At 36.4% G+C, this 54323-nt stretch overlaps 2 protein-coding genes across 3 annotated transcripts; one reads left to right on the plus strand and one right to left on the minus strand.

Moving 5' to 3' along the window:
- Positions 1–7607: 7607 nt before the first annotated feature.
- On the minus strand, positions 7608–17301 carry LOC590604 (fatty acid hydroxylase domain-containing protein 2). The gene is made up of 7 exons (XM_030980572.1): positions 17266–17301; positions 14474–14604; positions 13555–13753; positions 12789–12907; positions 12028–12236; positions 10887–11159; positions 7608–10233 (listed from the first exon to the last, which is right to left on the minus strand). The coding sequence occupies exons 2-7, from the start codon at positions 14579–14581 to the stop codon at positions 10056–10058; spliced, it is 1086 nt and encodes a 361-aa protein (XP_030836432.1). The 5' UTR covers positions 14582–14604; positions 17266–17301; the 3' UTR covers positions 7608–10055.
- Positions 17302–24270: 6969 nt separating this feature from the next.
- On the plus strand, positions 24271–43792 carry LOC590622 (alpha-N-acetylgalactosaminide alpha-2,6-sialyltransferase 3). 2 transcript variants are annotated; one of them, XM_790220.5, is made up of 6 exons: positions 24271–24408; positions 33968–34030; positions 36141–36407; positions 37784–38193; positions 40078–40185; positions 42943–43792. In XM_790220.5, the coding sequence occupies exons 1-6, from the start codon at positions 24394–24396 to the stop codon at positions 43259–43261; spliced, it is 1182 nt and encodes a 393-aa protein (XP_795313.4). In that variant the 5' UTR covers positions 24271–24393; the 3' UTR covers positions 43262–43792. The 2 variants fall into 2 exon arrangements, with proteins under 2 accessions (XP_795313.4, XP_011671489.2); XM_011673187.2 differs by having other exon boundaries at positions 24271–24346; positions 42943–43261.
- Positions 43793–54323: the final 10531 nt, after the last annotated feature.

Consider the following 54323-nt stretch of genomic DNA (forward strand, 5'->3'; position numbering starts at 1 on the left):
CTGTGTGTGCATGCACATTCCAAGTGGGTAAAATTATTCATACAGCCTCTCCGATTGCAGCTGAAAGTTCAAACAGCTTTAACCCCATTGTAATATGAAAGCCATATTTGGAGATTTATTGACACACAGTCAGGCGTGTCATGAGTAAGTCAAACCAGACGTACCTGATATAATACTTGTACATTGCCGTCTGAATGTAGGCCGCTCTATTAACGGTGACCAACATGGAGTATGATAACTACGAATACGATGATGGGCTCACAACAGACATCAAAGGAAATTCGTCTTTTACATCATTGAATTCATCATGGAGTTCATACTCCTTTTCGTATATCTTTGACGACTGCCCGGAGTTGACCGTTGAAAACGCGAGGAGTTACATTGAGACCTACGCACTAATATTGTATTCACAGACAGCCAAGGTCTATATTGGGTTCTTACCCTTTTTGTTATGCACAGTTCACACCGACGCCGAATGTCGCGCTTTAAATCGGCGATCAATTCGGCGTCATTTTTGTTTACTTTTCAAAAAATCTCACGATCTCCTCAGATATGTTATGCTCTGACATCTTAACAAAGCGTGTCAATTGGTGACAGAGCGTACAAAGTGGGGTCACCGCTTTGAACCAAGCTTTGTTAAGCTTTCCTACGCCTTGAGCAAAACTTTGATAAGCTTTGTGACGCTTTGATAAGTTTTAATACGCTCTCCTCGCTTTACGCAATTCGTGATAGATCGCCTCAAATTTTTAAACAGTTTAAAAAATTTTGGCGCTCTTGCCGAATGTCCCGAATTGCTCAAAGCTTTCTCACGCTCTGTTACGGTCTTTACGCTTTAATTAAGCTTTGTTACGCTTTGCCGCCGCTTTGCTCGCCGATTTAATTCGCCATCAATTCGGCGTCGGTGTGAACTTAGCATTATGTTGGGGTGATAGGGAATCTGATTTTTCTTCACGTGGTACGTACATGTAGCATGCTCTACATGCGCACTGCTACCAACTGGATACTGGCAAATTTGGCTGTTGCTGATCTGATATTTCTCTCCTTTGGTATTGGGGACAAACTTTGGATGTATCACCACTACACTCCCCGTTTATTAATGATCGCTTCTCTTTGCATTCATCGACGCCTCCTATTTCGTAGCGATCTGTATGGTAACTCTCGTGTCCGTGGAGCGTTATTACGCGGTATGTCGTACTCAAAATGCGCGTATATACTAATACGCGCAAGTCCATGCTTATCGCTCTAGTGGTACTATCATGGATCATCAGTATCGGTATCGCTGCCTCATTCGTTCCTGCATCCACCACCAAGTATGTAGGATGCCGTGTTTGGCCTGATGTTGAGCCTTACAAAAATCTGCCAATGATCATAGGGTCGTGCGTACCAACCCGAGGGTTAGAAATATACTCAATTTACGTGAACATTGCCAGAACGGTTCCTTTCCTTCTTTTGATTACTCTGAACCTGGACGTGCAGACACCAACCTAAAACAACGAAACCAAATAACAGGCATGCTTGTGGTCAACGGTCTCATATTCTTCATCTGTCTTGTACCCTTTGAGATCTTCTCTATCCTTCAAGCAGTTAACATAATCCGGGATGAACCCCTTTTCAGTCAGCGCGTTACGGTACCACTCCGATACGTTGCACAGACATTAACAACGTCGTTAACCCTGTCATATATATCGGAATGAGTAGGAGATATCGTGATGCTTTTAAGGACTCTCTACTGTGCCGAGCTACTGAGAGGCAGACCACATCCTTCTCCACCACTACAACTGCGATTCCAATTGGCCACTCATACAAACATGTTGACACTAAACTGTAATCTGGTAATAGCAGTTATTAAATTCAAGATTTTAAATAGTCCGGGGAATCATTAGGGTTCCTTATACACGTACCCAGCTAGATCTTTGCCGGGAAGCGGAAAGTCTCACCAGTGTAGTATCGAAAAGCCCAACGTTTTCATCAATGAAATAGCAGTTGGGCCATTTTACCTGCTTAACAACGTCGTTAACCCTGTCATATATATCGGAATGAGTAGGAGATATCGTGATGCTTTTAAGGACTCTCTACTGTGCCGAGCTACTGAGAGGCAGACCACATCCTTCTCCACCACTACAACTGCGATTCCAATTGGCCACTCATACAAACATGTTGACACTAAACTGTAATCTGGTAATAGCAGTTATTAAATTCAAGATTTTAAATAGTCCGGGGAATCATTAGGGTTCCTTATACACGTACCCAGCTAGATCTTTGCCGGGAAGCGGAAAGTCTCACCAGTGTAGTATCGAAAAGCCCAACGTTTTCATCAATGAAATAGCAGTTGGGCCATTTTACCTGCTCAATTTGTTGATGATCTTAAAATGGGTAGCACAATTACAGTGTGCTATTCATGGAATCATCTAATTTTACAAATCAACTTACTTTAGAAAAGTCTCATTTACAACCATAGTGTTTGATATTCTCCCTCTCATTAGAACACAATCTTGGCTTCTCTCGCTTCCCCTGTTTAACGTTAACCTTGTCCAGGCGCGCCGGAAGCAGTTTTGGACTGGGGGGGGGGGGGGCAAACATTCCAGGGGGCTCACATTCCAGGGGCAGTGACGTAATGAGAAAAAAGTTCGGAAGGGGGGGGGGGGGCAGACGAAAAATCTGCATCACCACCAGTCTTACACGTTACATGCAGGTCCCGCGGAACGTTTTTCAAAGTGGAGTATTATCGATCAGGTAGAGCGTAAATTGGCGTGGGGTCCAGGGCATGAGCCTCGGCAGGGGGTCAAGGGGCTGAGCCTCCGGAAGCTTAGGGTTTTTAGGTATTTAATTACGGTTAGATGAGCATCCAGTGGCCCTCTGTAAGGCAATTGACGTGTTCCAAGGGGGGGGGGGGATAGCCCCCAGAAACTCAGAGGTTTTAGGTATTTAATTACGGTCAGATGAGCATCCAGGGGCCCGCCTTAGGGCCCTTGGTGGGGTCCAGGGGGCAAAGCCTCTGAAGCTCAGGGGTTTGAGGTATTTAATAACGGTCAGATGAGCATCCAGGGGCCCGCCTTAGAGCCCTTGTTGGGGTCCAGGGGGCAAAGCCCCTGGAAGCTCGGGGGTTTTAGGTATTTAATTACAGTCAAATGAGCAACCAGGGGCCCGTCTTAGGTCCCTTGGTGGGGTGCGGGGGCGGAGCCCCCGTAAACTCTGGGGTTTTAAGCATTTAATTACCGTCAGATGAGCATTTTTTATTCCCTGTTTGTGACATTGGCAGGTCACTTATTTTTTTCTCCGTCTTTCTTTCTTTTTCTCTTTAACATACTTTTTCAAAAAGGAGGGGGGGGGGGGTCGAGCTTAGCCACTTTGCAGACCACGACATAAAGGATTCTAAATTAGCGTATATCGCCTGACTGTAATTTGGGAATTTTCTTATTTTCCAACAAACGCATAAAAAGGTATGACTTACAAAAAAAAATGGAGAAAAAATGCCGGAAAATTATGTCACAACATCAACATTTGTAAATCACTTGTTTCGAATAAGAAATACATCACCCCCCCCCCCCATCAGTACGCCAGCGTTCAGGGGCTCATGTCTTCTCACCCCTATAACAAAAAAAAAACGGACACGCTTTCCCATTCTCGCACAATATGTCCACGATATGCGCGTATCGCTATTATAGAGACCTCCATTGATAAATACCGTATAGGTGGCATGCGCAATGTTTATGATATTTAATTCCTGAGAACTTTGCTTTTCTTTGAATGGAATTGTATATGTGATTTAATTCAGGTTTTTAATATTGTTACGTTCTTTTGGATTAAAAATACAAACCATGTTTACTCTTTTTCTGTTTTTTTTTTGGAGGGGGGGGGGGGCAAAAATGCGTTTTGCCCCCTCCCCCACTTTTTTTTACTGGGGGGGCAACTGCCCCCCTGCCCCCCCCCCCCCCCCCCACTTCCGGCGCCTATGACCTTGCCATTGAGTCATTCTCATTGGACAAAGTATAATGGAGAAGCTATCTTCTTTTTTAAAATGAAAGTCTCCTGTCAATATCTTCGGAAGTTATTAACTTGTGTTCTTTCTTGCAGTTATCAATTTGAGTCTTCGATGTTAGTAGGCTAAAACTCTGAGTTTTCATGTGCTATTTGAGGCAAATACATTATCATGTGAAATATTGCAATGCACATTACAGAGCAAAGATATCTTAGATAGTTAGTCAGCTGTTTAAAATCATTTAAGGTTATCCTGTGGATTGAAACACGGTCCTGCGAAAGCTTAGATACTTGGATCATTGCATGGGTCACTTTAAAGAATGATGTATTGAATCATGAAACGGATTCAACTCTCAGACGATTTAAGATTAAAGTAACGCATGCACATAATATGGTGAATCAACCCAAACATGGTACAAGGACATTTTGACAGCACCTTTTAAAAACCCTGGTGCTCTAGCATCCGTGGCTTGAACATCTTGAACATTCTGGTGATAAATGAATGAATGACTGCACACGAAGATTGGCTAGGTTGCATTTATACGCAATCATGAATTTTCACTTGCCATCCTACGAAGAAAACAAATCATCCCCGGGCCGCCAGCTGCCCCACTATTTAATTAGTGCCAGATCAAATGCTTTTATAATAATAATAATAATAATAATAATTAATTTTGATATAGCGCTTAATACAAATGTCTCAAAGCGCTTTACAAATATACTATTCCCCTTATATTTTGAAACGTGCCCCTTTTCCTTGTTATTAAGTGCCCTTTTCCCTTTTGATGAGTGCCCCCGCCTTTTTTTTATATTTTGAGCCCCTCCACTGTTTCCAGTCTTGTCTATGTCTAAGGATTATGAATGTTTGTAGGATGTTTTGTATATCAAGGTTAATATAAAATGAATTGCCATATTGTTAGGGATAATGACATACACTTATATATGAAAAAGTACTGGTGGTATAATTCTAACCCCCCCCCCCCCCTCCCTCGGTTGTATCCTTGGCTTGCCGGATTCAGTTGATGTAAATTGAACAGCTTTGTGGACGTTCTCTAAGTTCAACAACATGATTACATTGCACTTTTTGTAACTTCGACCCTGGCTAGGATATAGTAGCGAATGCAAGGGGTCCAGGAGGGGTGCGCCCACTATTTTAATTTTTGTATTACTGCCAACACGCTATAGCATAGGCGTATAAAGATTCGCATGCAGATATTATAAACGCTCATGGGTATAAATCCTGGATCCGTCAGATATGATACTTGATTTTACTCGTTCAATTTATTATAAAAGAGTAAAAAGATCATTATATAGAATTACAGATTAACATGATGAACAGCGTGACCTTCAAAGATTGACATTTTTGGTATTTTGATGTACTTTTGAAATAAGATTTAGCTTTGAATAATTGGGTTTATTTTATTGGTCCGAATTTGACGATGCTCTATCTAATTTCGTTAATAGGCTGTCAGTTAAAATGGAGGGAGAGAGAGAGAGTTGGTGCCGTGGCGTTCTGTATGACAGAGGGGTCGGGTGCATTAGGAAAAAAGGGGAGCAGAGAGAATTAGGTAGAGAAGGGAAAGAGGGAGGGACGGGGGAGAGAGAGAGATATATATATATAGAGAGAGAGAGAGAGAGAGAGAGAGAGAGGGAGACAGATGAAAATAGGGAGCGGGAGAAACGAGTGAGATTAAAAGCCGGAGAGGAGGGAGATGGAGAGTGAGAAAGATGAGAGAGGAGGAGAGATGGGAAGAGTGGAGGGAGTGTAAGCAAGAGAGGAGGGAGATGAGAGAGAAAGAGATGAAGAATATGAGGTCGAGGCTTATCGATAATGATATTGTTTGATTTGTCGGCTATTAAACTGACAACGTCATCAGTGATCACTCAAAATAGAGCTCGGTTTTTGAGTGCTGATTAGACAGGTAATTAAATAGCAATTACCAAATACATGTAAAGGTATATTAACCTCATTCTCAAACCATGCCAATATTTGCTTCGATGAAACTTGAACGAGCATGTGTAGATTGATTTCATAAAAATCTCTATCAGTACAAAAATTTTTTGTAAAACCCTGTGCATGTACTAATGACCTCAAATTTGCATAGATGATTTAAACGTGGAAAGGCCCAACCTTTAACATTGAATACTGTCTACTCCGACAGTGATGTGATGGAGATGTTTAGTGAATAGCATCTGTTCCTCCCGTAAATCGTTGGGGCGTAGATTTAAAATGGTGACGTAACTTAAATTCATGATCACTAATTTTTCTGGGTTGGTTTTACAATGATTCATAAGGGGACTATCTCGACAAGACCGCCTTCGTCTTTTATGGTACCCTTGATTCGATAATGATTAGCATCTGATTTCTGATGTGTATGTGAATATTCTTTTACTGGAAATGAATAATACTTAACTTGATCCTAATTTAGTACGGATATAGTCTATCTGCTTGTACGCTGGTTGTATTTCCGAACTAAACTGTATAAGAATAATAAAATAAGCATCTTTGACCACTTTCATATTTCAATGTACAAACTGGTAATTTAAGATAATGTTCTTCTCACTTCTCAGTGCCATTGATAAGGAAAATTTGGCCAACCCGGATCCACTTAATTGGGCACAAAATGGCGATTACTGCTTTGTTTGGCAAGCATAGAACAAAAGAATATACGCCATGCTGTGAACAACTGAAACCAAGTTTGTCAAACTCGGTATTTTAATGGATCTGGTGCTTCTGGAATCAAAGGCGCCCGCTTGTCATTATCCAGCTTAAGATCTCATACTGTACTAGCTTTTCATAAATTCTTCCTGATCATGTTTGACGAAGATGGAGCTATTTAACATCATCCAAGATGGGTTGATCAAGTCTTTTGCCCAATGTGTAACTATGTTATTCCTACACTGTGCATTGAGGGGCGAGCGGGAAGGATTCAACAAAGTGTATTTTCACTGACCTCATTGTAATTGTGGTTCTGAAAATGAGTAAACCTTTGTCTTTTTTACTAATAAATAGTACCTTAAAATATGTCTTCTTTTTAAAAAATAAAATTGTTTAGAGAATATCTGACCTTAGACCATGCATCCCCTCCCCCCTCCCCTCCCCGATCCCCGCAACAGCATCCGGGATGGGATCTGCCCCTGTATTATAAGTGATTCTTAGTTTCCTTGAAATATAGCTCCATTTTGAGATTACCAAGAACTATGTCCTGTACAAAAATCCTCATTCACTTGTTTTCACCAGTGGCACATTATCGGTCCAAATCTTCATACAGTGGTGTAACCAGAGGGGGCATGGGGACTTGAGGTAAACATCCCTCGTATTGAATGGTGAGAGAGGAAGGAAAGGAAAAATGATGAGATGACAGGACCACATCCCACATACAATCGGTAGCCCAGGTAATTGATTCAATTCAATTTTTAGTGACTATAATCCCCCAAATATGATCCTTTTCAATTTGTTTTTAACAATGGATAACAAATTTCAAAATTATATTTTTCAAAATTGATGTTTCATCCAATAATTAAGACCGAAGTCCAGCCTTCCACTCCCCTTCCTAATGGCTAGACCCAAGCTACGACTGACACATATCTGATGAAGATATAAATAAAAACATATTGTATTCATAGCATAGATTTAAGTGATATAACCATTTATTTCAAGGGTTCTTTAGATTTTTTTTTTCATTTCAAGAGAGAATAAATCACATATTTCATTGCTCTCACTTATTTTTACAAACTGGCAAAAGCGCAAGGTTCACAAAGCGAATATATTACCCACAACCTCTTCAGCACACTAAAATTACTTCTGTCAAAACACATATAATTTTATGATTTCATCGTGTAAAATAGTTCATTCTAAACTATATTTTTTCATTAACCATTAATATCTCAAGGTAAAAACTAAATTTCAGATACCTAGTTAAAATATTTTCATGTCCATTACAGACTTTCTTGAGAAGCTGAACTTCAACTTGCAGATTAAAACTGACTATTATCCTGACAGGCTCAAACCTGACGTAAATCAATTAAACCATTCCAAGTAAGAACATAATTATCATCTCTTTCTGATTAAATATAAATAAAAACACAATTTCATAAGCTAAGTATTAATCAATTTTTCTTTTCAAAAATGTTTTCTATGTCATAATGCCCTGAACACATTTTAGACAACTGGCTCAGACTCCCAAATTTTGTCCACATTTGAGTAGGACGAATTTTTTATACAATAGTTTTTTTTGTAAAATAGCTTTTGTAAAATATATAAAATAGCATGCCAATAGCCTAAAGCAAATATTTTGACTAAAAACTATTTCCTACATAATCAATGTATTAAACATAAAGAAGTAAGAAGAAAGAAGAAGATTAAGAAGGAAAAGAAGAAGAATAAGAAGGAAAAGAAGAAGAATAAGAAAGGAAGGAGAATATGAGAAGGGGAAGGTAAATGAGGAAAAGAAGAATACCAAATGTACTTATATGGCACATTAGACAAGGAATACCCAATTTTGTTACATTGCTATATGCTCAGCTTCAGTGTAGTAAATTGTGCTCAAATAATTCAAGGACTATCTACCTGCATCACCCATTTACCACACCTGCAACAAGACAACCGTTCATGAGCAATAAACATCTAGGAAATGTGGAAAACTTGCATATTAGTGCTACTGCAATGATTATTTCTTTAATCAATCTAATCTATCTACATCTACTTAACGTCATCTCCATTTTCTTTGAGCAATAACGGCAGCACCAGCTTTCAATACATGTAACACACAATTCCCACACAAACACTATTACATTACAAGAAAAATAGTCTTGAAAGTTTTATATAAATACATGTACCATGTCTGCTTAAATATATATGACTCTATTCTACATGCAAACATGCGCACCATTTTTTTTGGTTTGTTCCATCTTTGTTGGGGGAGGGGGGGGGGGGGTGTCTCAGTCTATCTCCATCCGATTCTCTCTCTAAAGTACACTTTGCAATAGAGCTTAAAAGTTATTTTCTCGTTATTACTAACATCATAAAAGCATATTTCTTGTTGGCATACCGAACTTCAATGAACATAAATATATATTTCACATGATGGTTCATAACCTATTCTATGGCAGAAATACAGTTCTTATTCACAGCATGGCAAACAACTTGTTCATAAATACAGGAAAGTAAAAATAAATTCTACTTTTCATTTGAGTAATACAAAACATGCATGTCCACTTTCTGAAAGGTAATTAAAAAATACAACATGTAAACAAGACTTAGCTAAAATGTTCTATTCCCATGTGACAACACACACAGTCCTTCAGAAGGAACACATTTAGAATGCTCTTCTACATACAAAAAAATATTGAAATGGTAATCCATGGACCATCAGATTACTTCCCAGTCCCATACATGCATGTCTCTGTTTGTTATTGTCATTGCATGTTGATCTCATCAAGGTGTTCAAACAATCCACCTTTTTCCTCACGATCCCACAGTGCATTGTGGTTTCCCCGAATCCCATGATAAACAACCATTTTGTCACAGTGAATCCAAGATACCTTTCTAAGACAATTCTAAAACAATTTGTCAAGTTTTACCTTTAATTTTGTTTCTTCAGCCAAGATATAGACGTGCCTGTACCATGCAAAGTAAAATTTTGTGCGAGTGTAACATATACATGTAACTAGAGTGTTACAAAGGTTTACAAAGGTGTCATAAAGGTGTTACAAGGTTCTATGTGTGGGTCACTTGGGGATAGAGGGGGTCATAAAGGAGTTACCAGGGGATTACTAGCGTGTTTGTCGTGGTTTAGTGGTTCATTCGCTTCACTCTCAATCCAAGGTTTTAGAATTCATATCCAATCCTGGCAATAACTTCCTTTGGCAAGATATCAATACACATTTGCCACATTCAAATGGGTACCTGGCAATTGATGGGGGTTATAATAATTGCAGGGCCCTAAGAAAGAACAGCATTAAAGCCGCTGATGAGGCTTCACCGGGTAAAAAAAAATCTTAATATTATTATGATTCAAGGGCATCTAAAGGGTGTCATGAGGGGATTACTAGGGAGTCGTTGGAGTCACTACAGGCTATTCATCCTTGTCGCACTCTATATTCTTACACCTGGAATCATCAGGGAAGGTCTGGGAGACAGGGGTGAGCCCCAGGAGAAGGAAGTGACGGTGGTAGGGCTTGGTCTTGCGGAAGAGCTCGTCGGTACCATGAAGACGGTCCAGGAAACCCAGCGTGCCAAAGTTATTAGTAAATCTAAGGAGAGAAACAAGAAATGTATGAAGCAAATGATTATACATTCAAAGCACATCAAGGCACCCCTTAAAAATATAAAAAATCTCACAATTTCTCAACTGCTTCATTGTTCACCATGCCCACCGATTAACAACTTTAAAGCTTAACCCAAATTTGCATCAACTTTACGTAAAATGATACCTACATTGTAGCATTATGCTGTCACAGGAGCATTTCTGATCTTAGCGTAAAATAAAAAGTGATGCATTTCGTTATAAAAATGAATAGAAAACAAAAATCTTTGTAGATTCATTGTTCTTTCTTTGTGTAAGCATGAAATCGTTGTCTTTTCTCTGCCAAGGCTCCCCTAAAGGATGACACACAAGGTTACATCCTGTATGTATAGGGCTGCAAAGGGGAAACCCCTATTTTAGCCTAATGAGTCACTATGGCCCCTGGTAACATTTAACTTGTGTAGGCTGCCCAAGTCATTAATTGCAGAGCTTTTGCTTTAAACTGGATTTCATCATTTTGATGGTGTTATATGGTCTGTAGAGACCAAACACAAATAGAAATGAAAGCCTAAAATAAATGAAAGATATAATGCTATAGCAAGATGACATACTGTAGAGACATAAATAGATTGCATACAATCAGGGTATTCCCGAACTCACTTTAGATGGTGGAAGTCATGCGCCTCTGGGGAAGGCATGAGGGGTAGATGGTACCCGCAGTGAGAGTTGATGGCCGACGCCTGGGCTAACATGGCCCACATTGTGAGGGTAGCGATATGCGAGCCCATAATCAACGGGCCCAGCACGACGGGGAGGGTGTTGGAGAAGATGTGCTCGATGGGATGGGCATAGATGGCTACCACGCTGATGGGCGCAGTCCACTCATGGTGCTTCTTGTGGACGTACTTGTAGAGTCTTGGATGGTGGGACAATCTGAGTTTGAACAATTTGCAATAGGTCACAAATAAGAGTGTATCTTCATATGGGTTCTCTGAAGAATAAGAATGTTTCCAATAAAATGTTCAAGTATAAGGTTATCAAGTGTGCCTGGGAGTTTGAGCCAATTGTGTAAAATGTATTCAGGGCACTATGACATAGGAAAGTATTTTATACTTCCAAAAATAGTGTTTTGAAAAAGAAAAATTGATAACTAGCTTATGAATTGTTTTGTTATGTTGTGATGACCATTGGATTTGTAATGACACAGGACTGTAGATGTAAGGTTCTGATGATAAAATCTCAGCTAAGGCACAATGTTCTTTTGCGAGACATTTATCTACATACACCACTTTTAAAACTCGTACCAAAAGAAAATGAGATTCTGTGAGGATTGCAAATTTTCTATTGTCCTGTACAACACGGTGCAAATCATGGTAGGAAAGGTATGCATTTTGTATGTGAGCTAAAACTCTGCAACAACGGATGATATCAACATCATTTAAAGCGCACGGAAGTAATGTTAAATGTTATGTAATACCCTCTATACTACATCTTTCTATAATAGCTATCAACCTATAAATGCCTATGTAAAATCAGTGAATCCTGTATTCTATATTAAGTCTAGGCAAAGAAGAGAAGTTAGTTGTTCATCAGGTTGACACCATGTTTTGCAATGAAAATGCATTTTATATTGTGATATCTTGTTTATGAGTTTGACAAGTTATAACAATGTACTGCCTGTTCAGATAGAGGGTGACAGACTACTGAATAAAGAGAGACACTTCAAGTCAGCCATCTTTGTACACAGTGAGTTATTTCAGTCTTTAATTAGTGACAACCCCATAACATATATGTTCCTTACCTGTGTGAGTAATAGAAGCCAAACTCCTCGACGATAAGGAAGACAAAGAGCTCCAGCATGACCCACTGGAAGGAGGGAAGCTCCGCCGCGCTAAAGCCACAACCCCTCCACCCCATTAAGTGGTACACACCCACGGCTATGGGAAATACAACCACTGTCTGGTTAGCGAGCACCGTCAGCACCGCCTTGCGTAGCTTGCCTTCTGGGATCTGTACAAAGCAACAAAAAAACGGTCATAAAAGTTGAATGAACGTATATGAGGTCATTGAGGTGCTTCTTTCCAGGGGGTACTCTTAGAGGATTCTCTTAGAACCCCATCTTTGGATGAGCATCTATGATTAGGTCATCAATAAGATAATTCCACATGGCATCAATAATTTGAACTAAAATCATAGAAAGATCATGCCTATATCCACAAAAGAGAAATGACTTAAAACATAAGGGGGCACATGCTTTTTCATTTCATTTTCTGAAGTTTCTCAAAACGTCATTTATTTTATAGTGATAAATACTGATTGGAAATGTCTAGAAACACCTAGGATTATGCTATAGATTGTTTAAGAATATACTGCATCTGCTGGATGGTGGTGCATGTAACTATTGATAGCCTCTGTGTTGATGGTTGCACAGAGGAAACATGTAAGATTCTTGGCCACTCAAGGAAACAAAACTTTTTTGTGGGGGGGGGGGGGGGGGGGGGGGGTGAGGGGTTGTTATCAATGTGGTGGCGGTCTCCTTGGTATAACCATGGGAAAACTTACAGGGTCATTCTGGGTTGGTTGTATCTTGTACTTGATGATGAATGATGGCCTCACAAGATCCACTATCAGGAAAAATGCACACACTAGCCAATACTGGACAATGATGAGCACCAACATAGCTGGATAAAGAGAAAAGGGTGAAGATAATCACATAAGGGTTGATAAACAATAATAAGTTATGCTTATATATTTTGCTGAATGCATTTCTATCATCATGTATGTACACTGCAACTCTGCTTTTCCAGTCTGTGGTAAAGATAACGTTATAAATGTGAATCATCTACATCTTCACAACTCATTCCTCATTCAATGATTACGAAAGCTCGCGATAACTCAGGATTAAAATGGGTGTTAAGTGAAAATTACATTGGCTCCAAAGGGGTTAATAGTTACTCTGCTAAAGATGGCTGGATTCCTTTTTTAAATCAATGTAATAGTAAGACTTTACATATGTTATGACCTTTTATATCTGCTTCAATTCACTGTTCCAATTCAGGAAAAGTCACTTCAATGAATGTTTAACCCAAGACAAATGCAACTTCTGAATACATGTCATCCCATCAGTCATATAGAGTCCACTAAGAAAGAAACAAAAAGCATAGGTTTTCATAAAGAGAGATTTGGAATTTCCTAGAAGTGTGCTAGGTCATGGTGATTTTGATCAACACTTCTTAGCTATTGTTTACATGCATAAGTCTTGTCTAGCATTCACACTTCAATCTATTCGATCTAATGTTAAGAAGGAAAAAAAGGACGTTGTCATTACTTATTGAGATATTCAGTATATCTCCTTCAAAGACGTCATAAACCTTCCCCCATTGCCTCATCCAGAAATTGCCCGACACGCCCCAAAACAGCTGAAGGTAGTATGTGAGGGTGTTCCGAAGTGCTCCCAGGACGATGATGAACCCACCAACAATGAGGGCGATCTTGGCAAAGACCTCGCAGAATCGAGACAACCGACTCTGGGGTGAGAAAACAAGAGCATTCAAATTGGGTATTTAAGACGTAAAGGATCAAGATCAAATCATTTCACAACTATTACTTATAATACAAGCTACAGTTTTTAGATTTTTGTTATAGTTCTATCAGATTAGTCGCGAGATTGTTATCGAATAGTACTTAGCAGTGGAATTGACATTTTGAATCACAATTAAAAACTGCAAGATCCAACATAAGTTGAATTTCTTCCAAACATTTTGCCATTTCATAAATTATGTAAATTAAAAGCTACTGTCAGAGATTTACCGGGTATAACAAATTTGCCTCAGAAGGAAGCAACGTTTTCAGAAGTCCACATACATGTAACCTTTGCACTGTCACAAACAAATCCTCCACTTTCAAATGCAACTTGATGTTTATTGGTACAGGGGTGTTTCACAAAGATCATAAGTCGAACTTAACTCTTAAGTAGGACTCAAACATTATAGAGAGCCATTTGTAGCCTTAAAATAAATTATATTTAAAAGCAAAAATTCAAGTATTTAGACATTTTATAAATTCCACATCAAGAACATAAAATGTCCTTGATAATAAAAAATATGACTGATTTGAATCAATATTTGATGCCTTCTAAAATAATTTTTACAAAATATTTTCATGGATTCTAACAGCTTTCCATAATTGTTAAGTCCAACTAATAGGATCTTTGTGAAACACCTCCCAGATCCCTCTTAGAAACAAACCTTTTGTTCTTGTTCTGCATCTTTGATGTCAATGGCTGCTTCCTTTTCCAGGGATGCCTTGCCTGAGTAGCAGCAGGTCTCGTCTCGACTCTCGTTATCCCCCATCATGGTTGCTATTGGTTACCTTCAACCTATTAGTGAGAGCGATAAGTGAGAGCCTACAATTAAGAACCACCTGGACATTCACATTCAAAAGAAAAAAATTCTTCATTGTGCATGACAGAAATTATGATTTTGTGAATAGTGGTAAAGCCTTGTCTTATCTCAATATAAATTTAAAATTCTCAGGCGTAGACAAGCTAGATCAATGTCTAATTTCCTGCAAATCTCTCACTTTTGAATGGAAGGGGAAGTTATACCAATAGGCCAGTTTCCACAAGGCACAATATCCGAGAACCCCTTGAATAAAGCAAACACATGTATCGTATGCACACAGAGTGTAGGCTGCTATGCACCGATAGTTCTTTGTTTGTCCAACCCTCCGATTACGTAATGCATTTTAAAGGTCTGTGTTTACAAATACAAAACTGGCCTAGAGCACAGAATCTTAAGGCTTATTCAGGTACGACACAGTAAACCACAGCAACAAAAAAAAACCTTCAAAGAAAAACATGTACACCAACTGTAGTTGAATGTTAACTGCGTGCTACAAAAATCTTGTGCACATTCACTGAGCGCTGTGTTATAAGATACAGAAATGTGACGAGTACGCAGGATTTTTTCAAGGAGGGTGTTTGAAAATCCACCGACCGATATTTCGATCAGGGGGGGGGGGGGGGGGGGGGGCTAAGGAGCATTTTTTTTTTTTTTAAATCAGCAAACCCTCCCTTTTGAGCGAAAGCGAAAGCGAAAAAATTGAGGGGGGGGGTTTGACGTACCCTCAGAACACCACCCTCCCCCCCCCCCCCCCCCACCCCCGCGTACACGCCTGAATACACTGAAGTTTCTTACACCATAAGGCATAAAAAAATCTATGTTTTGTTGCATCATATCTTAAAAAGGCCTTAGTGGGGTACATATTTTGCAATAAAACTTGTATGCACAAAGTTCATAAAACGAAGTGGAGGTAGATCTAGAAATTAAGTCTTGATCTGAGACACTTGGAGAAACCAGCTAACTTGACGCAACCATAATAATTACAATCCAATCCATTTTTCTCATATAAAGACTTAAAGTTAGATCTATAATTATAAAATTTTAAAGACTAAATCAATAATGATGATTGAGATGAGTCTATAAGACTATATAGTTAAAGGTATTACAGAGTTTTGGTATGGGGTCATGAATTTGGTTCAAATGAACATATTGGAAACAAATGCGATCTTACAATATTCAGTGATCATTTTCGCGGTTGAAATCGAGTCTAAAGTGATGAAATTGTAAATAATAAACTCTTTTCGTTGTATAGCTCCCTCTCAATGTCAAGATATTAATTTAGCTATAAAACAGTGTTTCTTGACTAAAATCGACCAATTCAAATTGGCTATTCCCGTTTGGAAATTATATATCATAACTACATATTCTGAGACTTTCATGGTCGCAGCTATGATTGTATAGCCGTAGACGCTATTTGTAAATTATCCAAATTTACCGGGAGCACCGGTAAATTCTTATATTCATTTTTTGTCGAGAGCAGAAGTGTTTTAGGTGCTAAATTTGTTAGTGCTTAAAATACATCCCAAGGGGCACCCAAATGTTTCAAAATGGTAAAGAATCTTTATCCAGCCAATTTTCAAAAATTTCCCAAAACTTTGTATTACCTTTAACTTTAGTCTACATGAGCATGACAAGAGGAAAAATCTTTCCATTGGCCATCCTTGCCTGTGATGTCAAACACTAAGTTTTAGCTTGATTGGTCAATTGAAGTTGCTACTGCTAGTGTGTATAGCGCAGAACAAGAATGGAAATACATGAGCATATTTCTTTCTCTGTACATTAGCCAAACCTTGGACCTGGTGGCAATGCTCGGACTGGACCGGCCTCGATCTATCAACAGTCTTTTTTTTGTGGTAATGGCAATCAGTCAAGAACTGGCTAAGGTCTACTTAGCTTAGTAACTTAGGTCTATAGACTCTATATAGATTTCTAGGCCCGAATTCACAAAGCTAGGTTTGTCGACAAACCTCCTTTTGTTCTTTACAAACCAGGTTTGTAAAAAGCGTGTAAAAACCCGTCATATGACGTACGAAAACCAAGGTTTGTCGACAAACCTCCTTTGTGAATTTGGGCCATAGAGTCTAGGCCTAGATCTAGGCTTAGATCTAGATCTAGATGATAGTTAATATAGGCCTAGAACTACTAAAGTTACTAGCCTAGGCCTACTACTAGATCTAATCACCAAGACCAACTCCTTTCTTTTTATTAATATCAATTTCCTTCTTTCTCTCTTTTTTCTCTTTTTAAATATAAAATGTGTAGATTTTAGACCTTATAACAGTTTTTAAAAAAGTAAGGCTTCTCTCTCCCCTTTTCTCCCTTTTCAAATCTCATCTTTTTCATTTTAATAACCAAAACAAGGAATTGCACTGCACTAGCACGTCTACGCCTCAGTCTCCACTCCATTCATTTCACATGCAAGTATGCAACGAATGGCACATCACATGCACTGCACTGCACTGCACCGGCATAATTTATGGTGAAGTTCACATTCACGATCGAGATCGAGAGAGCTGTCGATTCATCAGTGAATTTCAAGCACTGATGACAATAATAATAATCACCTAGCTGCTGGCAGAGGATAATATTAAGACTAAACATATCTCGAACAATTTTTAAATTAAATTATACCGTACCTCAGCTTCAGGAACCATTTGCGGTAAACGAGTTGCTTTGCTCTGTGTTTATGTTTTACGAAAGATTATTATGAGAATACGTATTTGGTAAGAAGTAGTATAGGAAATGTCGTCATGCGTAGTCTGCAAATACAAGCGTCAATTTTATCTTAGCACTGGCAAATGAAACATTGTGATGAATTAATAACTAAAATAGAGATTCAGTATGGGCCATTTACCCTAATAAAATAACAAATTAACTTCTGATTCCATACGTTTATTAATAACAAACCAAATTCATGATAATTGTTATCAGTCGTTTCCCATGTAAACTAAAAAAAAGTCTATATATCAGAACTACAAAAGTTTGTTGACACCAAAAAGTTCGTTCACTTCTTGATGCGTACCAGCATCAACACAAAACACATGATATTGATTCCGCTGTAGTTGCACAAGTTCACCTTCAAAGCTCATATCTTGGTTTGGACCGATGCCCAGTTATTGTTCGCATGAATTTAGGAACAACGCCTCCTATTCCTAATGCAAAAGTACAAATCCATCTCTATCTGTTAATTAATTTATTCATAAGATAAGATAAGATAAGAGTTTTATTTGGCTCTATAAGACTATATCGACCTCAGTCTTCAGGGGTATGAGGGCATAAAATATTTACACTACAATACAGAAATAAATATAAAACAAAGTAAGACAAACTAAAATACATAGACTACATTGTTATATTTCTGAAACATAATAAACATGAGCTAAAGACTAAGTATACACTATACAATTTAAAGATATAAGTCACATTGTTTAATTGGTTTGTCTATACCACCAAGAGTACACTTGTTTTTTTTGTTTTTTTTAAATAGGACCATGCCTTTCAGCCTTAGAATCCGGCTTAATCCAACGAAAAAAATTGTATTATATACTGTTAGGAATCTTACGAGTTTTCTTAATTGTTTAACACGATCTATTAAAATTCACATCCTACAAGAAGAGAAGTGAATTCATCAGAGCACGACGCAAACTTAAAGGTACGAAAACAACAATCCAGGAGGACTTAACTACAAAAAACCAAGAACTCTACACAAAAACATTCAAGTGCAAGGATGTTCTGGCTTCTTGGACTAGTGATGGGCGAATCTTTGCCCTCGTCAAGGCCACCGATGGCAAGGAGGTACGAAAACTTATCACTTGTACCCATGATCTCGACATCCTGTCCAAAGCGAACTGAAAGCATAGTGATTCAAATAGAGTTAATTGCATCCTCAATACACGTCCCTGATCATGTCTTTTTATAACCTAAGTTTTACTATTGTATTTTTTAAATTTATTCTTTCTTTATCAAACAGTTTTAGCTAAATTAATTAATTATTTAGTTATCTCTTTATAACCCAACATTTTTTACTCATTATTGTTACATATGTGTGTTTTTGTAATGTCAGTTGTAAATGTTTATTTTATATGTAACAGGCAAATAATTACCAAAAGTATCAAACTTATACATATGTGCCAAAATATCTGTATCCTTATATCGTTAACTGAATAATACAAGGGATAATACTTCTCTGGGATATTTACAGTTTGAATCTAAATATTTTTTACCTAATGAATTTGATGATTATGTTAATTCTTGTGATGGAAATGGTATGTTTTCTATCGCACATTTTAATTGTAGAAGTTTGAAGAGAAATTTCGAAAATATGAGTAATTTTTTGAAATGTTTTACACATACATTTTCACTCATTGGATTAACAGAAACATGGTTAACCAATACAGATACACCCCTTTTAGAATTGCCAAATTATATTTTTATTACAAACAACCGTCAAAACAAGTGTGGTGGAGGAGTAGGTATTTATCTTAACAATTGTTTAAAATTTAAAAGACGAGAAGACTTAGAGATATTGAATGACTGTGTAGAAACGATTTGTGCTGAAATTTATTGTCATAATAACAATGTTGTTATTATTGTAGTATATAGACCTCCAAGTAAACCATTATCAACATTTTTGGAAGGTGTTGAACTAATAATGCATAAAATATTGAATGAGAAGAAAGAATGTTACTTTCTTGGTGATTTTAATGTTGACCTACTTTCTTCAAGTCCATCTGTCAGTACTTTTGTTGATTTATTTACGTCATACTCTTTTTTACCTGTGATATCAAAACCAACCAGAATTACACCTCACTCTGCAACCCTCCTCGACAATATATTTACAAACGAATCTGATAATGTTATTAAGTCAGGTATACTTGTTTCTGATGTCAGCGATCACTTACCAATTTTTTTAATCATTGATTGCGATTTTGTAAATGAAATAATAAGTTATGTAACATTTAAACGTAAGATTGACGATGATTCCATTGTAAGATTTTGTATACTTTTACGTAATCAAAATTGGGAAGAAGTTTATAAATCAAATGATGTTGATCAGAAATTTGGTACATTTCTTGATCAATATATTTTACTTTATAATGCATGTTTTCCATTAAAAAAAACTGTGCAAAAAAGAAAAAAAAGTGATAAACCATGGTTTAATGCATCTTTGAAGAAAAAATGCAAAAAAAAATATAAATTGTATCATAGGTTTATAACTAATCCTACTCCTCATAGGGAAGCTAAATTTAAATGTTATAGAAATGTTGTAAATGATGAAATACGAAAATGTAAACGTGATTATTATAATAATAAATGTAATAGTTGTAAAGGAAATATCCATAAGACCTGGAAAGCTATAAATGATGTTTTGAAGAAATCTAATGGCAAGAAACAATGTCAAACTATATTGTATAATGGTGAATCAACTGATGATAAAAATGTAATTGTTAATGGTTTCAATGAATATTTTGGTACTGTTGGCACTAAAATTGCTGATAACTTGCCGAATTTGAATGTCGATTTTAACAGTTTTTTAAATAATGTAAATTACTCTCAATCAATGTTCTGTGAATCCATAACATTTGCAGAAATTTTAGATATTATAAAAAAAATTAAGGATAATGCAAGTCCAGGTGACGACGACATTAATACAAAAGTTTTTAAAAAATCTATCTGTTTTGTTTTAAAACCATTGTGCAATATTTTTAATCTCTCTTTAGATCAAGGAGTGTTTCCTCATAGACTTAAGATTGCTAAGGTTATTCCAGTTTTTAAAAAGGGGGATCGAGCCCAATTATCTAATTATAGACCAATTTCGCTTTTATCAATTTTTTCCAAGACTTTCGAAAAACTTGTTTATAAGAGACTTATTTCATATATTGATCAAAATCAGATTTTATACAAAAGACAGTTTGGATTCAGAAAAGGTTATTCGACATATATGGCTCTTGTAGAATTAACTAACAAAATATCTCAAGTATTCGAGGAAAAGAAATTTCTTATTGGTATATTTTTAGATTTATCGAAAGCATTCGACAGCATTAATCACGAAATACTTTTAAACAAAATGGAACGCTATGGTATAAGAGGTACACCCTTAAAATGGTTTCGGAGTTATGTCAGTGATCGTAAACAATATACATTTATAGACAACCACAAATCTGATTTATGTAATATATCTGTTGGTGTGCCCCAGGGATCTGTTTTGGGGCCCCTATTATTTCTATTGTTTATAAATGATCTTCAATTTATTAGTGATGTATTATACTCAATTATCTTTGCCGATGACACAAGTCTCTTTATTTCAGGTAATGATGTAGCAGAAGTTAATAATGTATTGAACGTAGAAATGAAAAATGTTACTAAGTGGTTCTCTGCTAATCGATTGGCTGTAAATATTGATAAAACTTGTTACATGATATTCAAACCTAAGAATAAGTTCATTAATGAAGATTTAATACAAATATTTATTGGAGATTGCTTAATACAACAAGTTAAACAAACAACATTTTTAGGAGTTACAATTGATGATAAAATAACATGGAAATTACATATCGATGACATTTGTGCAAAAATTTCTCAAGCCGTAGGAGTAATGAATAGATTAAGAAGTGTTGTTCCAATGAGGATTCTTTTAACTCTGTATTACACAATGATTTTACCTTATTTATCATATTGCAATATTGTATGGGGTAACAGTGCACTGTATCTTAGAAATAGAATTGGAGTACTCCAGAAACGTGCAATACGTGTTATTTGCAATTCACAACCTCTTGCCCACACAACCCCTTTATTTCAGCAGCTGAGTATTTTAAAAGTGGATCAAATGTGTAGTTTGCAAATTGCAATTTTTATGTACTCCTTTTTTAAGAACATTTTACCAGATAGTTTTAATAATTATTTCACTTCAAATTGTACAATTCATAGCCATAGTACCAGAAATTCAAATCACTTAAGATTACCGTTATATAAATATAGTTTCTCTCAAACAACAATTTCTTACACTGGTGTAAAATCCTGGAATTCAATACCAGTAGAGATTAAGAACAGTCCGACACTTTCTAATTTTAAACGTAAATTTAAACTGTATATTTTACATAAAAACAATTCACAAACTTATAGTGGTACAATATAATTTTTTGTTTGCCTGTCTAATTTACCTACTTAATTTTGTTTTATCATGTACTGTACGTCGCTTTTGTTTGTGGGCTTTTGGTTTGTTTTTGTTTTTGGTTTGTTTTTATATATAAAATATCTAATATTGTTCTGGGGATTAGCCTCGACAGGCCCCTGGCCTTTGTTGGTCCCCCCACATGTTTTTTATATACATGTATTTAGTTGTTCTTAGTTTTTGTTCGCTTTTTGTTTCTCTTAATATTATTGTTTGTTAATACTGTATTTTTTATATGTCTGAACATGTATGTATACTTGTTGTTTTTTATGAACATGTGGAAAATAAACTTGAACTTGAACTTTGAAACAATTTGTCCATGTGAATTGTGCTAGGGTTACTCACAACAATACTGCCTTTCTTACTTAGAAAAGGGCAGACAAAAATATAGCGAAATTCATTTTCAATTACAACAAAGACATTCAATTTTACTTTCTTCGGGATTACATTCTTGAAAACCTTCCATTATTCATTGGTAAGCGGTGTGACCTGCATCGGAATCGACACCGAGAAGTGATTGCACCTCTTGATTCAACTTTACCAAATACTTTACAAATAATATTTCGTTCTTGATAACTCGGTAGTTAACACAAATGCGATTTGACCAAACATTTGACAATATTTCTTGCTTTGACGACGTGTTAGTCAATCTGAGCTTAGCACGAAGAATCCATGTATTACTGAATCCATCCTCTTGCCTTTGCCACACATTTCCTAGCCCAGCATTTTCTACACATGCATGACAACCATTTAGATAATTGAGACTGGGGTACCTTTTTCCATAAGTAATTTTAAAAGATTAAAGAATCTAAATGAAAATTTTAATACTTTTAGCCAAAAACCTACCATTCTACATTTAACCTGAACATCAATTTTAGTACGGCCTGTCTCACCAAATCATACAGTCAGGTGTAAGAATCTTTTGGGAAAAAATAAATAAATCTGACTTAAATCCTTAAAACCCCACACCTCACAGCCATAGCGTATTGGCAGGATTAACCGTAACTCACACTGAATATCCAATGATAATCTTAACCTTTGCACCTTTAAGGTAATTGCATGCAAATGAGGCTTTTCTTGCCTGAATCACCTGTTTTGATATTGCCTTTTAAAAATTACCATTGTAATTAAATTTAACCCCAAGATACACAAAGTCGTGTATAGGCCTACCACATTGATGATATCGTTTCCTACATGCGTACCTTCCCTCTAGAAATTGTCATTATCTTTTTTTTTTCTTCATTTATATTCACACGCAATTTCCATTTCACACAGTAGTTAGACAGAGCATCTAAAGCATTTTGAGTTCCTCAGGATTTCAGCCAAGATAAGATTCATCACTCTGCATATAGCAATGAATGTAAAGTAATAAATAAGTCTTCATCACTTTATCAAGAACATCAGAACACACCACATCATATAAATACCGTAACCTTTTAAATTTGATTCGGATATATCCCACAAAATCCTTAAGATAAATAGCGAATAGTAAGGGGGATAAAATATTACCCTGCCCCAGGCGCGTACGCAGGGAGGTGTTTTGGAGGTTGACCCCCCCCCCTCTAATTTTGTTTGTCGCGAGAATTTTTTTGATGCTCCTTACCCCCCCCCCCCCCCCCCCCCACGCCACTGAGCGAAATATTGGTCGGGCGATTTTTAAATTTCTGGGGACAAAAAAATAAAAATAGTGCTCACTACCAAAACTCCCCCCCCCCCCCCCCCCCACCACTGAGCGAAATATCGGGTCGGCGTGATTTTCAAATTTCGGGGGGCAAAAAATAATTTTTTTTAATTGCTCACTACCCCCAGTGTTGTGCTCCATCCTCTTGAAATGACCCATAATGATCTCAATGAACGCCCCGCCATGCTATGCTCACAGTATGATCGAATCTCTTTGGCCATTTAAAAAAAAGAAGCTTTTTTGCCTTTATTCAGATTCTCATAATTATACAAAATGATAAAGAGGAACATAATTGTTCTTAGAGTATAAACATAGTATATTGTCTAATACACAGACATATTTTTAAAATATTTTCCATAAGTATCCAAACTAATATAGTACATATTCAATCAAGTATACAATTTGTCATACAAATCTGCAATTTTGGAGAAAAACATTAAACAAGGAAAATGTTTTCGGAAACATTATAAAAAGGAACAATTTGTACAGTTTAAACATATCTTCTATGCAAATTAATTAGTTCAATAATGAAGATGAAGGTGTTGCTTCATAACCCATAATAAACCAATTTGTTTTATTTACATAGAATGACATGGTGCATTTTGGTTAGGTCCTAGACTTTATTATAATTATATGAGGGTCTCGTATCAGTGGAGGTCTGTAACTATACTCTTGTTATTTTAACAACAAAAAACATTTCAAAAACAAGCAAACGAAAAATTAAGTGTCAGGCCATGCCAGTGCATGATTTTGCATAGCGCCCTCTTCTACCAATTTGCGCAAACATTACAAGCAGCGAGAAAAAGATATGAAGAAATAAAATTGGGCGGACAAACGACCGTATGTTTGACATCGTTTTTATGATGTGAGTGGGTGTGACGAATTTCAAACCAATTGTCATTGTCTAATATTATGTCTGCAAGTAAGGTGAGTAAAAGAAAAGATAAAATTAGACTATGTTTTATGTTTATAATCACGTCTTTTAATTATACCACTGCCTTGCCCTTGGTTGGCAATCGCAAGCCAGCGCCAGCAGAGTGCAGTGCAAGTGCGACGGGGAGATGGGGGGCGAAAAGGGACTTCCAATCGTTGTCAATGGAGAGAGTGCCCTCGCGCGAGTGATCGTGAGTGTATGTGTATTGTGTGTGCGAATCGGGTTAATGTTGCATCAGGGAGATGTGAGTGTAAACTCACATCTCCCTGGTTGCATGTTGTATCCAGATCAGACAGACCAGACTTTACTTACTTTACTTTACTTTACTTTACTTTATTTTACTTTATTTTACTTTATTTTACTTTATGCCTGTTCATCGATCATTTATTGGTTAACAATTAACAAACAAGACAGTTGGTTTTTTTTTTTTAATTGAAGAAGTTTACATGATATAGGTCTAGTCTAGACTAGTCTTGACTAGACCGAAAACTTCAGTCTCTCTAATCGTCGGTTGTTCCACTGAGACTACGTCTGGCTCCACTAGACCTCCGATTATAGAGACTGAAGTATGGCCTATCGCGACTGTACGGGACTGTACGAAACAAATGGTTTGGTTCGACCTAGACCGAATTTTCCGTCTCTTTCGTTCGTTAGCCTCTTATTGGGGTAGGGTCGGCTCTCTCTTTAGAGACCGAAACAGACTATCCCGCGAAATGTGTAGGGTTATGTGGGCAAATCAGTACACCAAACTTGCAAAACTTATCCCCGAATTACTCCTTTCACAGGCTGCATATCCGATGCATTTTATATTGTAAATTAGGTTAAAACTTAACTACTTCGGTTCCACTTACCAACTTGACTGAAATAATCCGTTTAATGGTCCATTTTTAGGAAATTATGGGTCAAAATCGATATCCATGATAAAAATCTTGCAGCGGGCGTTTAAACTCTCGCTGCGCATGACGTCATCTAAATCTCATCCCTTGTTCTAGTCTACGCCGAAGGCAAAATGATTATAACGGAAAACTGTACATGAGCGACGAGTTCGTATGACATGCACAGTTATTCCGTTATAATCATTTTGCCTTCGGGACACCCCTGTCTTACCACTCTTTCAATATTAAAACTTTCAGAAATCCAGCCATGGTTCATCGCACAACCTTTTGCTTTCATGTACTGTACATCGATTGAATCCATTGATTGTAAAAATAACACAAATTTAACTTTTTCCAAAAAGAAATAAAAAAATCATGATTTAAATTAAATATATGCTTTTTCAAAATATAAAAACATGATTCCTGGTGCTTTACCATGTTGATATTTACTATTTATACATTGGTATTCTTCAGTCCATGGCAATTCAGTAAATGACATCATATTGGTTTTGGCACATTTTGTTATTTTGTTTTATAGCTGACAATTATCAGCAGTATTTAATGATCCAGACTATTTGCAAATCAATTGGTCTACTTTTAACATCTTTGTTCATTTGTTGGTCATTTCACTTTTGCACTTATTGTAAGGAAATTAACGGATTTTGTCATATGGATGCTGCCAAATTCAATAACATAATGCTTTAAAGGTACTATGTCCCATTTGCAGGCCAAAAAAATGAAAAAGTTAAATTCCAACTGCATTTGAAAGATTATACTAATTTGGAACTTCCCTAAAAAAGGTGGGGCTTGAAAATGACCGACTGTTAGTTGTCAGATCGACTTTAGGGCTATAGAGCCCAAAAGTAATAGTCTTGAATTTCAGACAATTGTACCAAATGGTCATACGTTTTATGCTGCGCAAAGATTCAATCAGTTTAATCTTGGCCATCACAAGAAGTGGGTTATTGATGTAGACAAATGCTCATGTACCCTTTACAACTCTTTTCATGTATGTTATTACCAATGAAGTAAAAAAGCCAGTCAGTCACTCAATAGTGTCTGACAGTGAAGTCTAGCAAGTAAACGGGTTTCCTTGCATAATTTGAATATGAGGACACTACTAACGTTTAAATTTCACAGATAGGACATACATGACATATTCATAATTCTTGCAAAGTTCTACAGAATTTGAGGTTGGCTGCAAAAGGGACATGGTACCTTTAATGTAGAGAAATATTTTCAATTGTACATTATAGCTGACAATTATCAGCAAAATTAATGGATTAGGTCATAAATAAATGTTGCCAAAATAAATAACAATGCTTTAATTAATATATAGAAATATTTTCAACCTCATTAACAAAATATGAATCATTGTTTGACAATATAATCTAATCCATGTCAACATGGGTTAAGATCCTGAGGGGAGGGAGGGGGAGGGGGAGTTGGGGGTATACAGTATATACATGTACAGTATATACATTCCCCCTCCCCCCTCCCCCCCCCCCCCGCACTTTTCAAGGATAATTTAAAAATCAATCAGCTGTATAAAAATTGATAGGTGACTCATACAGTAGTGAAATTTTATCTTCAAAATGCTATGAATTACTAAAAATAGGTTTACAATAGCCCCAAAAAAGTCCTTTTTGTTTCTCATCAGGTAGACTCAGGGCTCAAATTAATTTGTTGTCCACGGGGGCTCTTCCCCCCAAAAAAGAGCCCCCGTGAACCTTCTCACGGGGGCTCTTTTAGTACTGACGGGGGCTCTTTTTTATACAAATATCCATTGAATTGGTACCTATGATACTCCTCAATTATTAGCTATTTCATCATTTTCATTTTAATCAGCATTTTCCCTCTTACAAATTTATAAGCTACATAGCTGTTACTGACTTTCATCCCGTGGTGACATTCTCTCGATTTTTTCCCGTTCTGCACATTATTTCCTCCTCATTATTCGGAGCAACCTTTACATTCTTTCTTTACTGAGCCGCATAGCGGCGAGGCGATTTTGTGTGTGTGCTATTTTGTACAGGCGCGGATCCACGGGCCGATTCTACCGGCCCACCCCCCCCCCCCCTAGCCTCCCAAACTGGTAAACAAAAAAAATAGGATAGTAACGTAAATTTTACCTTAAAAAATAAAATAAAAAACGCCCCCCTCACCTGCCAGTGACACAAATGCGGCATCAAAATATTTGTGCTTCTCTGACCGTTATTAAATGCCTAAAACCCCTGAACCCCCCCCCCCACACACACACCAATTTACGCTTGCTACCCTCTACCTGATCGTAAATACTTTAGCCCCCCACTAAACGTTCCTCGGGGCCTGTGTATATAATATATATGCATACAACACTGATCTTTATGATGTCAATAACGTGACATATCTTCTTCACCCCTTGCGAACGAGAAAGAAAACAAGGTCATTAAAAGGGATTAAGCGACAAATAATGATTGTGAATCAAATTGATGCGAATATTTGTTTGAATAAGCACTGCTATTCACCCAAATCTTCTTAGTAAAACAACTTTTACAAATCTCAGCCATGCTTACTGAGTTGAGACATTCCATTCAATGTAAAATACTCATTAAAGAATACACTTCTCCTAATCTGAAAGTGATCTTACAACACAGTGGCAGATTTGCATGGCTGAGATTTGTAAAAGTCGTTTTTACAAAGAAGATTCTGGTGAAAACAATTGCTTATTCAAGAAAAACCTTGCATCAATTTGAATCACAATGATTATTTGTCGCATGATCCTTTCATTAAATAACCTTGTTTTCTTTTTTGTTTGCAGGGGGAGAAGAAGCTATGTCACGTTAAGAAATCATAAAGATCAGTTGTATTATGAGTGTATACATATGATACCAGAACAAAATGTTGATTATCAAAATGTCATTTTGGAATACCTCTATACAAATACCACATTGTCTTTAGCCCGTATCAGTATTAGTATGAGCCAATATAAAGCTATTATTCTTTATTCAGTTCAGTATAATGCTTTTCCTCAAAAATAGTTTCGCTATTTTTTTAGGATTGAGACGCTAAGAAATGGTTTCAAAATGTACATTACACAAACCCTGAACCATTGCAAAATGATGGTGGTTCTCTCTCTCTCTCTCTCTCTCTCTTTATTTTAATCATGCATTATCAACTACATATAAAGCAGCAACCAAAAACTTAGGGTTATCTGAGATAGGTGAAAGTAAGAGTTAAAAAGAAAGTCATGCTAAAACGGCGCTTCACCTCCCCCCCCCCCCCCTGAAAAAATAAAATAGATGAGTGGTCCTCCTCTCCAGCATCCCCCCCACCCGCTTTAATATTCAGCTCCAGCTGACATGGCGCGGCAGCGTGCACACGTACCGTTACTAACGGCGCAGTAGGCCTATAACCACTGCTGACGGCGGCACTGCAATGCGAGCTGAATCGGTAATAATAGAACGAGAAATCTTGCACGTTAATCTAAGTTCCATTTCATTGGTTTAAGGTTTGAAAATTGATACTCAATATTGTGTTAAAGTTATAAACGAAAAGATAATCTTTATTATATATTTCCACGGGGGCGATTTTTAATTTTGCAATCGCCCCCGTGAGCAACCTGACGGGGGCGATTATGTAGCTCACGGGGGTGAATCGCCCACCGCCCCCGTGTATTTTGAGCGCTGGGTAGACTACAGTCGTTTGTGTTCGCGCAAGAAATTGTGGCGCCCGGCGCCTGATTGCGTTCATCACCCCTCCCATCCCCCCCCCCCAAAAAAAAAAAATTAAAAAATCCCTGGAACATATTTACACTACTTCCATTCAGTTACATACATACTGCACTATAAAGTTGTATTTATTTAGGCTATCATAGTCATGAGAAATTAACGGGTCCTCTAAAGATACTAATTGCAATGATAGAGGGGTGAATGTGGCTTTGAGGGAAGTATTTTCAATTCCACTCGAGTTTCCACATGAAGAGAAGAACACAGTTCTGCATATTTTTTTTAATACATTCAACCCTTCAAGTGCTGCTGTGACATTCCATGTAGTAGACCCATTGGCCCGAATTCACAAAGAAGGTTTAAGCTCAAACCTCCTTTTGTTTCGCCAAACCTCCTTTTGTTCTTTACAAACCAGGTTTGTAAAAAGCGTCATATCGTCGCTGTTTTCACGAAGAGACGGTAGTGAAAAAAAATTGCATTCACTTTGCGTTACGATTTTCCTCACTACCGTCACTTCGTGAAAACAAGGACGATATGACATACGAAAAACAAGGTTTGTCGACAAACCTCCTTTGTGAATTCGGGCCATAGAGATTCGCTATTTTAAGAATGTAAAATGTTTTTCTACTTTTCTAGCAATCTAACGGAATACAATGGAATGCCAATTGGCTTTGTCATCGTTGTTTGAGTCACGAGTCACGTATGGGGTGGGGGGGGGGGGGGGGGGGGGGGGGTGTATACACATCACATAACACCAGCATCTGCAAAAAGTTTGTTGGCCCTGAAGTGGTAGTGTTAGTCTACACTAATAATTTCAAAGACCCATTGCTGCATTAACACATAAATCACATTGAATAAAAAATGAAATAAAATATGCTTCCAAGAGCCTTACCTACTTACTTTCATGTTTCAGATTTGCAGTACTTTTAATTGTGAATAAGGATTTCATAATTGAGTCTCTATACCCCTTTGAAAGTCAGATAGATGTTTAAGGGGTTAGGATACCAGACTACAAGTGGCCTTTGATTGAGCAACATTGCTAATCTGATTGTTCTATTGCAAATGATATGAATGGATCAGTTCCAGACATATGTGGGGGAGTGCTTGATTGAGTTCTTTGATGTATTGACTATTGTGTATATCAATTACCAAATATCTTGAGTCTTTAAATCATTTGCCAGTTTTTCATGTCCATGGGCTATGTGTTTGAAGATCCATTGTTGTATTATTACATCCGTATACAACAATTCTTGTAGATGTGATCTTTCATTTAGTTTTCACTTCATATTTGGAGATGGGGGTGTGTGAATTATTGAAGAAGGTATGTACTGTAACGCTTCTACTCTGGATCACTGAAGTTAAGGAATAAACCAGGAGTGCCGCTTTGAATTGCATAGGTAGAGCTTGAAAATCAAGCTGCAATTTTATTCAATCTATGAATGCAAAAGAGACACAAAAGGATCATAAATACATGTACAATCTTTGCACATATATATGAACACTGATATATCCAAACATCAACTAAGCTAATGAAAGCTAAATGCCTACATCAAATTAACTGTATTCACTTCAAGCTCGACATATACTATCATCGAATCAACAGATAAACAAATCTAGAAGTTTCTGACAGTGCGTTTTCTATGCTCTGTTCTGATACTGAAATCAAGTCAACTCACTACCTCCTTGAAATGTGTAGTGTAACCTCATTATAACAAACTCAATAAGACTAAGGAAACTTCCCCGCTAAATACGAAGACTAATCTAAACATCACCGAAACAACGTCTCGTTAATCAAATGTAAGATTAAACCCCTAGTCCTTTGTTTACATCATAACTCACAAACTTCCATTTAGATCTATAGAGCAAACATTCCAGTTTATAAGCTTACTCTGTTTTGTTCATTCATGTATTTACTAACTCAACTTTCTTACTTAAACTACCACTCTAAATGGCCAACGTCTCGTTAATCAAATGTAAGATTAAACCCCTAGTCCTTTGTTTACATCATAACTCACAAACTTCCATTTAGATCTATAGAGCAAACATTCCAGTTTATAAGCTTACTCTGTTTTGTTCATTCATGTATTTACTAACTCAACTTTCTTACTTAAACTATCACTCTAAATGGCCAACAATAAGCCCCAGCTTAAATAACGTATTAAACCACCTGAATACGTTGTATTAAACATATCTACATAGATGAAGCATTATTTAACATCACGTCTGTATGTTATGCATTGAATCATTGTCATTTCTAAAAACAATAAGACCTCCAATGTAACTCATACAACGTAGACCCTATCACTATAGGCCTACATTTTTGTGCATAGCGATTTATAAACTGTACTCGGTACACATTGATTATGTAATATCATTTTCCCTCAACAACCTGACCAAAACACATTCTTAAATCACCACAAATCAAAAGCATGATATTTTAAATATAAACTTACTTCTATGGCGACATTTCCTGGCTAACTAAAACAACATAATAAGACTTTCGTCTTCCGTGGATCCTTTCATAACGAAAAAAACATGGCATCTGCGAACACGTCGCTCTGAACTAGAATTAGCATAAATTCACTCTGAACTAGAGTTAGCATAAATTCCATACGCGCTATGGTCGACGTAAAATAAGCTACGGTGTCTTCTGAATTAAAAGGAAAATAATTCAGCTAACTTCTGGTTTGTCAACAAACCATACTCTTTTTACGAACTAACATCCTGGGTCTTTGAGTTTCCTTTTTTCTTCTTTGCTAATGCTAATCCCATAGACCTACATGTAGCGAGAGAGAGAGAGAGAGAGAGAGAGAGAGAGAGCAAGAGAGTGTGAGAGAGATAGATTACGGTAGGTGATTTGGGTTTGTGAATAATTCGCGCTATGGTAGATGTAAAATAAGATACGGTGTCTTCTGAATTAAAAGGAAAATAATTCAGCTAACTCCTGGTTTGTCAACAAACCATACTCTTTTTACGAACTAACATCCTGGGTCTTTGAGTTTCCTTTTTTCTTCTTTGCTAATGCTAATCCCATAGACCTACATGTAGCGAGAGAGAGAGAGAGAGAGAGAGAGCAAGAGAGTGTGAGAGAGATAGATTACGGTAGGTGATTTGGGTTTGTGCTTTACTGCATATGACCTACACATTACTACAGCTGTCTAATGTACAAGGTTATCCCAAGCAGGCAAGCACCCTTAATTAGGGGAAATGAATAGCATTTAAACATTTAAGTCTTTTAATTATTCAATTAGAATGTACATGTAAGATAGGCCTACATTTTAAAAAACCTTCTGAAGAGAGAAAAAGTAAAACCAAAAGGAAAATACAAAGGCTACAGGAGTACTGGGGATAAGGTGAATAAATGCTTTATTGCAGTACAGTAGACAAAATGGAACCAAGTTTCTGTGTTTTTAATACTGATGTCATTCACTGTGCTGTCAAAGCATCACATTATTATTTAAACAAGCTTAATGAAAAGGTAGAGTTCCGGAAAAGGTGAAAACAATTTGTAGGCTTATTTATTTATTTTATGTTATTGTACATACAGCAGGTATTGAAGAACATTGTAGAAGAAAGACAAAAAACGTCCCCTGAAACTAAGGATGGCTGTTCAAATGCCATCATATATGATGTTAAGAAATAACTGAAGTGTTTGGAGCAAACTGTCATGCCGCAGCCGCACGTTTGTGTAGTCCCACATCCACATTGTTATGTACAGTTCATGTGACTTTCAGTCAGACTGAGTAGATTTTGTATCATTTTGATGATTCCACAATCTCACGGTACCGTATACATCTATTCTCTTTTCTTATGTGTTTACTTTACCGGTAATCAACCTTTACTAATCGCTTCCAGACAGTTATTTCACAATGCAATCACATGACAAGAACTCAACTTTATACATTGTGAGTGCAGTGCTCGATCATAATAATAATAATAATAATAATAATAATAATAGCCTAATAGTCCACTCCAAATTTTATTAAACCGAAACGGAAATTCTTTTTGCCCAATTGATCGTGAGCCCAGCAGCCACTGAGCAGCGCCAGATCGACGTTGCTCTATCCCTTATTGTTGAACGCCAAACAAGGTAGCAACAACTCCCATCTTTTAACGTCTTTTGGTATCGTGCGGCAAATGGTACCTGTACCTAATATCAATAATAACAGAGCAAAGGATGTGTACACAACGCTTCAAATTTACAATGTACACTAAAGCAATTAAATCAATAAAGATTTTTGCACAAGAGTACCAGTAAAAATGATAGAGTACAGTTAGTGGTCGTAAACCAGGATCGTTCTTGAAATTGATATTTTAATGTTTTGCTATTGTTTTTCAACTTTATCTCATGATTCATTTACTAGCATACAGTACAACATACATTAAATTCTGTACATTGGCATCCCTCACACACAAAGTGCTTAAACATACTGTTTTGTTCACACAATCTGAGCTAATTTCTTATTTTTTTAGAGAAATACAGGTAGGGTACAGTGTATTTATAACACTTCTTTGTTATTTTTTTCCAGGAGCTAAATTGCTAAAACTCCTTTTTTTTTTCTCCACCACCCATGAAAGAAATGGATGAGTAGGTATGCCTACTAAGTACTATTCTAGTTTACGAAGCCATTCTCATTACTAGAGATAGCGCTATCAGAGGTGAGAGCACTGTGGGTATCATTTTGGTCCACCCAATGGCAGGCCAAGGCAATCCAAAATGGTGGACCTCTGGAGCACTTCCCGGTGGTGTTCCATAATATACATGTACATGTACAGTGTAAATGTATAGCTCGACGTAGTGCACTCTGCACCAAGCTACATGTACGTACATGTTTCTCCTGTAACGGTCAGTTCGTGGTGGCTCACGATTGAACCCCGGAAGCGGTTAGACCTAGGTCATTTTTCATGTATAAAATCAAGTAAAGGCTTTGTGATTAATAACGTAGGAAATACGTTCTTTTCTTTTCCAGTCATGTTCATCAGCCGATAAAAACAGTTCTGCTACGATGGACCATCATACGAGATGCTTCCTGGTAAGAAATATAAAATATGTTAATCCATAGCAGTTACTACCACCTTTTTACAATGTTGTATTTATATCTTTTACCTGTAATCAAGAATGTTCAAGTTTTCATTTATATAAAGCAGAAAGTGCAAAAATCGCTGGAATCCATTTCTCTTGCAGAACACTATGCCATTCATGAATAAGAGCGATTTAATTTTTTAAAAAATAATTGAAGTCACAGAATTGGCAACACCGAGGGAAAGTTATAATTACTACTTTATTAAATGTCACTTAATGTGAGATAACACATGTGTCTTCTTTCCCTGGAGTTACGCAGCGATGTTTGCAATGAACCTAGAATGTACTTCATAATCCCATTATTATATCAGCACATGATGTAACCGCAGACTTTGGAAAATATGAAATTGCTGCAAACCTTTATAATATTATCTGAATCCCCCCTCCCCTTCCTTCCTTCTCTCTCTCTCTCTCTCTCTCTCTCTCTCTCTCTCCTTCTCTCCTTCTCTCTTCTCTCTGTCACACACACACGTACACACTTTCTCTCTCTCACTTTTTGTCCATCTCTCTGTCTCTTTTTCCCCTTTCTTTATTCATTAATTTCATTTTATGGGGACTCTCTTCATATTTGCAAGAAAAATTCTCCCTGAATGTTCCTGACAGTTGAGCTTTCATTCACAGAAATTGCAACCTCATTCTTTATTCTTTAGGACAGAATGAGCAAAATATCCCTTTGTTTGCCAGTGTACCATAATTCTATAATCTACCGCTAACTATTAAATGTTGGATACACACACATTCCTGTATTAATACAGCTAGGAAAGTATTTTTCATGTTGAAGTAGGGAATAAATCAATTTATTTATAAATGTATGATCGCATGGTAATGACTGTACAATGAGTAAGACTCATTCAAGGAATTAGTGACCGTATTCATTTCATCACAGGAACAATGTACATGTATGGAGGGAAGGTGAGTGTAAATGGTATATGTACATTAGTACCTGTATAGTATTATGTACATGTAAATGTAAGCTCTTGCAAATGTTATGAAGTTAATACAATGATCAGATATACTGGTACTAAAAAGTAGTCGACAATCCTAGATGCAGTTGTTAGCGTGTGGGACAATAGCTTGTACGTGCCCTAAACCTGACATCTGCTCGTATTTCTATAGAGGTCAGTAGAGTATGATGCTTGACCCCAGATTGCTAGACAATGGCCATTGATTTGTTAAGCCTACTGTTTGAATACAAATGATGCACAGGTTTGAGTGGGTCGGTATGAAACTAAGAATTGTGTACACAAGGTACCTTTGAATGGTTTGACCCCACAAGGCGCAGCCAAGTGGGTTTTAGACGGAATTAAAAGGTACTTGTACCGGGTGCACACAATTCCACCGACCAATGAATTAAACCTGCACATTATCTGTTTTATACAGTGGGGTAAAACAAATCTTCAATAATACAAAAATCTGTTATTTTACAGATTTACCGGCTGCATGGCAAAATCATGCTTGTGGTAATTACCGGAAAGCATGATTTTTAAATTTGCATAATTTGACTGTTGTTAGTGCAATGGATGAAATCAGTGGTATCGATTCCTGATATCGCATCATGTGCAGCCAGTAAAAAAATCTACACCGTAATTGACCAATCAGATTAAAGTTATTCTTCTACTCAATTTATAATCCTTCCTATTTTTTATTTTAATTATTGTCTTATTTTATGTCGGGCAAAAGTTGATCAGTATCACACATTTAATTTACAACTGGTTGCTTCAGGAGGTATGGTTTGAACTAACTTTATAAAAAAAAATGTTCATGTGGTATTTTTACATGTACACTGTATACCATTTACAATGTTTTCAGTCACATTTACCAGCACAACTAAACAAAACTAAATTCAAAGAAGTAACTATGTTGCCAGGGATTCATCTGACTTTTAATCTTAAAAATATGTGTTTGTTTGTTTTATATTTCTTTTTTGTTCATATTTTTATTTGTTCATTTTTGAAATTATGATTTTTTATTTTGTTTGCCATTCAGATGCGTCGACTCTTCTTTTGTGTAAACATGCTCATGTGTAATTATGTCATATTTCCTTTTTTTTTCAAATTTAGGGCAAGCGTTCAGCTGTCATCTTCCTGGTGATCTACACCATCCTGATGGGCTTCATGTTCCTCTCGTATCTCTACACACCGGACGGCAGCACGAGCAGTACCAATCATCCCGGCGGTAAAGACGTCATCGTCATCAAGAAGAGCGCCGTCAGGACGTTCTCAGATTCTGTCGATCCCGACGGCAGGATACGTATGGGCCTGAACCTGCCGAAACCTGGGAACCCGGCTCTAGTCAAGACTCATTTTAAATCACTCCGAACGGGACAGGTATGTACATGTAGGTCATGTCTAGTCTACAGCCTATAGATGCCCTTTTCAATCATAATAGGGCAAATCTATATCATATCCCATTAGTTATTAGGTATAATTGAATTTTACAATGGAAGAATGAACAGCAGTTGGCAGAAATATCTTTTTATTTCTGTCACCTTCACATACATGTTAATAAACCGTAAATCTCTGTGTATAAGGCGCACTTTTTTTCCGTCAGAAAAAATCAAAAGTCGGGGGTGCGCCTTATACACAGGTACAGGATATTTTGAGTCCTCAAAATGCTACTTTTTAGTGGCCTGAGTCATTACGTTTTTTGTGCTAAACATTTAACCGAAGGGGCAACAAAGTCTTGCCGATAATGATTGTTTTTAGAGCTCCGTAGCGGCAACAAAACCTTGCCGATAATTATTGTTTTTAGAGCTCCGTACGGGCAACAAAACCTTGCCGATAATTATTGTTTTTAGAGCTCCGGAGGGGCAACAAAGTCTTGCAGATAATTATTGTTTTTAGAGCTCCGGAGGGGCAACAGAGTCTTGCTGATAATCATTGTTTTTTTGATATCCGTAGGGGCAACAAAACCTTGCCGATTATTGTTTTTAGATATCCGTAGGGGCAACAAAACCTTGCCGATTATTGTTTTTAGATCTCCGTAGGGGCAACAAAACTTTGCCGATAATTATTGTTTTTAGAGCTCTGTAGGGGCATCAAAACCTTGCCGATAATGATTGTTTTTAGAACTCCGTAGGGGGCAACAAAACCTTGCCGATATTGATTGTTTTTAGAGCTCCGTAGGGGCAACAAAACCTTGCCGATAATTATTGTTTTTAGATCTCCGTAGTGGCAACAAAACCTTGCCGATTAGAACTAAGTTAGACCTAGTAATAATGTTGGTTTTAAAACTAAAGATGACGGATTTTTTTTTTCCCCGAATTTTTTTTCCTGATTTTTTTTTTTGGGTCTTTAAAATAGGGGTGCGCCTTATACACAGGTGCGCTTTTACACAGAGATTTATGGTAGAGTAAATGCCCTTCTGGCTACTGCCGGAAGATGTCTTCTGTTTGGAGGCAGGAGGAAGTTACTTCATCTCACTGTATGTAGATGTAGACAACAGTTGTATCATTATTTATTGGATACAAATTTTATAAACTTTATACATATTTTTAAAAAAATGAGGGCTTCTGCAAAGTTTCAGAGGACAAGCTTACTTGTGAAAAGTAGTCACACTGCCTATTACCTTTGTGGAGCTGCCTGAATTAATTCACAGCATTGCTCTATAGTGTCCAATAAAGAGATTTCCTTTAAAAAAACGTATGTGTGTGCCAATCACAGCACCCTAAATCTGTGTGATTACTGTTTCTCATCCCTTGCAGCCATTAAAAAAAAAATGCAAGAAATGTGCAGTTATATCCAGCGCTGGGCACATGCTGGGAAGCAAGAGAGGTAGAGAGATTGACTCAATGCCCTGCGTGATCCGCATGAACAATTCCCCCATAGAGGGCTTTGAGGAGGACGTAGGTTCAAGGACTACAATGCGCGTTGTGTGCCATATGTCGACCGAACCGGTCAATGCCGATTCGGGTAACCTCCTCAATCCAGCTAACAAGCAGAGTCGGCCGGAGCAGATCGTTTTCTTCGGCCTCAATGAGCCTAACCACAGATGGGCGTTGGAGAAAGCGGAGATCATGGTCAAGTCGTACCCAGAGGTGGATTTTTATTCCTTGGACGAAGTTGGAGAGCTGCAGTTTGATTTGATCTTTCAGAATGAGACTGGCAAAAATAAGTAAGTTTTAAAAGAGGTTTCAGCTATATTTAATAATAATCATCGTTGGTTCTGGTATAGTGCTCATGTCTGTCAAGGAAACGATTCCTGCCAAGTATCCATTTACCTCACCTGGGTCGAGTGTGGTACATGTAGATTAATTTCTTACCAAAGGACATTAGTGCCGCCGCGGGACTCCAACCACAACCCATGTGATTCACAGTCAAGTGACTTATCCACTACACCATGAGTTGAAAATGTTGAAAATTACCTGTTACTTGTTGTATGTTGGTAGTCAGAATGCATATTGCTTGCATTAGGTGTCTGTAGGTTAGACAAAAATTTTAGCTTGTCCAACCCAACAACACAGATCTCTATTCTGACCACAGAAATAACGATTTTTAACAAGTGAATGCAATACTTTGTTACAGGCATTAGACTAAGCTTGCCCAACCTAGCAATACTGTAAGCAATTTGCACTCTGTCTATTATTCTGTCTGTGTAACAGGAATTTCCAAAGTAGGGTCTTACTCTTGGGGTTGAAGCATTCAGAAATGTGAACCATAAACTTAATTATCTTTTTTTTTTTCTTTCTTTAAATGACTTAGGCAGTAGGGTACATGTTGCTTATAAATCTGTGTTTTAAATGTAGAGCCAATTCATTGCTTTGTTACAATTTTCTCTCATCTTAACAATGTTACATCCAAACATAAGTTGATTCCTGTTGATGTGCAGGGCTGCAAACAACTCATATTTTGTTATTCAAACATCTAAATATATTTCTTAGATTTTTAAATATTTTTTAGAATAATTGTTTCAGACCTGCTAAGCTCTACCGTAAAACAAATGCTCAAGATCTCATTCATCTTGTGACATCATCTGTCAATCATTAGTGAGCTAACAAGAGACAGTGGTGTAGCTTCACCAGAGCCGACCACCTATTACAATAAACCATACAATACCAACATATAGTTGCTATGTCAGATGTGCTGTAGCATCACCAGGAAAGGAAAGATAATGTGGAGGTATTGTATGAAAGAATGCAATTTTTAAGTTGCAACCATGCGCTGAGCTGGTTACATACCTTTTACAAACATTTTTTATTGAACATATTGTTCAATAACACGCTGGTGGTTAAGCTGCCTAAAATTGCAATAAATATGACCTCAGAACACATTGTTTGATCATTTTCATGTAAAATGAACGAATCAATCAACGTCAAATAATTGATTTATCATCGCTCTATAATGAATTATTTCACATTTTAATATACCTGCATTCATATCCATCTTGAATGAACATTTAGCAGGTATCTTAAATGTTCGTTTTGATTAATTTCCTCTCCACTTCTTTTTCCCTGTTTGATACTGATAACATGTTCAAATTTTCTTAATCAAAGCTAAAGATGATATTCATATTTTCTTTATGCAATGGATCCGCACCTGTGTAGTACAGTAAAATATATACTCAATGTTGGATAGTTTCTGCTCTCTATAAATGTATTATTATATTATGTATAACATTTTATGAACTTTGGTTCTATCATATTGATCAATTTGATCCACTATGAAACATATGCTCTTTGTGCTAAACTCAATCTGAACAAACATTGTTATGGTTGAAAGCTTGACTACACTGTACATGTAACTTCTCACTTCTGGGCCCATGTTTCATAAAACTTGTTATCAATATTACAAGAGTCACTTTTCTTCAACAAATTTGCTCTCAGTAGCTTATAACAGTCATTACAATTTGTTATTGATAACAAATTTTATGAAACAGGCCCAGGTATGCCACAAAAATTACTCCGACCCTATGAAAATAACCTTTCTCAGTCCTTTGTGCCCATAAAATTGACTCAACCATATTGAATGACCAATCTCTTTGTACATCTTCCGTTTTCAGGTACGATACCAACACTTGGTTATCAACAGGATGGTACACCATACTTCTCGCTCTGGATATGTGTGAAGAGGTCCATATGTATGGCATGGTGAATGAGAACTATTGCGAGTAAGTATTATAGTCTGATTATACGGTTTGAAACCATGACTATTCTTTCAAAAGGAATTAATCCTTTCTTTTAAGTGAGCATTGCACCAGAGAGGTGGGGGAGGTTTCGAATTTGGTGAAAAGCTGTTTTTCTTGAAACATCTACATTATGTAAATATACAGTTGAAATCTCTCATACATGTAACACCAAATTAGCAATTTCTTCAAATAGCCTTGAAAGCTGTAAGATGACTCAAAGTGTGGGGTTTGTCAGTGAACAAACACGATTTTTCCCTTTAAATACAACACTCCTCATTTAAACATTAGTGCAATTTCCTTTTTAATTATTAAACTTTAAGTTATTTCAATTGCTTTGCGCATCACCTAATGAAATATTCAAATGTAATAACGTACATGTATGTATTACATCATCTGAAAAAAAATTCTTCTGAAAATACCATAGTGTATTGCAATCCCCCTTGAGTTGAATGTTTGTTGTCTTTGGAATTTTGCAATTCAATTTTTGTTGTATTTTGAGCTTGGTTGTCGGAAAACCGGTACACAGGATATTTCCTTTTCCGCCATGAAGTGGCACTTTAGTTAAAGGGCAATCCAAACTTACGCTACCCAGATTTTTATGAAATTGGAAAAATAAGAGAAACAGAACTGCGAAAGTTTTAAATACCTGTCAATCATACCAATAATAAGATGGTTATGAGTGTTTGAAATATGAGATCACTAAATCTATGCAAATCTCAAATTGGCAAATAGGTCACTGGATTGTGACCTATTCATCGTAATTGTGAACGCTCTTGTTTGTCGTGTAAACAAAAAAAATCTGTTATTCTCATAAGTGCCTTCCCCTGGGAGCAGTAATCAAAACATATTCCCTCCTGATTCAAATATTTAATGCTTTGGAGTTATGGCATTTATTTTCTACATGTATGTGTAGTATCTTACTGTTCAGCAATGATAGACCCCTGTAGGCCTGTAACAATGCATTATGATTTTTTTCCAGAGAGCAGATTTTGGCATGAACATGATTTTGCTTTTAGCTGATGCTACAAAAAAAAATGCAAGCCAAAATTGTCATGGGTAAAAGGGTAGCACTTGCAGTGTAGTTATATTTCTGCTCACACTTCACAGTAGCTCTCAATGTTTTACTAAAAGTACCTACATAAATATTTCATGGCTGTGTATTGCTATTCTCAACTAAAATTTAGAAAATATGACACAAGCTTTACCAATTTTTGGGGGGCTTTACAAAAACACACATGCGCTTTAACTGTCTGTAATGTTGACATCTGTGATTTGATTTTGTATTTGAGTGCTTGCCAGGAAAAAAGTTTTAAGCCTTGATTGCGGAAATATTTTGTTTCTTTCATGGAAGCTAAATTTGGTTGCAGTGAAACTTCAATCTAGCAATTTTATTTTACCAAAGAGCTTGTAGAGCTTTCCATAAATAAGTTCTCATCAGTGTAATTTTTTATAGAGTAGACAGAATAATTCCAAAAACAAATTTCTAGAACTCAACATCATTAAACATGTCTCAATTGTGCTATTCCATATTTTATGGCAGATGAAATTATGTTCATATACATGATACATGTATATACATACATTGTAGATCAAATTCAGATTGATAATAGCTTTGAATGGCTGAAAATACTTTGCATTACCTGGCGTGGCCTATAATTCTTGCACTTTCCTGCAAGGAATTATAATTCTTATTATAGGGGATTTATAATTATTATAGTATTTCCATGATGTTTTTGCATTAAAGCTGCATAATCTATCTATAAGATCTTAAACCTTGTGGTTGAAAAATCTGACAATGCAAGTAACATTTTTAAACAGCTGCTCTCTGCATTGTGGTTTTTAATGGTATGATTCATTCATCATGAGTATATTACACATGTTGCTCGTGTACACCTCGAGTGAAAAGATGATGCCATTGGTGATAGAACAAATATGCCCACAGTGTGTACTAGTGCTCTACAGCTGCTAGCACCCATGTCTGTGAAATAGTGTTGAGCTTAAACATTCAGATATCGTCTGCTGAGAGCAAGAAGGGGACTAACGCTGTAGAGTGTAGATTTATATCATTTAACACCCTTCTGTCTCTCAACAGATGGTATTGAGATGTTTTAAGAGAGTCTTTCTGGTTTTCAATGAATACCCAAAAAGATACAATGTTGTAATTTGCAAATTACATGGAAGTGTCTATGTACAAGTATTTTTTGTCACTTGTCATGCCTTTAATGATACTGATATTAGCAGCAGGTTATAATGTGCCCTTTCCACTGGATACAAAGTGACTTTTGATACTATTCTTGGGGGTGCATTAGAGTTGATAAATGATTACATAGAGTTTCAGATTAGGTACATGTGTTTCTTCAAAGTCAGTGTGATAAATATTGTTACATCTGTTTGGAGCCAGAAGGGTGTTAACCATACAGTCTAACACAGAGCTAACTCCCTTCTTGCTCTGAACAGATGATTGAGAATAGTGATACTTAACCAGGGGTGATATAACCCCACCCCCCCCCCCCAAGTTAAAAAAAAAGGATTTTGGGAAAAAATGGCATCCAACAACATTCCCCCCCTTTTGAGTAAGGATATTGGGGAAAATCAGGGGGAAATCGGGAAGAATTTTTTTTTTTAAATTGGGAAACCGATTTAAATTGGGTAATTATCAGGCTTGTTAACCTGAGATCATACAATTATTCATGGTTGTCAACTTTCTTTCCTTTTTTCACTTCTTCATCCATCCCACAGGAATAACCTAGATTCCAAGATCCGCTACCACTACTTCCAGACATGGGACAACCCCACGGAGTGCGACTATTACAAGAGCCACGAGGACACCCGCTACCTCGGCGGTCATCGCTTCATCACCGAGAAGGCCATCTTCAGCCGTTGGGGAGCCATGTTAAATCTGACCTTCCACCAGCCCGATTGGGAGCCTCCAAAGCTAGCCGACGTCCTCAACAAGCCCCTGAAGACACCCTTCGTCTCGAGGGACGAGGGCGACAAGAGTGCCGTTGGAAAGCTCCTTGAGAGTTTTGCAAAGTGGGCCTTTGGAAGTATGATGTAAAGGGATTCCAGCTTTTAGGGGACCGCGCAGTACTACATACATGCTTTCTGGTTTTTCCCTTTTGCAACAATAGAACCAAACTTTGTTCTCTTTTCTGTACCAGCAGGAGCTATCGCATACCGGTAATACTTCTTTGGAACCGTAAGTATTGTATTGTCTCCATTTTACTGCCTGGTTGCATCATTAACAAAAAAATTACGATGATTGAAATCGACAACTTTATCTTTAATCTCTAGTATATTAAATTCAAGGATTAATTATTTGTTTAGGAGTGGTAAAAAGCTCATTCTTTACTGTTCCAATGTTCCATTGCCATCTGAGTTTTTGATCATTCGGATGTTAATTTTTGCAATTGATATTTTACAAAGCTTGCTTTTTGAAATATTCAGCAACGCTTGAGTGATTTGGATGCCATTCAATGTGATGACATGAATTTCTATTACTTTCTATAACCACTTACCAGTACAGTCAAGTCTGTCTTATTGACCACCTCTATTTATAAAGGTCACCTGTCTATGGTGGTCATCTATTTTGTCGAAATAGTTTGAAGAAATGTATGTTGAAGAACCTGTCTAGAAAGACCCTTGTTTAAAGTGGCCAGTTTTCCTGTTTCCCTTGGGTGGTCTTAACAGGCAAGTTGGACTGTATTAGTAGATATGATGTTTATCAATGATAAACCAAACAGGGTTTTAAAAATCACAATGTATCTTCAAGAGAGGAAAATATTTAATTGTTGATGTCAAGGATAGTACTTAAAATATATTTGTAGATATATTTTTTATTCATTAATTGTGTTTAATGAGATAATGATGTATTGGCAATGTTTATGGAATACAAAGCCACACAGAAAGAAATATATATACATGTACAACTGTAAATTAGAAATGTGGTCTCAAGCAGGTATATTGTTATTTATAACAAATGCTCTTTTTGATAAATGCAACTCTTGTAATGTTTTGATTGCCAAACTGATTTGCTGTTTGTGTGTAAATTTGCTCATACCTGGCACTATTGTCCTAATTCATAGATATAATATATTGTGAAATCAATGCTGCCATGTGATAGTATGAATAGCACCACATGTTGTATTTGTAAGTAGTGTGATTTTGAGGTGAATCAGAGTCATTTTCAGCCTTTTTGTCATGCAGTCTTGGAATTGTTTGAGTGAAGATCCAGAATTTAACATTTCTTGTGTTTATCCTTGATAAGCAGGTGTAGGGTCCTTAAATATCCATTACAAGCAAAAGATTGATAGAGAATGGAAAATATAATAATCCATTAGTGTTTAACTCTACAATACACTAGACAGTTTGATTGTCGGTGCGCTGATTAACGAAACAAGAAGGACAAAAAATCTTTTCAGTTGTGAAGTTTATCAACTACATGTACGTCTGTGAGTCTGCAAAACTGCCCACATTTTATGCAAATTTGTTTTCACCACAGATCTCCAACGAAAGAAATTGTTAGTGACATACAATTTATCATTGTCTACACATTTTGATATGCACACCTCCTTTTTTCAGGGGGGGGGGGAGGTAGAGCACATGTGAAATGAGACAAAATATCCATCTTCTTGGATGATTTTTTGAAATATTGTTTACATTTTTGTATTTTTGACTATATTAAAGATGAAGCCAACATAGTCTCAGTTGGATATATCATAGTAAACAAATATACCATGCACTGAGAGGCTCTAGTTGAAATTATGGATCGAGGTGGCAGGAATAGCACTATTTTCTGAGGGGCATAGCCCCGAAGAAAATAGTGCCATTTCTCTCGCCGAGGAATCCATAATTTTAGCTAGTGGCTTGAAATATTGCATGATATATTTGTTTTATATTTTTCAAACCAACCTTCATAAAAATAATAATAATAATAATTATGTTAATTGTCACTGAAGTACTGAGTGCAGTGAGAGCAGCACCGCGACCGATAGCACATTGCTCTCGATCAATCGCATATATATGACGTCATCTATAGTATAGTGCCATGGTATAGTTTGCACTATACCATGGATGACGTCACGGTTACATCATAGCAAGGTTATGTTTGGTCACATGATGCTATGTTGACCAATCACTGAACAGGGTTTCATTGATCAAAAATATAAAACAAAATAGACTGATTTTCAGTATGATATGATATTTGTTTTCCTGTATTTATCAAAGAAGACACCTGTAATATGCACCAGAATTTTTCCAAGGATGGTGCTTGATGTTGCTATGTAATAGATAAGGTACTAAAATTAAATATATTTCAGTGCTCTTTGTATTTCCCTAACTATGTACTCTTCAGTTTTGAAATATGATTATAAAGTTTGTATGATGGCTGTACAGGACATGCTTTTTTCATGTCCAAAATAACAGCCTGATAAGGCATATTTTCATGATTTTGTATTCTCTATATCTCTGTATAGGCTCAATATACGCACTTTAGCTAAGATCTCTTTCACACAAGTAATAGTACTGCTTGATTTCAATGCGTTAACCTGTGCCAATATATAGTGCTTCCTTCAGTTCTTTTTTATTTAGACCATTCTAAGTTTTTATGTAGTATTTTTTATGTTACATGAACTCATGCATAATGTTTATTATGTATTTTATTCCTTCAAAATGCACATATTGGTTTATAGTTAAATTCAGTCGTCTCATTTCTTCAAGAACGCTTCTCTAATTGTAAACTAAAAAGGAAATTGGCATACAACCATTGAACTAAAGTTGTCTCTCTACGAGGTACATGCAAAAGTCGAATTATATATTTAAAAAACGGGTTATATTAAGAAAGACTTTTCTTCTCTTATTTCTGATGTCGTGTTGATGCAAAAGCTAGAAAAACTGGGTAACAGAAGAGTATCATTCTGTATGTATTCATGTAGAAAACTCATGAGGTTTATCTAATGATATAAAACATGAGATTCTGATACTGTTTTTTATTAGACACTTCTAGTCAATTGCAAAATTGTTATTAAGATGAGGATTTCCGGTTTTTCTAGGGTATTAGACAATTGATCTTGAGATTTTGACCACTTTGAATTGAGTTTGAAAAAAATGGTATACTGTACTGATTTAATTTGCATCATTTCAAATTGGCATCTATACCATGTGTTATTTATTCTGATGTTCATTGAAGTGCTGGCATTTTCTTTGTTTTGAAAGAAATTTTGTAGCGAGTAAGAGTTCATTACATGTAAGTAATTAAAGTGCTGAGCATTGAAGTGCTGGGCATTTTCTTTGTTTTGAAAGAAATTGTGTAATTGCTGCATTTATTTTCAGTAAATTATGTGCAACACCAAAACCCCTTTAGTCTAAGCTATTGGTTTAACAAAATTTGGAGTGGACTATTAGGCTATTATTATTATTATTATTATTATAAAAGGGGTGAATTTGTCAAGATTACAGATGGAATGAAGCTGAATCATGATGGCACCTGTTATTTGGCCATCTTATGATATAGCTGATTAATCTGTTAGATAGGTTAAATAGAAACCCCAAATGGGAAAGGGGTCTATGTTTTCTGTATTGTTTATATAAATATTGGTATTTTGGGGGTAATGGAAAGACAACATAAAATGTACTCTTTTTATATCCCCCCCCCCCCCCATGTATGGAATGACCCAAAAATTTGTGTGTACATGTATGTAATTTGTACTTTATTTACAATTATAATCTAGTCAAGGAATATTGTAAGATGCTTTGTTGAATTACAGGTTATTATTTTATACTACGGTAGATGTTGTATTGGTAGTATATTCCAGTGATTTGTATACTGGTATTTAATGAATGTTGTTAGTGTGGTATAGAGACCCACTCTGTGGTGAATATTGGACATATGTAGATATCAATACATCACAACCAGTACTGATTTTTATTTCCTTTTTTCATTTTATATTCTCAGCATTTACTATTTTAAGGATCAGTTGAAATTGACCAATCTGTTTAAGGTGTTTTCTTTCTTTTGAATGGTTTTATATGTTGTCTATTTTTTTTTCTTTCATTTTGGTACAATATGTTTTCAATTTCTATGAAAACAGAAATTGAATGTTATATTTCTTTATTATTATTATTTCTTTAAAATATTTCTTTAGTATTATCATACCCTTCCTCATGTACTATCTGTAAAAAAATAACTATAGATTACTGTGTGTACTTGTATGTACATGAAATATGAATACACACTAAATTAATATGCAAAGGGGCATTTAAAAAAAAAAAAATTCTAAAATCTTCAGGAATGCTTTCAAATGATGAGCTTACATATTTCAACTGTTGACAAAATTAAGTGTTTTTCTTATTTTTCTTTGAGGGTGGTTTTATTGCTTGAATATAATTTCTCGGTAATCAGTAATCAAAGTGAATAAATTAATTTATCATGATATGAAAAAAAATAGGTGTATTGAATTTGTTTGTTGATGAGGTTTAATCATATGGTGTGATCAGTGATTTGAGTACCGGTACACGTTTTCATATTACTAATGTCAAGTTTACGCTTTATATGAAAGGAGATTGGTCTACAATTTTACTGCTCCATCAGATAATTATCTTAATTTGCTTAAAAATACCCTGTTTGAACACCTTCATGGTTAAATAATTGCAAGAGAAATATGGAGATCAATGCAAAAATAATACTAAAGGAATTTACATAATATATTTTCGTACAGTTGAACCAATTTTGTGTGCAGTAGGTCACACCCATGTAATCATATTGATACTTAAATTGCATTGACTCGCATATAGCTCATATGCATCCACTCATATTAGACTTGAGACACTTGTATGTACTTTCACATTCAGTATTACATTGGATTGAATTACAATCCTGCACCAATAGTGCATATACTCTTTACTCTATGGGGAGCGTTCTAGCCAGGTGGTCGGTTTTGCAGGTGCGGAAGAGTTGGTTTTTAACTAGAGATGTCTGCATCCTACAGAGTACCCATTTATACACCTGGGTTTAATAATACAGTCAAACCTGCTTTAGTGACCACCTGTCTACAAAGACCACCTGTCTACAAGGACCACATTTTTTGTTTCCCTTGAAAATGGTTTCTCATTGAAACATGTACTAAAGGAACCCGTCTACAAAGACCACCTGTCTACAAAGACCACTTTTTGTGTTTCCCTTAGGCGGTCGCTATAGACAGGTTTGACTGTAGAAGCAATGTAGATGAAATATGAAAACATAGAGACTTCAAATAGGTCCATAATACTAAAAGGTTTATTTCCATCTGTTTACTATCAAATCTTAAAGCTGTATATTTCATGATTGAAATGTTTGACTCAATGTGGGTTTAACTAAAATGTCATCAAGCAAAATGTGAACTGTCTGCTTTTCAGAGCATTTATAAAGCTGGTAGCATCCAAATTAAAAGAAAGCATGAATATTTCTGAACGAGTGTTTATGAAGATCTCCCAAACTATCTATATCCATACTGAAGCCTGGCTTTCTGTAATAGACCTGTTTACTGATGTATTTCATTTAATTCATGTTTTTCTCCAGAACCCCCCCCCCCCCCCCCCCCCCTGGTTACAAACTATTTTCATTCATTCATTCACCTGCTGCCCATACCAGCATCTTAATGAATGGAATTCACTTTGCATACAAGTTGTTGATATGTCTGCCAAGCTCGATCTTGAGCCGATTACCTACATTATTAGTTGAATACATTGCTATGGGCATGCAGCCAGGTGTTTAATGTTAATATGCATTGAGCTAGGCTGAATAAGGTGCTATGTTAGGCAGACTGCAGCCAGCTCTTGAAGTATGATTGATAGACCCATGCATGCTGTCTGAGCAGCTCTAGATCTGGGTGAATATTTGATGTACCAAGGAGTACCAAAAGGAAGCAATGTTTGCATAGGGCAACACAGCTATATACATATACATAGAGGAATGCTCAAGGTCTAGACAGTAAGTATATACTCATAAAGGTAATTATGTAATAAAAATCTGAGTATTTTATCGTGAAATGGGTTATAATTATAAGACAATCATTCAGTGTGCATGTACATACAATTGGGTACAAAGTTTATGATGCACTGGAAGAAATGAATGACTCATATCCTAGCTGTGCAGAGTTAGTGGTTTATCATCATTGGAGTACAAGGTGAGGGGGGGGGGTGGACTGGGGGCTACAGCCCCCTCACCTGGATTTTAAAGTTTCATCATTTGTGGTATTCGGGCAACCACCATCTCATATCGGGCAGCGAATTTTTGTTATTTTTATTACAATTTTATTTGTATTACAAAAATAGTGTCAGAAATTCATAAACTGATCAGTTTAATATTCAGGCAAATTGCTGGTGCACATATACCCAATGTCCTTTTTCATATGATAATGGGTCTAAACTCATTCGTAATATTTTTTGCAAGTGCTCGAGCTGTGACATTAGATTCAGGGTTAGACATTGCCCATCTTGCACAAGGGCAATTCTGAATTCATTTCAACAATTCATAACTTTCTTGGTGGTGATGCAGATTTTTGTTACCCCCACCCCCCCCCCCCCCAAACGTCTCTCTACCTATCTTCCTCTTCTTCTTCGCCAAGCTTCCTCTGCTAGTTCTTTCAAACATTATTACTCAAAACACATCTGTTCACTTGGTAATTCTGTTTCATTGATCTGAAAGTCTAAGGAAGTCGCTCCTTTTCCTGTATGTTAAACTTTATGTTTATTTAGCTTGCCTAGTATAAGTTGATTACACTGTGATTTTAATCATTTTATTTGAAATTTGTTCTGTATCTAGCCTAGGCTAATTTGGTGTCCTTGTTCCTTAAACTTTAATAGTTATATTTATAATTCTGTATTTTATATGCTCTTAGTTTAAAGGTACTTTGACCCATTTGCAAGCCCCCCAAAAATGAACAGGTTAAATTCCACCAGCATTTAAAATGTAATACTAATTTAGAACTTCCCTCTAAAAGAAAGGGCTTGAAAATGTCTTTTTGTGAGAAAATAACGACCGCCAAGTTGTCGAATCAACTTGAGGAATTTTCATCTTTCCTAGTAGTGGAATCCTGGGACCATTTACAAGAGGCCAACCTCTTTTTTATGCCCTTTACTATGTCCCTCTAATTTTTTTTGAAAATGTTCAACTTTATACCCTTTTTAATGTATACTACACCCTTTTGCAACCACAGAACGTTTTCCTTGGTAACTCCTCTACGTAAATATGCTTACGTCTGAATCATACAGTATATTTGTTTGAAAATTATAATAAAAATAAAAAAAGAATATGTGGGAGTCTGAATCTCTTAGTGATATTGCTGTCAAGTACTCTGGCCTAGCTACATTGGGGGGGGGGGGGGCACAGGAGGCCTACCTCTTTTTCATGCACTTTACTATGTCCCTATAATTCTTTTGAATACATGGACTTCTCGTGGACGGTGTCTGAATATTTTTCAACTCAATACTCTCTTGATGTATACTGGTACTACACTCTTATTTTGCCCCCCCCCCCCCCATGACTGATCCCAGGCTTCACCACTGGTCACGTATATCATCTTCATTTCCTTTCTTTTCTTTTTTTTTTTAAATCTGAAACAGACTTTCTTCAGTTAAGGTCTTTTTTAGTGGATGTAAAATATGACTGTTACCTGTCAAGTTATAATTCTTTTAAAAAAATTCTACTTTGTTACAAAAAGCAGGAAAAGCTGATGCTTTGATGAATTTAATGTCCTTTAAACAATTTATGCAAATTCTATCATTAAAAAACATTCAATCACATGTTTTTAACAAAGCAGGTCATGAGATGTTGTTGAATTCTGTACTTTGTTCTATTAATTGTTCCCTGTTCATGCAGTATTATAAAGGAAGGGATTTAACAAAGTTGGATATGTATATATGGTGGGATTTGCTGATGTTGCTACATGTTTGGAATTCTGAAATTCGAACAAGCATGTTGACTGAAAAGTGGGTAGGTATTGTGCATGTAAAATCAGTTGGACTTCAGAATAGTGTATAAGCACCGATACTTGCAAATCCATTTGAGGTACCAGTATGATTTCCTCAGGATTTCCTGAGTTACAAACTTGGGACTTGGTAACATTGGTCAGATGAGAGAAAATTGTGCTAAGGAAGTGACTTCAATGCTAGATGTACAATTAAAGATAATCTGAAAGTTTGATAGGAAAACAGACCATTATTAATGATGAAAATTGGGAAAACTGATCTGATTGATTCCTTAATACTTTCAACTATATTATTACAATTTATGAAGTGAATGTTAATCGTCAAAAAGCAAAGAATTTCTAGACATTTAAGTGTTGACAGATTTTTTAAATCCTGGAAAAAAATGGTTGGGAAAAATAAAAAAAATGGGTAGGAGAATTCACTGGTAGAAAATGTATAGTGGCCGAGTAATGAGCATAGAAAGATAAGGAAATCTGGGTAAGTAGGTCTGCCACCATGTGCTTAACACACTATGTGCAAATGAGAGTTTTTACTGAATGATTCCTAACTCCGGGAAGCTCCAACACCGGCGCCGGTGTTGGAGCTTCCGGGAGTTAAATGATTCCCAGCAAGTTTGTTTGAGGTTGTCTTTATTTGACTGGTTCAAAAAACCAATCTCCTGCTGGATAAACAATCCAGAATAAATCGTAAAAATTTTCTCTCAAAATACCATTCCCATACCAGAGCTCAAGAACAGCTTTAAAGACAGGGTACCTTAAATAGATCTTGTATTTAATTCTCAAAGCTACCAAAAAGTCATATTCATTCTTAAACTATTTTTTGTCAGTTAATTTTGTTTGTAAGCTAATCAAACCTGATATCAAAGTTAAAACTACAAATTAATGAAAAATGCATGCAAGTTATACTACAAACAGAAATCTAACAATATACATGTTATCAAAAGTATGTTTTATTTCGTTTTCTCCATACATTCATCAATATAGCAGTTCTGTAATACAAACATAACATCCATGTATATGTACCACATCACATACTTGGTAGGATTTCAATCAGAAAATCAGAATTGACTCAATACTGTCACTGGGGTATACCAATTTCTACAAACCATTGATTCAAATCAACAAATACAATCCACATATACTGTAGTAACACCTTGAAGCATTCAACTTGTATGTTCACTGACCATGGCTAAGGATGGCTAAAGGTGGCCAAGGGGGACAAAGCACGGCACTTCACGCTTGGCAAGCTTATTATGAGTAAAAATAACCTCCTTCATTGTAATTATAGCCCCATTAAAGATAAAGACCAGTTATGGTCATGCGATTGCATTGTGAAAGAAACCTTGTGGAATCGATCAGAAAGGGTTGATCATCTAGCATATAAGTATTGGTGTGTACTGCAAGGTTCTGGAATCATCAAAATGATAAGAAATTTGGCCCAGTCTTCATAAAGTTACAAGCACTGTACTCAGAAAGATGCATATGGGACTACACACACGTGCGCGACACGTGCATTATATCTATCACGTCCAAATAGATAAACTAATTTACCAAATATATCAATTAGTAGGCGGTTTCCCGGCAAATTTTTTATCATTATGTATTGGTCAAAACATTCTTTCACATGATTGGTAATAAGAGCTTCCATTTCATTTTTTTGAGAGGGGGGCATTTCCAAAACTGGTCTTTACCTTTAAAAATGAAAATTTTCTTTCTGTAGTATTCTTCAAGCAAAAATGAATAATTGTGTACACTGTTTACACAGTGGAGAAAAATAACATTTTGAAATAGATAAACGGAATTGGAATATTAAAGTCAGGATCACTATGTTAGGACAAATGATTTCGTTCAAAATTCTAAGACTAGCAAACAAAATTAAAATTGTGGGTATTTAAGCATGTGGAGAATCTCAAAATTGATGGTATTTGCTTTGCACAGACACTGCATGGCACAGTAGCCATTTTGGATTTGCAATATAGCGACATGAAATTCATAGTTTCCCATATCTCAGCTTCTATTCAATGTAGAAACCTCATGAAACATGAGTTTCAAGGGTCAAGAAAACCATTGGTGACATATCATTAGACTTGCAATACCAACCCTTCATTGCACAAGGCAGCCATTTTGCTTTTCAATTTGCATTTACAAAATGGCTGCCATATTATACCTTACATGAGCGATTTACGCTTCTATATTGTAGAATATGAATGCAATCTTTGTTCACTAACAATGGGTAAGTTTACCATGATGCTATGCCAGCTAGGGGATGGCAATTTGCAGCCATACTCAATAATTACACTACTATAGCCATAAAATGTGGGTGTCAAAATACAGACATGCTAAATCCTTGCATTTCCTATAGCTAAATATTGGAGGGGGTGGCTAAATGCAACCATACCAAACCGTTGAATTAGAATGTACTTTAACCAAATATTTGGGGGGCCAAATGCAGCACATAACATTGGCAATACATTGCATCTGCTGTTGTGCTAGTGGACGTAGGTACCCCATCAACTAAACATGAAACTTCTCACGCTTGGTAAACATTCCATGAGTAAACAAAGCATCCTATATATTGAATCATTAAAATGAATCGAATCAAATACATGTATTTACATTCCTCTCTCTTCAAAAATTCTTTGGCAAATGATTGTGTACACATAGTGTAGAAATATATCATTTCACAACTTTTCTCTGTTAGTCATACTGAGAAGCATATCCACCTATTTTGTGTTCAAAAACAGATGGTTGTGTTGCCAATTTGAGGTTTGAGGTTTCTAGTTTATGAAAAAAACACTTTCAAATCCCAGCCATCTAAATGTTTTAAATGAATAAAACTTTCTGAAGCATCAATTCTCGATTCCTGTGTATCCAGCATTTTTCTTGATGGGTTGTCAAGTTTTTTGCAAATGACCTATATTTGCCCATGCACACAGATAGTATCTCTGAACTGATTTATGCTGCAATTAAGCCATGTGGCTGCCAATAACTTTTTACATAAATCATTACTGAACCTTACATAACCTTACCTTACACTCAACTTTTAACTCAGTTTGTTGTCATTGTTTTCTTTCTTTTTGGGAACGCTTTAAAGATAAAGTTGAGTTCTGGTCATGCGATTGCATTGTGAAAGAAACCTTGTGGAATCGACCAGAA

Source organism: Strongylocentrotus purpuratus, unplaced genomic scaffold, assembly GCF_000002235.5.
Source record: "Strongylocentrotus purpuratus isolate Spur 01 unplaced genomic scaffold, Spur_5.0 spur5_scaffold_11, whole genome shotgun sequence".
NCBI lineage: Eukaryota > Metazoa > Echinodermata > Echinoidea > Camarodonta > Strongylocentrotidae > Strongylocentrotus > Strongylocentrotus purpuratus.

Coding starts and splice junctions, on each gene's coding strand:
- LOC590604 (XM_030980572.1), bottom strand. CDS start 14,581: ATGATGGGGGATAACGAGAGTCGAGACGAGACCTGCTGCTACTCAGGC. Junction 12,908..13,554: donor TATACTGAATATCTCAATAA/GTAATGACAACG, acceptor CTCTTTATCCAG/CTATGTTGGTGCTCATCATT. Junction 10,234..10,886: donor CATGACTTCCACCATCTAAA/GTGAGTTCGGGA, acceptor TTCTCTCCTTAG/ATTTACTAATAACTTTGGCA.
- LOC590622 (XM_790220.5), top strand. Junction 36,408..37,783: donor AATCACTCCGAACGGGACAG/GTATGTACATGT, acceptor CATCCCTTGCAG/CCATTAAAAAAAAAATGCAA. Junction 38,194..40,077: donor AATGAGACTGGCAAAAATAA/GTAAGTTTTAAA, acceptor TTCCGTTTTCAG/GTACGATACCAACACTTGGT.